General features: G+C 46.6%; 2 protein-coding genes across 2 annotated transcripts; one reads left to right on the top strand and one right to left on the bottom strand.

Moving 5' to 3' along the window:
- Positions 1 to 10,999: 10,999 nt before the first annotated feature.
- On the bottom strand, positions 11,000 to 14,257 carry LOC125538070 (sulfoquinovosyl transferase SQD2-like). Its single transcript, XM_048701373.1, has 8 exons — positions 13,395 to 14,257; positions 13,219 to 13,292; positions 12,782 to 12,837; positions 12,616 to 12,699; positions 12,445 to 12,532; positions 12,197 to 12,274; positions 11,954 to 12,010; positions 11,000 to 11,725 (listed from the first exon to the last, which is right to left on the bottom strand). The coding sequence occupies exons 1-8, from the start codon at positions 13,941 to 13,943 to the stop codon at positions 11,206 to 11,208; spliced, it is 1,506 nt and encodes a 501-aa protein (XP_048557330.1). The 5' UTR covers positions 13,944 to 14,257; the 3' UTR covers positions 11,000 to 11,205.
- Positions 14,258 to 22,954: 8,697 nt separating this feature from the next.
- Positions 22,955 to 24,419, top strand: LOC125538071 (probable pyridoxal 5'-phosphate synthase subunit PDX1.1). Its single transcript, XM_048701374.1, has one exon. It carries the CDS (start codon positions 22,970 to 22,972, stop codon positions 24,131 to 24,133), a length of 1,164 nt encoding a protein of 387 aa, XP_048557331.1. The 5' UTR covers positions 22,955 to 22,969; the 3' UTR covers positions 24,134 to 24,419.
- The last annotated feature ends 47,670 nt before the right edge of the window (positions 24,420 to 72,089 follow it).

Here is a 72,089-nt window from a genome sequence, read left to right on the forward strand (position 1 = left end):
CCGTGCCGGGTTATAATAAAGCACCGTGTTACTCCGTAATAGGATGTTAACAAAAAATCAAACCGGGCAAATAGTCTCCGGATTAAAAATGAACAGTGTTCTGTCAATTGACAGTGTGAACCGGTTTTAAAATTTTGTCGGTTTAAAAAACGCAACAAAAAGAAAGAAATATCTATCAAAGAAAATTGTGAAGCAAAGGCAATGATAAAACCATTTGCAAAAGGAGGCTTATTTGAGCCGATTAGATGGCGTTACCATGGTCGAACATGACCAAGCTCCCGATAGGTGTAGCTATGGTTCAAGTCAGCCAGGTCCCCAAATGAAACCGTGGCATTTATGCCAATCAAGAGGCGTGGCAATGGTTCGGGTTCGACCAAGCCCCCAAGTGATTATGTGGCCTTAGGCCGATCAAGAGGCGTGACTGGTTTAGACGTGACCAAGTCCCCAAGTGATCTGGTGCCTATCAAGAGGTGTTGCATTGGTTCATACACGACCAAGCCCCCAAGTGATATAACATGATGCTTTTGAAAAGCTAACTCAAGGGGTAAACCGGAGGCCGCTTTAGAACAACTCCGTGTAACCACACATGATGTAAAAGGATAGATACCCCGCTTCAGCTGAGGTTCCGGTTTATTATATTTAATCATAATATATACATCATCGTAATATGTACATAAGTAGAGCCAATGGCTCAGGTATAGTAAGGCCAAAGATGAGCTATGTTCCACGGCCTGTTGGTCTCTTCCTCTGATGTATGTGAGTCTTTATGCTCTCAAATATCGATCAGATAGTATGACCCGTTGTGCAGATTCTTGCTGACCACGAAAGGCCCCTCCCAAGGTGGGGATAGCTTATGCATATCAGTCTGGTCTTGAATGAGCCGAAGCACCAAATCTCCTTCCTGAAAGGCTCTGGTTCTGACTCGGCGACTATGATAACGACGAAGATCCTGTTGGTAAATCGCCGAGCGGGCGGCTGCTATGTCACATTCTTCATCCAACAGGTCCAAAGCGTCTTGCCGTGTTGTCTCGTTGTCCACTTCAACATAAGCCGCCACACGAGGTGAGTCATGACGGATATCACTCGGGAGAACCGCCTCCGCTCCGTAGACCATGAAGAACGGCGTGTATCCTGTTGATCTGTTGGGTGTAGTATTGATGCTCCATAACACAGATGGTAACTCTTCTACCCAACAACCCGGCGTTCTCTGCAAAGGAACCATAAATCGGGGCTTGATGCCTCTCAAGATCTCTTGATTAGCCCTTTCTGCTTGACCATTGGACTGTGGGTGTGCCACTGATGAAACGTCAAGCCGGATGTGCTCCCGTTCGCAGAACTCCTTCATTGCACCCTTGGACAAATTGGTACCATTATCCGTGATGATACTGTGTGGAAAGCCAAACCGGAAAATCACTTTTTTGATGAACTGAACCGCCATGGCCGCATCACACTTGCTAACAGGTTCTGCCTCCACCCACTTTGTAAACTTGTCAACCGCCACCAGGAGGTGGGTCTTCTTATCTTTGGACATTTTGAAAGGCCCAATCATATCCAGCCCCCAATTCGCAAACGGCCAAGTAATTGGAATCATTCTCAATTCTTGAGTCGGCACATGAGCACATCTTGAAAACTTTTGGCAACCGTCACATCGTCTGACCAGATCCTCCGCATCAGCATGAGCAGTTAACCAATAGAAGCCATGGCGAAATGCTTTAGCTACCAAAGATTTTGAACCGGCGTGGTGACCACAATCTCCTTCGTGGATCTCACGCAAAATTTCACAGCCTTCTTCAGGAGACACACAACGTTGAAACGCCCCTGATACACTGCAATAATGCAACTCGCCATTGACAATAGTCATGGACTTGGACCGCCGGATTATCTGTCGGGCCAGAATCTCATCCTTTGGTAACTCGCCCCAGTTCATGTACGCCAGGTAAGGAAGCGTCCAATCCGGAATGACATGAAGAGCTGCCACCAATTGAGCCTCCGGATCAGGAATAGCCAAATCCGCTTCACCAGGGAGCTTGACCGACGGGTTGTGCAGCACATCCAGAAAAACATTGGGCGGGACCGGTTTGCGCTGAGAGCCTAGCCGGCTTAAAGTGTCCGCCGCTTCATTCTTCCGTCGGTCCACGTGGTCCACCTGATAGCCTTTAAAGTGACTTGCAACAATATCCACCTCACGACGATATGCTGCCATGAGTGGGTCCTTGGAGTCCCAAGTGCCAGATACTTGTTGAGCCACGAGGTCCGAGTCACCGAAGCACTTAACTCGACTTAGGTTCATCTCCTTAGCCATCCGGAGACCATGGAGCAAGGCTTCATACTCAGCTGCATTGTTAGTACAAGGGAACATTAAACGGAGAACGTAACAAAACTTATCACCTCGTGGGGAAGTTAATACGACTCCAACCCCTGAGCCTTCCAATTGCCTGGATCCGTCAAAATGGATGGTCCAATATGTGTGATCCGGCTTTTCTTCAGGTGCTTGCATTTCTGTCCAATCATTGATGAAATCAACAAGTGCTTGAGACTTAACCGTCGTCCGAGGCACATACTTCAATCCGTGCGGCCCAAGCTCTATAGCCCACTTGGCAATCCGGCCAGTCGCTTCCCGGTTCTGGATGATATCCCTCAAAGGAGCAGAACTGACCACCGTAATTGGGTGCCCTTGGAAGTATTGCTTAAGCTTCCGGCTTGCCATAAAAACTCCATACACCAGCTTCTGCCAATGCGGATACCTTTGCTTGGACTCAATGAGTACCTCGCTGATATAATAGACCGGACGTTGAACTGGATGCTCCTTACCTGCCTCCTTTCGCTCCACCACAATAGCCACGTTGACCGCACGAGCATTAGCAGCAACATATAGCAGTAACGGCTCCTTGTCAATGGGAGCGGCGAGCACAGGCGGATTGGCCAATTGCCGCTTTAAGTCCTCAAATGCTTCATCCGCAGCGGAACTCCAGACGAACTGATCCGTCTTCTTTAACATCTGATACAAAGGGATTGCCTTCTCACCAAGGCGGCAGATAAACCGGCTTAACGCGGCAATCCGGCCTGCCAGGTGTTGAACATCATTGATACACTTCGGTTTAGCCAGGGAGGTGATGGCTGTGATCTTCTCCGGATTAGCCTCAATTCCCCTGTTGGACACCAAAAAACCCAATAACTTGCCTGCCGGTACACCAAAGACACACTTGGCCGGATTAAGCATCATCTTGTACATCCTCAGGTTATCAAAGGTTTCCTTCAAATCGTCAACCAGAGTCTCCTTCTCCCTGGACTTAACCACGATATCATCCACGTAAGCATGTACATTACGGCCAATCTGCTTGTGAAGACAATTTTGTACACACCGTTGATAAGTTGCCTGGGCACTCTTGAGCCCAAAGGGCATAGACACATAGCAGAAGGCTCCAAAGGAAGTTATGAATGTCGTCTTCTCCTAGTCCTTAACTGCCATTTTGATCTGATGATAGCCAGAATATGCATCCAAAAAACTTAAATGCTCACAACCCGCCGTAGCATCAATAATTTGATCAATACGGGGGAGGGCAAAAGGATCTGCTGGACAAGCCTTATTAAGATCTGTGTAATCCACACACATGCGCCAGGTGCCATTTTTCTTAAGGACTAGCACCGGATTGGCAAGCCACTCAGGGTGAAAAACTTCAACAATAAAGCCAGCTGTTAAGAGCCTGGCTACCTCTTCTCCAATCGCCTTGCGTCTTTCTTCGTTAAACGGGCGGAGGAACTGTTTCACCGGTTTGTATTTAGGATCCACATTAAGGGTGTGCTCAGCGAGTTGCCTCGGTACACCTGGCATGTCAGAGGGCTTCCATGCAAAAATGTCCCGATTCTCATGGATGAACTCGATGAGCACGCTTTCCTATTTCGGATCCAAGTTGGTACTGATGCTGAACTGCTTGGACGAATCGCCAGGTATGAAGTCAACAAACTTAGTTTCTGCTGCCGATTTGAACTTCAGGCCGGATCATGCTCCATAGTTGGCTTCTTTAATGGAGTCATGTCCGCCGGATCAACATTGTCCTTATAATACTTCAGCTCCTTGGTGACACAAACCGACTCTGCGTAAGTCGCATCTCCTTCCTCGCACTCCAAAGCGATTTTACGGCTTCCGTGAACCGTTATTGTCCCCTTGTGATCCGGCATTTTGAGCTGCAAATACACATAACAGGGCCGTGCCATAAACTTGGCGTAGGCCGGTCGCCCAAACAGGGCGTGATATGGACTTTGGATTTTCACCACTTCAAACGTCAATGTTTCCGACCTGGAATCATGATCATCTCCAAAGGCCACTTCCAGAGCTATCTTACCAACAGGATATGCTGACTTGCCAGGTACCACACCGTGGAACAACGTATTAGACGGTTTGAGATTTTTATCTGTTAGTCCCATACGACGGAAGGTCTCATAGTACAAGATATTAATGCTGCTCCCTCCATCCATGAGCCTTTGGTGAACTTGTAACCTCCCACCTGAGGCACCACCACCAGAGCCAACTGACCCGGATTATCAACCTGGGGAGGGTGATCCTCTCTGCTCCATATGATCGGCTGTTCAGACCAGCGTAAATAACGGGGCACGGTCGGTTCAACAGAGTTGACTACCCGCCTCTGAACCTTCTGGTCTCGCTTGTCCAAGCTAGTGGTGAAGACATGGTACTGCCCACTATTCAACTGCTTTGGGTTGCTCTGGTAGCCTGACTGTTGCTGCTGCTGGTTGTAACCACCCTGGTTGTTCTGATTATTTTGATTATTATGTCCGCCCGGATTACCATTAAATCCTGAACCGGAATTTCCTCCACCATAACCCGGCCCGGATCCTGAGCCACCGCCGGAGCCGTGATCATACCGGAAGGCATTAGAATTCTTGAACTCCTGCATAATGAAGCAATCCTTCCAAAGGTGGTTTGCTGGCACCTCCTTCGTCCCATGTCTTGGACAAGGCTAGCTCAGTAGATAATTTAGGCGGTCCGGGTTAGGGTTGGGTGCCCCACTGTAATTTGGCGGTTTACCCCTGCGTCGCTGGCCCTTGTCCTGCGCGTTGGTATTAGCCACAAAGTCGATGTTACCATCTGCTTTACGCTTGCCTCCGCCACCATTGCCTGCCAAGTGATGCTGCTGACCTTTGGAGTTGTTGTTTCTCCTTCCCTTCCCTGCCTTGTCATCATCAGATTCGGGATCCTTGGTACTATCAGAATCAGCATACTTTACCAAAGCCGCCATGAGGGTCCCCATGTCAGTGCAATGGCGCTTCATCCGTCCCAACTTCAGTTTTAGGGGCCCAAACCGGCAGTTGCCTTCTAGGGTTAAGACTGCAGTGTCAGCGTTGCTGCGGTCTGATGAATGCAACACTTTTGAGACCCGGTGCACCCAATGAGTCGTCGATTCTCCTTCCTCCTAGACACAGGCAGCTAAGTCCACTATCGACATAGGCTGCTTACATGTATCCTTGAAATTACTGATAAACCGGGCTCGTAATTGGGCCCATGAACTGATAGAGTTGGTCGGTAAGCTTTTTAACCAAGTGCGGGCCGTTCCTTCAAACATCATGGTGAAGTACTTCGCACATGCCGCATCATCCACATCAAGCATCTCCATGGCCATCTCATAGCTCTCCACCCATGTCTCTAGGGGTTGATCCGCCGTGTAATTTGGGACCTTGCGCGGGCCCTTGAAATCCTTGGGCAGGTGCACATTGCGTAAAGCGGGGACAAGGCAAGGCACCCCCAAAGAGCTAGAAGTAACACTGGGTTCGACCGAAATAGTTGGACGAACCGGCGTAAGCTGCCGAGCCTGATACTGTGCGGCTAACTCGGCCTCCCTGCGCGCTCGGGCCCGGTCCACCACTTCCTGAGCGTTATCAGCACCACCCGCCGGGTTGTTGCCGCGGGGTGCTCCACATCATTCATTACTTGATACTGCTGGTTCATCCATACGCCTGCTATAGCTCCGGCTTGGACAAGGGGTCGAGTGGATCCGGTCGCGACTGTACGAGTATGCTTCCTGTTGGACCAAAGCTGTCCTAAGAAGCTCTTTGACCCGTCGTGTCTCTACCGCTTGCGGCGAGTCACCTTCTAAAAGCACAAGTGCTCCCTAGGTGGTTTTGATAATTGATGACAACATATCTCTTGTTGGACTAACATTTCTATCTAGCATGTTTCAGATAAGTTCAACAATGGAGTGGCATGGACTAAAGGTTGTGGGAACTCCTTCAAGATGCTAAGGACAAAGGATTGGCTAAAGCTTAAAGCTCAAGACTCTTCATTTTATATTTTAGTGATCCAAGATCACATTGAGTCTTTAGGAAAAGCCAATACTATCAAGGAGGGATGAGGTGTTGCTTAATGAGCCTCTTGCTTCATGTGCTTAGTGATATGCTCCAAAACCCTCAACTACTTTCCCATATCCACATATGACCTAAACCCTAAGCCAAACTCAGTCCTACCGATTCTTTCTATCCGGCGCCACCGAGTTTCACTTGTCATAAGCCACTGCCAAACCCTAGCAATTCGGTTCTACCGATAGGGATCTCGGTCTCACCGAGATGGGATTGCAAACTCTCTGTTTCCCTTTCGTAACTTTTCGGTCTCACCGAAAGAGCGAATCGGTCCCACCGAGATTGCAGTGTAAACTCTCCATTTCCTTTTTGTAACTTTTCGGTCTCACCGAAAGAGCAAATCGGTCCCACCGAGTTTACCTGACCAACTCTCTGGTTAGCTTATTACCAAACTTGGTCTCACCGAGTTTGTATAATCGGTCTCACCGAGATTACGTTATGCCCAAACCCTAACCATATCGATCCTACCGAGTTGCATGTCAGTCCCACCGAAAATCTCTAACGGTCACTAGGTTTACCTTTTCGGTCCGACCGAGTTTGTTGATTCGGTCCCATCGAGATTGGAAAACTGTGTGTAACGGTTGGATTTTGTGTGGAGGCTATATATACCCCTCCACCTCCTCTTCATTCGTGGAGAGAGCCATCAGAACACATACACAATTCCAACTCATATGTTCTGAGAGAGAACCACCTACTCATGTGTTGAGACCAAGATATTCCATTCCTACCATATGAATCTTGATCTCTAGCTTTCCCCAAGTTGCTTTCCACTCAAACCTTCTTTCCACCAGATCCAAATCCTATGAGAGAGAGTTGAGTGTTGGGGAGACTATCATTTGAAGCACAAGAGCAAGGAGTTCATTACCTACACACCATTTGTTACTTCTTGAAGAGTGGTGTCTCCTAGATTGGCTAGGTGTTACTTGGGAGCCTCCGACAAGATTGTAGAGTTGAACCAAGGAGTTTGTAAGGGAAAGGAGATCGCCTACTTCGTGAAGATCTACTGCTAGTGAGGCAAGTCCTTCGTGGGCGATGGCCATGGTGGGATAGACAAGGTTGCTTCTTCGTGGACCCTTCGTGGGTGGTTGCTTCTTCGTGGACCCTTTGTGGGTGGTTGCTTCTTCGTGGACTCGCGCAACCATTACCCTTCGTGGGTGGAGCCCTCCGTGGACTCGCGCAACCGTTACCCTTCGTGGGTTGAAGTCTCCATCAACGTGGATGTAGGATAGCACCACCTATCCGAACCACGGGAAAAACATCCGTGTCTCCAATTGCGTTTGAATTCTCCAAACCCTTCCCCTTACATTCTTGCAAGTTGCATGCTTTACATTCCGCTGCTCATATACTCTTTGCATGCTTGCTTGATATGTATTGTGTATGTTGAAATTGTGCCTAAAACTCCACTCAAACCAAAAAGGCCTAAAAATTGCAACTTTAGCACTAAGTGTCTAATCACCCCCCCCTCTAGACACATCTACTTCTAGATCCTACACCTTCAATTGGAATGGCCTCCAGCCGTGCAGCAGCGGCAACGAGATTGTCCATTGGGTTGGAGTAGTGACCCGGAGGTGTTGAAATAGCCTGAGGTATAACAGTGTTTTGACGAGGCGGATTCATCAGACGGGGCTGAACCGGCGCACCGGCCCCCGGAGCTTCCGGCTAGTTTCCCTCCAGCGGATTACTGGTTCCTGCTCCTGGGGTGTTGAAAAGGTCTCTGGCCTCGAAAACCGAAGGCAAGCGGGATCGGTACTTCCTCTTCATGACTTCATGCGACGTGTTCTGGTCCAACATGAGCCTGTAGGCCTGTGCGTCTAAAGCGGCCCGCTCTGTGGTCATCCTGGCATTCTCAGCTGCCAGGTTCGCCTTGGCCTGGGTGATCTGTTCCTTCACCTTTGCAATCTCCGCGTTGTGGACTTCCTGATCCGCCGGATTAGCTTCTGCCATAAGCACAGCCAATGCATCAAATAGATCTGATAGAACTTGAGCCGGCGGGCGTGCGGAGCTTCCTGCCCCGGCAGCTGCCGCCGCTGTTGAACCGGAGGTTATTGGCGCAGCGGTTGAAGAATGAAGCGCTGCTTGTGTGTCGGCCATGAATATTCTAACTCGGTTGGGTAGATCAGAGGGGTCCGGAATACTGTCGCTGTCGGAACAGTCCCCAATCCGGCCATCTTGTAGCTGATATAGAGATTCGGTTTCTCCGGTTGATGACTCATCACCGGAATAAACGACAGTCTCGCCGCGAGATTCCGATCCATCCTTGTAACTTCCTCCATGGATGACTCCCACGAAGGCATGCTTCACGGCCGGTTTAACCCGAGCGGACCGCGCACGCTGAGCCGTTTCGACGAGGTCGGTGCAGATGTCCGGCTCAGGGCCCGGTTCACCGATCTTGCCGATGAAAACGTGTATGCCACCAAAGGGGACCCGGTACCCGTACTCAACTGAGCCGGCCTCGGGGCCGCAACCTGCATCATCGATGTAGAGCTTGTCGCGACGACTCTTAGTCATCCGGCCCACAGCATAGCCCTCGAGTCCTTCAAAGCGGCCCTCCAAGAACTTGAAACCATCGTGCGATAGCCCCACGGTGGGCGCCAACTGTCGTGGTTTTGTCACGGCAGATGTCCTAGAGAAAGGACTTAGTCGTGGAGCCATCGCAACGGGTTAGTTTGAAGGGGTTAAAGCATACACAGGGACGCAAGAGAGTTTATACTAGTTCGGCCCCTCCGATGAAGGTAAAAGCCTACGTCTAGTTGTGATGGGATTGATGGGGTTTCGATGACTAGGGAGCAAACAAGCTTCGCCTATGTCTCGAGTTCTTGTCTCCCTTCTGAACCGCCGCCGGTCGTCCCCTTATATACACGGGTGACGCCCGTCGGTTCACAGATTCCCAATACCGGCTCATAGATGTGTCCGGTTTGGTCTCTACTTATTCCTAACTTGCAATACAAGTTACATACCAACGCCGGTTTACGGCTACAGGCCTTGAACCGACTATGGGCCTTGAGCCCTCATCTGCCTTCTTGGGTTTCAACATAGTTAACTACTGAAGAAGTTAACCCGGCCCAGATAGGCCGGTTTACGCCCAGTAGTGATATCCTCAACAATGTTCTTCATATAGAGAGTCTCCATGATTTGTCACTTTCATATACTAGTGTGAATTTTTACATTATAGAACTTGGCTTGTATATTCCGATAACGAGCTCCCTCAAATGCCCAAGGCCTACATGAGCAAGCAAGTTGGATGCACACCCACTTAGTTTCTGTAGTGAGCTTTCATACACTTATAACTCTAGTGTATTTGTTGCATGGCAATCCCTACTCCTCACATTGACATCGATTGTAAGGCCTCTCCATTCCCTAACGATCAACCGCGTCGGTGTGAGACTTTCGCTATTTTTATCTTCCTTTATGAACCCCCATCATCATTCTCTTTGTCATCCAAAGTGCCAAGACCTTAACACACATTGTATTGTGTGAAAGTTGAAAAAGCCGAGGCGAGAAAAAGTATGATTTGATTACTCGGCTTGTCAACGGGTAGTTCATGATTAATATTTTGTGCTAGGAAGACTAAGCTATATGATTTTGTAGGGAAACGTTCTTTAGCATTCTTTATTTGATTGTTTGCTGGTATGTCTGAGTATTGATGTCTTTATTTCAAATGATAGACTATTGCCCTAAATCATTCGTGTCCTACTATTCATACCGTGAGAAGATTACATGATAAACATGCTAGGTAGCATTCAACATCAAAAATTCTGTTTTTATCATTCACTTACTAGAGGATGAGCATGAATTAAGCTATTATATTATCAATCCTTTATGCTTTATATCATGTGTCGTGTGAACTTGTGCTCCTCTCGAAAGCACCTTTAATTTTTTTATTATTTCATGCTATTATATTATCAATCATTTTTGCTTTATATCCAATTTTCTATCTTTTTGGGAACTAACCTATTAACCCAGTGCCCAGTGCCAGTTTCTATTTTTGCCTATTTTACTATTTCGCAGAAAAACTAATATCAAACGAAATCCAAATGCGATGAAACTTTATAGTGATTTTTGCTGGACCAGAAGAGACCCCAGAAGCTTCGAGGGGAGACCAGACGATGCACAAGAGGAGCACAAGCTCACACGGCGCACCCTGAGGGCGTGTTGTCTGAGCTTGTAGGCCCCTCGCAACTCCGTTTGACCTAATTCCAAGCCTACAAAGTCCCTAAAATCTAGAAACCACGAGAGCGAGACTCGAAACAATTATTCCGCCGCCACAAACCTCTGTTCTTCCACGATCCCATCTGGAGGCCTCTGTCGGTACTCTGTTGTAGGGGGAATCGATCACGAAGGGCTTCTACATCAACCTTGTTGCACCTCCGATGATGTGTGAGTAGTTCCCACGGGACCCACGGGTCCATAGTGATTAGCTAGATAGCTCTCTCTCTCTCTCTTTAATCTTTAATACAATATTCTCCTCAGAGTTCTATTCAATGTAATCTTGTTTTGCGGTGTGTTTGTTCAGTTCCAATGAATTGTGGGTTTATTATTAGATTATTCATTGAAAGTAATTGAGTTATATTCTGAAATTTATTATGTGTGATTGTTATAGCTATGTAATGCTTTTCGATCTAGAGTTTTCTTTGGCCAAGTTGATGAATAGCAAGCAGTATACATTTACAACCTGCCACCGGAGCAAACTGGAGTTACTTCTGTTGGCTGCAATTTAATTGAGCATTACATATTCACATTAGGTGTCCCATGATTCTTTCTATCTTTCGGGTTGGCCAAACTGATGGACTCAACAGAATGGTTGATTGATTCTAGGACTTGAATACAACGAATCTCCTATGACTGATTTGTTATGGCGGGGGCAGGAGCAGGAGCAGGAGCGGGCCTGAAGAGCCTCCGGAACACCCACTGGAGAGGTCTCAGCAGCTGCGATCTCTTCTTGCGCCAGAACCAAATTGCGGCACTGTACTGCTCGTTCCGAATCTTCCTCGTCGCCGCCTTCCAGCCGAATTTCTCCATCTCCTTCCTGGCGGCCTTCCCCATTGTCTCTCTCAACTCTTCACAGGAGAGCAGGAGTTCAACCTTCCCAACACAGTCATCCACATCACCTGGTGTGTACAGAAAGCTGGTCTTTCCTTCCTGATCCTCAGGTATAATGTCAGGTATGCCTCCAGCTCGAGCAGCGACCACCGGGACTCCGGATGACATTGCCTCCAACACAACAAAACCCAGCGTCTCGGACTCAGAAGGCATCACAAACACATCCCCACTGGCATAGGCCTGTGACAGTTCTTCCCCTTGCAATGTCCCTGTGAACACTGCAGGCATTCCTGAAAACATCTCTTCAAGTTCAGGCCTGCAGTGGAAGGCACATGTTAAGAATGGCAACAGTGTGTACTCTTCTTACAAGAGGATTTCAGTCTCTCATTACATAAAAGAAGAAGCAAATTTCATGACAATATGCGAGAGTCTCTTTGGAGAATAAATCAGCAATGAGCAAATTTCAACAGTTAAATCAACTCCATTGTTGCCTTTTCTACTGAAGGAAGAAGTTAACTAGTTTCTATGATATAACGATGCACACCTGAATGGGCCATCTCCAATGAATGCAATTCTTGATCCTGGAAGTCGGTCCATGACTCTGGAAAAAGTAGAACCCAATGTCAACACAAGATATGCCTTAGCTAGATAAAAAGATCAAAACTAAATTATGTCAACAAAACTTTATGGTAATAATAAGGGGACACGAGCAGTAGGTAAGGTTTCTATCACACACGCCATTCAGTTTGCACTGCAGCATTAAAAATCAGAAACGTCATGAGCTCACCGCTTATGAAAATCCAAGCTTTTCTCAACTCCTAAGCGTCCAACATAGATTATCAGTGGCTTGTCTGGTTCACCATTCCTGTCACAATAGAAGAAGCATACAAGCAACACAGTTAGTCACATGAAAGATATATCTGATCAAATCGATTCATTATGCAGTTTTCTCGACACACTGGGTCAGGCAAGAACCCATTAGCATCATTGAAACTGCATCACAAATGGACCAGCTGAGCAAAGTAGATTACTTACGTTAACCTTGACCTCATTTCCTGATTACGGAAACGAGGATGGAAGCTTTCTGAATCCACACCCTTGTTCCAAAGGCGTATCTTATTGGCTGGAAACATGCACCATGAGAGGAAGATGTTGGAACCTGGAAAGAAGTAATAACATGGAAGCAGTATGTATGTTTGTGCAAACCTGCTGTAACACGGGCAGCTTGAAGGTCCCTGCCAATAGCGACTGATGGTACCAGTGTGAGATCCGCAGCTCGGTGCAAGAATTCTATAGCATGCGAAGATTGTATCAGCTGGCTACTCTGGCAAGAGAGGTTATACATTTGTGCAGTACATAAGTGAAAACTTACTTATAACTAGCCACATGGGCTTGACAAGCCAGCTGAATGTATACCTTGGAATATAACTGCCATAGATAAACAAGGATCAGCTCGCCTCTAAAGCTGGGTAAATAAACCCACAAATCCTAGGATTATACTCCCTCCGTAAAGAAATATAAGAGCGTTTAGATCACTAAAGTAGTGATCTAAACACTCCTATATTTCTTTACAGAGGGAGTAGATATCATTCAGAATGCAGATAACACCGTGGATGGTGTTTTCCTGCTAGGAGCTGACGATTAATTAAATGGTCTAGTTGTGTTGGCCAAGGTAAGACAAGATATTTTTTCAGTTTCGTTCAAGTTGTAGTTCTGTTGCTCGCATAAAACTTTTTTTTTCTCCTTCTGTTTTCGAAACGGGCGTGCATGAGTTGTAAATTTGTGAAAGAGGAAGGCAAGTCAACTCACATTGGAACATGGGTGTGGTAGGACATCACTAGAGGGACGCATAGCAACTTTGCGATGATTAGGGCGCCGAATACCTGTGAATTTAATTCACTTGGTCAAGGTAAAATATGAAATCTCCAATGCTGAATAATACTCTTATTGTCGAAATACAGAAAGGAGATTGGTTAGTAGCATACCATGATTCCAGGGGAAGAGGCGTGGATAATGTCGGGCTTGAACCTAGCGACCTCTCCAATGATTCTGGGGCTGAGGGCGAGCGAGAGCGGGACCTTCTGATACCAGGGGCAAGGGAAGCTCCAGGACCCGATGAGCTTGGCGCCGTGGAACTCGTCGGGCACGCCCTCGTGGGTGGTGATGACGATGACCTCGTCGCCCATCTCGCGGAGGTACTTGATGAAGTTCTGGAAGCGGTTCTTGTAGCCGGAGACGTAGGCGAAGGGGGAGGGCTCGACGAAGAGCGCGATGCGGCGGGGCCGCGAGTCGGCCTCCGAAGCGGGCGGGGGCTCCTCCTGGTGCTCCAGCTCGTCGTCCCGCAGCAAGACCGGCGACGAGGGGGGGGAGGAAGAGGCGCTGGCGCTGGTGCTGCATGACGACGACGACGAGAGTGGGAGGAGGCGGCGGCGATGCAGGTGAAGGGACCACCCAGCCCGGGGGCGTGACGACGGGGCGATTAGAGGGAGAGGAGACGGCTTGGACACGGCGAGGATGGGCGCCGCCCTCGCCATCCTTGCCTCGTCCTTGCGGCAATTTAATCCCCTTCCGGTATTCCTTTGCTTTGGTTGAATCGAATCGAATCGAATCGATTGAGGCTACTCGCTCACTCGCGCGAGGCGAACAAAGAAGAGCAGGAGCTGGAGAAGGGAGTGGACGGAAGTCAGTGGTTCCCACTTGGCGTTTGACGCACAGGCATATTCGAACGCACCACACGAGGCGAGCATATTCGAATGCAAAATGGAATTGATCAAGGCATCATCAAGCCATGACTGAGGTGAGCGACCGCATCTCTACACACGCGCGCGCTCCAGCTCTCTTTTGGTTTCGGTTTGAGAGATCGAAAAGGCCAAATCTCGGGGAACATTTCGGTCCCATGTTCCACGAGATATCTCATTATCCTATTCCAGCCAATCAGCTCCCAAGTTCTAGCCACTCACCAAACCAGCAACTAGTTCTCCCCTGCGTCTTCTTTTTTTTGTGCGAAAACGAGACATTTTTTTCTGAGGGATGACATTTATTTGTTTTTTTTACAATGTCGAGAAGATTTATTAATTCGTCACAATGTTTACAGGGACAGATGATAGATTTTCGGGATGTCCTAACCAAACATGACGGCCACCACCGAGAAAAAGAGCATGCTTCGCTAAGTTGTGAGCTTCATAATTAGAGCTCCTAAACTCATGACTAAAATTGCAAAAATCAAAACCCAAAGAGTGTTCTATTATTTCATGTATGTTGACGTATAATGTGCTGTTTAGTCTCTTCCATCAGATCGATCTTTTAATTGCATTGGCTAAAGCATGCACTTCTACATGGTATCAGAGCCAAGAGGTCATGAGTTCAAGACCCGGCTGACGCAATTAAATTGCAGCCCACTTTCGGTCCATGTTTAGGTGTGAGAAAGCCACACGTGATGATGCGGGCGAGGCACCATTGATCGATAATTCTACTAAAGCTGAGCCATTTGATGAGTCAAGGCATAAAAAAGTTGCGGAAAATAATGCCAAGCATGCGACCAGATTATGCCGAGGAAACGATGGTCGTGTGCAACAGTTTTGTGGACCAAAAATTGCTCCTGTATTTGAAAAGGAATGAATGCATGTTGATTCTCATCATATAGTGCTTGTATCAATACCTAGCAGAATGTACAACAAAAGGTCTAGATCGGATGCTAAACAGGAACCGAAGCCAGAAGATATAATTCCAACGTTTCATACGCCTCCGAAGATAATAAGGATCGGCAGTTTTTTGTTTAAACTACAGGCATGCAATTGATAGGATCTGCCAAGGGATAAGTCTCCGTCTTTTATTTAATCAAGTCATTTTATTTTTGTGTTAGGCCACGTGAGTTTCACCAAGACCTGTAATTTTGCTTGTACGGGGCAGACGTGAGAGTCAAGTTGTACTATTTACGTACATGTTTTGAGTCTAGGTTAATTAAGGTGATCAATGTGGCCGGATAATTAATTAGTTAAATCCTTAGTTTGTTAGGAGAGTCCGTTTCAATTTAGTTTGGCCTAGTCTTTTCCAAGTTCGCGTGGCCTATAAAAAGGGCCGGCCAGGGCCGATGTAGAGATCAGTTTTTGAGTTTTCTTTTGAGTATGAGATATACAGAAAAACGTCTGAGTTACAGGCGGCCATATCTTGTGTATTATCTGTGATTTTCCCATCGTGGAAATTTACCAGCGACGGAGGGTTGATCATCACATCGACGCCTACGTGCTGATCCAAGGGGGTCATTATTTTTATTCGTGTATTTTCGTACGCGGGTGAAAATTATCTTGAAGGTTGCGAGGAGGAACAGGGGGACGAACTGTTGATCAAGCATCGCCGTGAAAGATCGGGCATCTACACACACAAATTAGCATCTCGTTAGTCTGTGCTCCATCAAGTGGTATTCAGAGCAAAGGTTAGTGTCACGGCGATTCAATCTGCAGAGGCGAGCATCAACATGTTGAGCAAGAACATATTGATGGAGGAGGAAGGCATCGGCGAGGCCGTTCTTTTTCACACTCGTTGCGTCGTGAACGAACGACGTGTCAATCTGACAATCGATGAGAGTATCACAGTCAATATGGTGAGCATCGAGGTGGTGAAAAAATTGGGGCTGAAGATGGCGCCTCCGTACACGCTCAAGTGGTTCAAAGGTGAAATCAAAATTACGCATCAGATTTTGCTAATTTTTAATCTGGGAAAATATTGTTGTGCGGAATTTTTTCATGTTTGTCCTGTGTCCATGGTGTCGTGCCATCTGCTACTTGGGGACCCATGGTGCAAGCATGTTGGGGCTGTTCGGGATGTAAACAAAAATAGTTATTCTTTATCACGGAAGGGCAAACAAATTTGTTTTATTCCCATGCCAATGGATGTGTCCGATGCTGATTGGAAAGATCGTTTGCGAAAAAAAAGAGAAGAGGTAGAAGAAATAAAAAAAGAAGTTGATGCACCGATGAAGGGTCTAAATCTCTTAGTGAAGAAGGTGCAGGAGGATGATGATCCTAAAGGGCAGCGATGGAGTGTTTTTAAAACACAGTGTAAGATCAACAATCGTGCTTGCAAGTTGATAATTGATGGTGGTAGCTTTACAAATGTCATTGGCAAAGATCTTGTGCGGGCATTGGGTTTGTCCATGTGGCGACACCCACAGCCGCACCATGTAGAGTGGCTATACAACTTCGGAAAATTAAAGATCACACATAAGGTACGTGTAAAGTTTTCAGTTGGAGATTATATTGATAAGGTGGACTGTGATGTTGTGCCGATGGATACGTGTCAGCTGTTGTTGGAAAGACCATGGCAGTTTGATCATGATGCAGTCCATGCTGGAAGATCCAACATATACACGTTCATGCATGATGGAAAGAAGCACATGTTGAAACCAATGGCAGACAGTGCAATCATCATAGAGATGCAAGTTCCGGAGAGGAAGATTGTACAAAAAATAGACTTAAAACCGAGGACGGTTTCTCTTCAAGGAAGGGAGGATGATGCGGGCAAGGCACCATTGATCGATAATTCTACTAAAGCTGAGCCATTTGATGAGTCAAGGCATGAAAAAGTTGCGGAAAATAATGCCAAGCATGCGATCAGATTATGCCGAGGAAACGATGGTTGTGTGCGACAATTTTGTGGACTAAAAATTGATCCTGTATTTGAAAAGAAATTGATGCATGTTGATTCTCATCATACAGTGCTTGTATCAATACCTAGCAGAATGTACAACAAAAAATCTAGATCGGATACTAAACAGGAACCGAAGCCAGAAGATATAATTCCAACGTTTCGTACGCCTCTAAAGATAATAAGGATCGGCAGTTTTCTGTTTAAACTACAGACATGCAATTGATAGGATCTACCAAGGGATAAGTCTCTGTCTTTTATTTAATCAAGTTATTTTATTTTTGTGTTAGGCCACGTGAGTTTCACCAAGACCTGTAATTTTGCTTGTATGGAGCAGACGTGAGAGCCAAGTTGTACTATTTACGTACATGTTTTAAGTCTAGGTTAATTAAGGTGATCAATGTGGCCAGATAATTAATTAGTTAAATCCTTAGTTTGTTAGGAGAGTCTGTTTCAATTTAGTTTGGCCTAGTCTTTTCCAAGTTCGCGTGGCCTATAAAAAGGGCCGGCCAGGGCCGATGTAAAGATCAGTTTTTGAGTTTTCTTTTAAGTATGAGATATACAGAAAAACGTCCGAGTTACGGGTGGCTATATCTTATGTATTATCTGTGATTTTCTCATCGTGGAAATTTACTAGCGACGGAGGGTTGATCATCACATCGACGCCTACGTGCTAATCCAAGGGGGTCATTATTTTTATTCGTGTATTTTCGTGCGCGGGTGAAAATTATCTTGAAGGTTGCAAGGAGGAACAGGGGGACGAACTGTTGATCAAGCATCACCGTGAAAGATCGGGCATCTACATGCACAAATTAGCATCTCGCTAGTCTGTGCTCCATCACGTGAGAGGGGGTGTGACGTATAATGTGATGTTTAGTCTCTTCCATCAGATCAGTTTTTTGGTTGCATTGGCTAGAGCATGCACTTCTACAATGTACAATAGCACCGTAACTAGCCAGGTTCTTCTTGTGTATGTCTTCCACCACGAGCTTGCAGTCCGACGCAACTTAAATACATCTCAAATATAAATCCTCCGCCAACGCAAGAGCTTCTCTAATGGCTGAGTTTCGAGGGTCGAAGGGTCCACGATGTTCCTGAAACAAAAAGCTGAAACCCCCAAGAAAGCTCCATCTTAATCCCTACAAAACACCCCCACTGAGCCATACCCTTGCCTGGAAACAGTTGGTTTTTGTTTTCCGGTCCTATGACTCTGGGCTGCCAGCGCTTCGACCAACATATGGCCTTCCGACCCTTTGTGGGCTATTCCGCTTCAAGAAAAAATATATGGGCCTTGCTTATAGCAAGATGGTAGCTTCTCTTGCCAGGACATCTTATTACGTGACCAGTGGTTCGGATCTTTTTTATTCTCTTTTGTTTTTTTATTTCTTTGTTCGGTTTTCTTTGGTTTTTCAGTTCTTTTGCCTTTTTAATTTCATTGGTTTTCTTTGTTTCTTTCTCAGTTTTCACAGGTTTTTTTTTGTTTTTCGTTGTTTCTAGTTTTTTCGCTTTTCTTAGTTTCTTTGTTCCTTGCTCGGTATCATTCTTTTCCATTGATTTTTTTGGTTTTTCTTTTGTTATGTTTTCTTTGGTTTTTATTGAGTTTCTTCATTTTTCTTTCTTTTGTGTCGAATTTCATTGGCTTCTTGGTTATTACTGGTTTTTTCTTTCTTTATTCTTTTCTTCATTTTTCTTTTTGTTCCTTTCTCCGTTTTATTTCCCTTTTCTTTCTTTCCTATTTTCTTCATTTTTAGTTCCTTTCTTGGTTTTCATCAGTTTTCTTTTATTCTCTTTTTTTCTTGGTTTCCTCATGGGTTTTCATGGTTTTCTTCATGTTTTCCATCTTTCTTCACTTCTGAGATGTTTCTTCTATTCGTTTCTTCGGTTTCCACCGCTTTTCTTTGTTTTTCCCTTTTTTCAACACGTGTCTACATTTTTAATGCACATTTGTATATTTTATATATATATATGTATGTATGTATGTATGTATGTATGTATGTATGTATGTATATATATATATAACATTTTTAAATACATGTTTAACATTTTCTAAAAATATGATTACCATTTTTTATACATGATAACATTTTGTAAATTTATGTTTCTGTATTCACATTTTTAATACACATTCTACATTTTTCTTATACATCAGTAACGTGTTTTATAGATGTTTAATAATTTTTAAATATATGGTTAACAATTTTTCAAATATTTTTGTTCATTGACTACTTTTTTAATACTCATTGTACATTTTCAGTATGCATCAGGAATTTTTTTTATAGTTTTATACATGTTTAATATTTTTTGAATATGCAATTAACATATTGTGTACACAATCAACATTTTAATAAGAATTTTATTTTTATTTTTATTTTCAATTTCATTAATACATTTTCCACATTTTTGGTATATATATCAGGAACATTTTTTTACACATTTAAAAAAATTATATAGACATGTATTTTTGGATGTCTAGTTTTTTGCATACATATTATACATTTTGTATATACATCAGAAATAGTTTTTATATACATGTTTAACATTTTCCAAATAAAAGATTAACATTTTAAAAACTTATTTTTATTTATGTCGACATTTTTTCATAAACATTGTACATTTTTAATACATAAAAAACCTATTCTCTGTACACATTTAATATTTTTCAAATGCATGACTAACATTTTTATAAAAAAATTGTAAAGTACGTTTTTGTAATAAATATTTTTATAATATTGGGAAGTATAAACGAAAGTAGGAAAAAAAAGAAATCAAAAACCAAAAAAAGTAGGCTTATTGAGCCGAAACTTAATGTGCATGGTAATGTTGGGGGTGATTCCTTTGAGTTTAACTTGGACTAATCCTGGAGACATAGATGAAGATTCTTTTTACTGTTGTGCAACCTAAAAGAAAGATTAAGACTTATAGGACAAAGAATGTGATTATCTGGCCATTTTGACTTCTAGTAACTTCACTAAACTCCCTAATTTAATAGCCCTCTCATTCAATTGAGGTTTACTTGAGTTGTTCAATTTTGATAGGGTCAAATCCCTTAATCCTTAGAGCCACTATGCTCCGCATGATTGAAGGCCCAAGGCACATATTTCATTGTGGGCCACGTTGGGCAATGGGTGACCGTGTCAATTCGTACATCATATTTTTTGGGTGGTTCACGCACGTGAGAGTAGGAATTGACATCATTAAGTTAGGATAACAATTATATATGTATCACCTTTCAAAAAGCATGCAAATAATATTTACAACGAAGCCAACATAACTTTTTTATGACCACTAATATAGGCTGGTTCAGTCAGAGTTTTCAAGCTATTTGCCAAATCTTTCGTTTTTTGAATAGAAGGGGTTTCCGCCCACTCCACTTTTTATGGAATGAAGCAAAGCAAGTCTACAACATTCAACATGTATCAGGCCAAAGCAACCACGGGGTAGGCAACCAAATGGATGTCCATCAGTAAACATTTTCATTTCCTTATATTGCAGACCGATGAAGAAAATGAACAACACGGGTACAAAAAATGACCCCTAACGAAGAGCTAGTTATGGGCACAAACTCCAGATGCACATCTATCTCCGACGTTGCTCATCACCAGGCAATTCTAAGTAGCTCTCCATGTCGCATGTCCAGCAGTAGCAGACAACGCCAATGGAGCATAAACTAAGTGTTGTTGCAGAGAATGCCTCATTGATGTAGATACGCACTGAGCTTTGCAAGCACTAAGTGAATGTTCTTCCATGTTTTTTCCTGAAAACAAAATTCATTTCTCAGTGTCCACAAACTCCACAAGGAGGTAGCATAAACCATATTTAACAAGGGTGTGTTCTTGTACATACACCAAATAGCAATAACATCACTAAACGACTTGAGAATATCTATCTGAAAAGCCTTAAAAACAACCCCCACACATTGGATGCCACAAATACATTGAAAGAAAAGGTGATTCGCTAACTCAGGCTCGTTACAAAATAAGCAAGTAATGTCCTCTACCTGTCTCCTTTAGCCAAGTTGTCTCCAATCAGTACTTTGTTGTTCATAATCAGCCAACGGAAACACATGGATAGAGCGCATAAGATCTTCCAGAAACAACCCCAATTTTTGAAACTGCACCACCAAAGTTAATAGGTTTGTAAAAGGATTTAACCGAATAACGACCACCAAGTTCTAACATCAAAATTGGTGTGTTCCGCGAGTCAAAATGTGAAATTGTGCCAACTTGACACAAGAGCTGATGCCACAATTCTAGCCCAGTTCTGTCAACACACCGCCTAAAGGTTAGATTCAAATTTGCACCATCCGAAGCTTGGGCTGGTGAGCAGAGAGGTTGGTTACAAATCTCAAAACAGAGGCCAATATCTAACTTTAAGGAACAATCTCCCAACCAAATGCCATGCCAGAAACTAACACTTTCTTCATTCCCAACATTCCACTTATAAAAAGTGTGAGAGGCACTTAAAGCCCATGTAATGCCTTTCTAGAATGGAGATCCAACCCCATTTCTAGACCACAATACATTATAATTTTCTGTTTTGTATTTATGATCAATCAAAATTCTCCAATCTCTCCCCTCACTATCATAATATCTTTTTCCCCAAGAGGCCAGAAGAGCCATATTAAAACCTCTAATATTTGGAAGACCTAGCCCACCAAAGTCTTTTCTTCTGGACACCAATCCCCAGCTGCCAAGGTGAAAACTTATGATTGTTGTAGTGATTCATTCGTGCAGCAACTCACACTAACGTTTCTAAACAACTGATGTTGAATCATTAAAATATTTATTGCGCCGGTTGTAACGCAACAGGCACTTATCTAGGCTCATAGTAAGTCACATCTTTTTTTTTGAGCATCAGTACAGACACAAGCGCTTATATACACGTGCATACACTCACTCCTATGAACGCACACACACACACCCTACCCCTATGAGCATCTCCGAGAGACTGAGCCGGCATATCATCTTGAGATTTACGAAGTCACCGTAGGCGCCTCGTCGTCGACGGGAACGTCTCCTCCCACTGAAAGCGCATCGCCGGAAATCCTGAAATAAATCCAGGAATAATGCGAGCACCAGGATTTGAACTCTGGTGGGTTGGGATACCACTGTCCACCTAAGTCACATCTTAGTCAAAGCCTTTAAAAGAAATGTAGAAATCTGACAAAGGGTGACATACTACTTGGCAGTAGAATGATGAAATTACAAAACGACTTCCTCTTCTCGAAAGGTTCCCACACTCCATTTTTTATATGCTGAAGAATGTCATCTCCTTTTCATGTCAGTGCAGAGTATTGTATTGCCACATACCCTAGTAATAGCTATGTTGATGTTACTTTATATATACTCCAGTTTTCAACAAAAGAATCAGTAAGATATTATTGATAAGGTACGGCTACTTGGGTGCATGGGGATGAATGATATATGATCATGGTTACATAGAAATGAGCAATTTCTTTTGTTAGTATAGGAAGAGCAGAGGCTTGTCTCGTAGTCGTAGGTAGTATGGACCATGCAGCCTTTTTTCCTTTTGTTTTGTTTTGTTTTGTGGGTTGCTGCACTGCATGGTCCGTGAAGTGAACTTGTTGGAGGCACCTGAGCCAAGCACGGTGCATCCATGGGGAGCCAGAAATTGGAAGGGAAATATCCATAGATGGAGACGTTGTTGCCGTCGAGAACCATGAGGCTACCGGGGGGACGTAGCCGTCGTCCGAGTCACACATAATACTTTGAGCAGCAGATTAACACGGCTAGACGAGAAATTCCCAGAGAAATCAACAAGGGGGGGAGGCTCTCTATCTCTAGGCAGAGAAAGCATGCGAGTGACGAGAGATTTTCGAAAAGGCGAAGAAAAAGAATGTACCACCATGCGTGCGGGTAGAGAAGGAGAGATTGGATTTGTTTGGTCGTGGTTGGTGATGGCGGCGCGGCAGCGAGTGGTGGTGCTGGACTGGCCCACCCTAGAGAAAAGGAGGAGCGATCTGGATCGTCCGTCCGCCCATCACGCACCTTCATCCATCGGTATAAGAATTGCTGCCACCCACGGCCCATCCGCGCATCCCACACACCCCACCCCCATTCCGCCGCCTCGCCTCTCCTCTCTCTTCTCACTCCCTCTCGCCGCAGAGAAGATGGCGTCCGACGGCAGCGGCGTTGTCACGGTGTACGGCAGCGGCAACAACGGCGCCGGTACGCAGCTCGAGCCCAAGTCGTCCCCGTTCTCTGTCAAGGTGGGCCTGGCCCAGATGCTCCGCGGCGGCGTCATCATGGACGTCGTCAACGCCGAGCAGGCGCGCATCGCCGAGGAGGCCGGCGCCTGCGCCGTCATGGCGCTCGAGCGCGTCCCCGCCGACATCCGCGCCCAGGGCGGCGTCGCACGCATGTCCGACCCGGGCCTCATCCGCGAAATCAAGCGCGCCGTCACCATCCCGGTCATGGCCAAGGCCCGCATCGGGCACTTCGTCGAGGCCCAGATCCTCGAGTCCATCGGCGTCGACTACGTGGACGAGAGCGAGGTCCTCACGCTCGCCGACGACGCCCACCACATCAACAAGCACAACTTCCGCGTCCCCTTCGTCTGCGGCTGCCGCAACCTGGGCGAGGCCCTCCGCCGCATCCGCGAGGGCGCCGCCATGATCCGTACCAAGGGCGAGGCCGGCACCGGCAATGTCATCGAGGCCGTCCGCCACGTCCGCTCCGTCATGGGCGACGTGCGTGCCCTCCGCAGCATGGACGACGACGAGGTATTCACCTATGCCAAGAGCATCGCCGCACCGTACGACCTCGTCATGCAGACCAAGCAGCTCGGCCGCCTGCCCGTCGTCCAGTTCGCCGCCGGCGGGGTCGCCACGCCGGCCGATGCGGCCCTCATGATGCAGCTCGGCTGCGACGGTGTCTTCGTCGGCTCCGGTGTCTTCAAGAGCGGCGACCCCGCGCGCCGCGCGCGCGCAATCGTGCAGGCCGTCACCCACTACAGCGACCCTAATGTGCTCGCCGAGGTGAGCTGCGACCTGGGTGAGGCCATGGTGGGCATCAACCTCTCCGATCCCAAGGTCGAGCGCTTTGCGGCGCGCTCCGAGTGATCTTTGTTGGCCACCATCAATACCAGCTCCCAAAATAATACTCCATGGATCAATGATAAGGACAAAAAACAAGTACTTAGAAACGATTCCTAGTTATTATCATGTGATTTCTTCATGATGATCATTCTAGCTCCGATAACAATTCAAGCGGTAGCAAGCATGCACCTCGAGTCAGTCTGTCGGTCGGTCAGTCGCTCGCTTTATATATGTACACACATGTTGTCGTCTTCCATTTCATTTATGTTGTTGTTAACACAAGTTTAAGTATCCATCCATCCTTTCCCTCCGTGTTATAGGCATGTACTCTTGCTACTATGCATTTTGCTGTTTCAGATTCGTTGTTGTTTCTCTGATCGATTTTGCTACTGTTGTTGCCAATTACAACCGGCAACAACTCAAATGATGCAGTCTGGTACTTTACTTGATTAGCACTCACTATTTGGCTAAAGTAGAAATTAGGCAGCCCATCGTTGCAGGTGCCCCCACACAGGCTAAAAGCCAAAAGGCAGCGACGCCTTGTACAATACAAGGTGCTTAGAGAGATGCTTACAGTAAAATAAGCATCGATGCTTAGAGAAAGACGGATTTATTTCTATCAACATATCCCGTAAGCACGGATGTGACGCTCGCTCGTACATTCAGTAAAATAAGTGGACGTCAAGCGGGCGTCTGGGCAGAACGGCAGAACGTTGGAGGAATAGACGTACAAAACAGATCTTAATTGCGCGCGTGCACATGCACTTTAGGTGTTAGGACATTTATCGATAAGACCACATGTAATGCATGATGCTTGGGGAGGTACTCGTATAAAAGAAAAATCATTTTTTAAGCACACGTATTTGCTTGTGAACTAGAGATGAGTAAGAGCATCTTCAGCCATTGAGCCTCTCAGGAGGCATTTTTTTGGTCGCCTGGGGGCTACCGGCGATAACTTTAGCCTGGGTGTCAAAATTCCACTCGTTGTCCCCCCACCCCCACCTCCTCGTCTGTCTCTCCTCTGCTCGGCCATGGAGGTGGAGTGTGGCATGGCCCTGCTCGGCCATGGAGGCGCGTGCGGGCTAGCTCCGCCACGCACAGGCGGACGCGGGGCGCCTCGGCCACAACGCAGGCGGACGGGCGCGGGCAAGCTCCGTCACGCACAGGCGGGCGCGGGCGAGCTCCGCGTCCGCTCGCGCGCCGCTCCGTCCCGCCTCGGTCTGCGCACGGCTCCGCCCGCTGCCGCGGCGCTCCCGGCCCTCCCCGGCCTGGCCGCGCCTGGCCCTCCGCCCGCCTGCGTCGCGGCGCCTCCTTCGCGCGGCTCCCTCGCAGCTCGCCGACGCGCCCAACTTCCTCCTCGGCGCCCTCGCAGCTCTCCGGCGCGCCCAGCTTCCCCGACGAGCTTCGGCGCGAGCGCGAGCATCCGCGGGGGCGGAGCACGGCGGCTCGGCTGAAGCAGGTGTGGCGGGCGAGCGGGTGCATGGCGGTCTTGCGGTGGGGCAACAGCGGCGGCAACACGACGGGGAGCGGCGGAGCAGCCGCTCCAAGCGCCGACTGTTCACCGCGCCTGAGGCCCGTCGCGTCGCCGGTAGCCAAGGCCAAGGCGGCGGGAAGGGAGGGAGAGAGGAGAGAGCTGCGAGGCGGAGGCGACCGGGCGGCCGGAGCACGGCGGCTCGCCTGAGGCGGCCGTTCCAGGCGGCGGGGAGGAAGAGAGAGAGGAGAGAGCTGGCCAGAAAACGTGGGGCCTTTGTGTGCGTGGAGGGAAAAAGAGAGAGAGGGGAAGGAGCACGTGGGTGAGGGAAAATGAGGGGACAGGGGAGACGCGGGCCCACAAAACGGCAAAATTAGGCCCCCAGGAGCCCCCCGGTGCGCTGGGTGTGGCATGGGGCAGCCGACGCTAATTTTTGCTAGTACCAGCGAAAAATGAGGACTTCGGGGATGAGTGGGGCGTTTTTTGCCCACCGGCGCCTAAAAAAATGTCCTAGGGGCCTAGTGAAGATGCTCTAAGTAGCGTTGGTGCTACACAAATAAGTATCTGTGCTTAAGAGAAAATCGGTTTATATTTATAAGCATCTTACATTGTATAAAGCCTAAGATGGTCTTTTCTCATTCATTTCATGTCACTAGGAGTAGCCAAATATATATATATATATATATATATATACACAAATAGTGTATCAAACATATATAGATTAAAGAAAATAGAACAACAACAATACAACAATACAACCCATGCATTACCAATCCTTAGTGCTAATACCACATCCATATCAGGCAAAAAAGACCATATCCAACAACCAAATAGCCATATAATCATGGACTTCCTGCAGGAGATATGCCCTAGAGGCAATAATAATTATTGTTATTTGCGAACTAACCTATGGTTGGATGGTTAGAGGGACAGTGGTATCTCGAACCTACCAGGGTTTAAGTCCTGGTGCTCGCATTATTCCTGGATTTATTTCAGGATTTTCGGCGATGCGCTTTCAATGGGATGAGACGTTCCCGTCGACGACGAGGCGTCTATGGTGACTTCGTAAATCTCAAGATGATATGCCGACTCAGTCCCTTGAAGGTGCTCATATGAGTAGGGTGTGCGTGTGCGTGTTCTTAGGGGTGAGTGTATGCGTGTATGTATGAGCGCTTGTGTCTGTACTGTGTTCAAAACAAAAAAATAGTTGTCTTCAAGTTCGTAATTGATCTTTATGTTCTATGCTAAAAGTGCGATGGTCCTTGAGCTCGTATATCCATAAAGGATTGGAGGAAAACCCATGTGCATGTGTGAAATAATAAACAGCAAAATATATTCCTAGTCGTGCCTCTAAGACTAGCTCAAGCTGCATGATGATCATGTTTTTCTAATCATGAGCATGACTATGCCTACAATTTTGAAGACCCCACGTTATAAGAACACTTGTATTGAATTAACCCATGTTGATGTTATGTTATGAGATACATTTGTCACAAGTTAATGGTTTTATAACACAGAGAAAATTAGTGTTTGCATAGTTTCTTAGACCATGAGAGTATCGAGTTCCTTCATACTTGCTTCATGAACTTTGGGGTTTGTTAAACGTCATCCATAATAGGATGGCTATTATGGCGGTTTTCGGGTTCATGAAAAAGTATGACAAGGGACTAGATAGCTCAAGATTGGAATTTGCTCCTCCGACGATGGAGAGATATTCTTTAGGACCTCTTGGTGTTACGGTATCCATTATCGTCTGGCCAGACATAGCGTGATTTGATCACGGGGATGCCAGAACACGAGTACAAGAAAAGAGAACAAAACCGGTAACGAGGAAACTGGCATAATGAAGAAGTTATTGATTCATAGGGATGCTATTAAATCTCACCTCGAGTATTTGTAACATATTGCGAAGCAACAAGAACAACATTCGGTAATTACATGTTCGCTCGAATATTCATTCGTGTGGGTATAGGGATCAATTTGGATGTCCACGGTTCTACTATTGATCATTGATCAGAAAAGTTCCGCTCATGTCTATACTTCACAGAACCTATAGGGTCACACACTTAAGGGTCATCTATTTGCTAAGTAATAGACAGTGAGTCCGGGAGATTGTTTCCGGAAAAGTTTCGAAGATGACTAAAAAGTTTCATAGAGAAAAAACGGAAACGTTATGTAGACAAACTACATATCGGAAATGTTTCGAAACGCATCAAGAATTATTTTAGTGGGTATAGGAAATGCTCTGGACCTTCCGGAATTTTTCCAGATTTTTCATACACTGAAAATATTTCATGAAAAAGTTTTCATGAATAGTGGTAACACTATTAGGGTACAACCACTATTTGGTGGCTTTTTGGAAAGCCACCTTTTAGGGCTTTGTCCCAAAAGTCAAGGGGATGACATGGGGCGGTAGGACCCCCTTTGGGGGATCCCACTAAAGGTGACCGACCAAGGGAGGAGCTCTTCCATGGAGCTCCATTTCCCTTCCCCTTTTGCCCTTATGAAGGACAAATCTCATGGGTTTTTTGGTATTTCCAAGTGCCACTCTACCCCTTGCCTCACACTATAAATAGAGGTGGAGGCAGCTCTTCAAACTCACTCAAGTACTCTCATACACTCCTCTAAAAAAGTTCTCTCATACACATGCCATGCAATGACCTGGCTTTCTATCTCCCTCTCCACAAAATAGTTTCGTAGCTGAAAGATTGTCTAGTCTTTGGTAGGTCCTAGTTCTGGATGGAAAAGCCCTGCTAGATAGTTGACACCGGATGTGTGCAACTGGGTAGAAAGGTCGTAGTTTCGATCTTAGTTCGGGAGATACACCGAGGTTCTGTCCAAGGGCCACCCGAAGGGCTATCTGAGGGCCTCCCGAAGAGCTGTCTGAGTGACTGGTCAAGTTTCTGTTTGAGGGCCTCCCGAAGGGCTGTCCGAGAGACTATCTGATAGAGAACATTCTCGCAGTTGGGAGGTTGTAAAATCCTAGCTGCGGGGATCTGCACCAATGATCTCCATCGACTCTCCTTCTGCTGTGCTACGAGTCGGTAATGATCAGATCAAACCTTGTATGCATCTTCATAGTGGTCCTGGGCGTGTACGCAGTACAGAAATATTTTGTTTTCTGCTGCCTTATGATATGTCTCCAACGTATCTATAATTTTTGATTGTTCCATGTTATTATATTATCTGTTTTGGATGTTTTATATGCATTAATATGCTATTTTATATGATTTTTGGGACTAACCTATTAACCTAGAGCCCAGTGCCAGTTCCTGTTTTTTCTTGTTTTAGAGTTTCGCAGAAAAGGAATATAAAATAGAGTCTAAACGGAATGAAACTTTCGTGATGTTTTTTCTTAGACCAGAATACATCTAGAGGACTTGGAGTGCACGCCGGGAAAGCCACGAGGCGGCCACAAGGACGGAGGGCGCGCCCAGGGGGTAGGGCGCGCCCCCACCCTTGAGGGCCCCTCATGACTCCACCGACCTATTTCTTCCGTATATATATTCTCAAGTACCCCAAAACCAATCAGGAGAGCCATGAAAACTCTTTTCCACCGCCGAAACCTTGTGTACTCGTGAGATCCCATCTAGGGGCCTTTTCCGGCATCCTGCCAGAGGGGGATCGATCACGGAGGGCTTCCACATCAATAGCATTGCCTCTCCGATGAAGCGTGAGTAGTTTACCACAGACCTACGGGTCCATAGCTAGTAGCTAGATGGCTTCTTTTCTCTCTTTGATTCTCAATACCATGTTCTCCTTGATGTTCTTGGAGATCTATTCAATGTAATACCTTTTTGTGGTGTGTTTGCCGAGATCCGATGAATTGTGGATTTATGATCAGCTTATCTATAAATATTATTTGAATCTCCTCTGAATTCTTATATGCATGATTTGATATCTTTGCATGTCTCTTCGAACTATCGATTTGGTTTGGCCAACTAGATTGGTTTCTCTTGCAATGGGAGAAGTGCTTAGCTTTAGGTTCAATCTTGTGGTGCTCGATCCCAGTGACAGAAGGGGAACCGACACGTATTGTATTGTTGCCATCGAGGATAACAAGATGGGGTTTTCATCATATTTCTTGAGTTTATCCCGCTACATGTCATCTTACTTAATGCGTTACTCTGTTCTTATGAACTTAATACTCTAGATGCAGGCAAGAGTCGGTCAATGTGTGGAGTAATAGTAGTAGATGCAGGTAGGAGTCGGTCTACTTGATACGGACGTGATGCCTATATTCATGACCATTGTCTTAGATATCTTCATAACTTTGCACTTTTCTATCAATTGCTCGGCAGTAATTTGTTTACCCACTGTAATAATTTCTATCTTGAGAGAAGCCTCTAGTGAAACCTATGGCCCCCGGGTCTACTTTCCATCATATAAGTTTCTGACCTACGATTTTAGTTTCCTATTTACTTCTTTTGCAATCTTTTACTTTCTATTCCATAAACAAAAAATACCAAAAATATTACTCTACCGTTTATCCATCTCTATCAGATCTCACTTTGCAAATAACCGTGAAGGAATTGACAACCCCTTTATCACGTTGGGTGCAAGTTGGTGTTTGTTTGTGCAGGTATTTGGTGAATTATGCGTTGTCTCCTACTGGATTGATACCTTGGTTCTCAAAACTAAGGGAAATACTTACTCTACTTTGCTGCATCACCCTTTCCTCTTCAAGGGAAAAACCAACACAAGCTCAAGAGGTAGCAGGAAGAATTTCTAGCGCCGTTGCAGGGGAGATCTACGCCAAGTCAAGACATACCAAGTACCCATCATAAACTCTCATCTCTCGCATTATATTATTCTCCATTCACCTCTTGTTTTCCTCTCCCCCACTTCTAAAACGATTTTCAAAAAGATTTGCCCTTTTCTTCGCCCTTCTTCCGTTCGTCTTTTCGTTTGCTTGTGTTGCCATGTGCCTCCTTTTTGCTTGCATCTTTGCTTGCTAAAAAACTATTGTTATGGATCCTCATCCACTTGCTAATATTTTTAAGAGATCCAATTATGATGAATCTAATGCTAGTGAGTTGAGTGCACTAGATTATCTTTATGAGGTTTTGCTTGAAATTCGTGAATCTGAAAATTGTGATGAAGTGTTGAAAGATGAAATTTATGAAGTGATTCATGATAGCTCCTTTAATGAAAAACATGATTGCAATGATATTATTATAAATTCTATTAATGTCAATTGTGTTAATGATATGCAAAACCCTAAGCTTGGGATGCTAGTTTTGCTATGTCCACTACTTGTTGCAATGATCATGATTGGGGTGATTCTTCTTATAATCTTGAAAATTTATTTAAGCCCCATGATGAATATGAGATTGATAATAATGTTTGCAGTAATACTAAAAGTGGGTTTGGAAGAGTGTCAACTTTAGATTCCACATATTTGGATAATGTTCAATCTTATGAAGTTTTTGATAAAAGTGGGTTTGGAGAGGTCTTGACTTTAGTTAATGATATTCCCACTATTTTGGAAGAGTGTCAACTTTGAATGCATGTGGATCATGTAGAGAAAATTTGATGTGATAGAGATATTGTTGAATTTGAATATGATCCCACGTGTAATTATTATGAGAGAGGAAAATATGGTTGTAGAAATTTTCATATTACTAAATTACCTCTCATTATGTTGGGATTGCTATTGTTTCTTTCTTCTTCCTTGCATATGGTGGTTTTTGCTTGCGTTGATAATTTGTTTGCTTATAAAATGCCTGTGCATAGGAAGTATGTTAGACTTAGATGTGTTTGCCACATGTTTTATGATGCTCTCTTTGTGCTTCAATTCTTGTCTTTCATGTGAGCATCATTAAAATTATCAATGCCTAGCTAAAAGGCTTTAAAGAAAAGCGCTTGTTGGAAGACAACCCAATATTTTTCCTTGATGTTTTTCAATAAATATTTCATCTAGCCTCTGGTTAGATGTGGTTTGTGTTTTAATTAGTGTTGGTTCAACAAACCCTGGGTCTGTTGCACAGACTATGCATAGGCACTGGAACAGGACTGAGGCACCAACCCAAGTCAGACTACAAGAGACCAAGAGCTTCAAAGGACCAACATGCAAACTAGGAGGACCAAAGTCAAGCCAGGGAAGCAAGATACCACCAGGAGAAAATCCTCCCTTGCCGGGCAGGCGATCTCGGCAAGGACGGGGCCACCACCAGAAGAAGACGTCAAAGACGTCCGACAGGGCTTGTCGGGACACACGATGGAAAAAACACCTCACCCAACCACTCCACCATGACCCGCATCATCAATCAGTGCGGTGTCAAGCCGCAAAGTGACTAAGTGGCAGCCATTCGCCACTTGGCAACCTTTCTCTATGGAAGATGCCCAAGAACGACACCCGTCCTGCGACGTGTCAAGCGAGCAGGTGTGATGCTGGCAAAACAGCCCGGCAAGGCTTGCCGGGCAACCAATGATGTGAAGTTAAGTGGTGCATTTAATGCACCCTATCGGCATGCAGAGTTAGGTATGATAGCACTGCTTGCTATCTTATTATTGCATAATGACTACTTTGTGTAACACCCCGGATGTAACTTGCCATATTTGTACTCTGACTCTTGCCATTTTCAGCTTTAAGTTATGAGATTCCCTCGTGGTTGGGTTTTGTCTTTGTTTTGCATTTTGTTCATGTCATGCATCTCATATCATGTCATCATGTGCATCGCTTTTGCATACATGTTCGTCTCATGCATCTGAGCATTTTCCTCGTTGTCTGTTTTGCAATCCGACACTCCTACGTCCACCGGCGCCCCCTTTTTGCCTCTTTTTATGTGCGGGTGTTAAACTTTCTCGAAATGGACCGAGATTTGCCAAGCGGCCTTGGTACACCACTGGTAGACCGCGTGTCAAGTTTCGTTCCATTTGGAGTCCGTTTGATACTCCAACGGTTAACCGGGGACTGTAAAGGCCTCGTGTGTGTTGCAGCCCAACACCCCTCCAAAGTGTCCCAATAACCCATCCAAACCTCTCCCATGTCCTCCGCCGTGGGATCACGATTGCGTGGTCGAAAACTACACCTCATTTGGACACTCCCACCTCCTTCTAGGTATAAATATGTGATCCCCGTCCAAATCTCGCAGTCCAACCCTAGCCTTCTTCCACCCCGCGCCGCCGGGCACGTTCGGTCCGGCCGGACAAAGCCGCGCTGCCGCTGTAACACCCCGGATATGACTTTCCCAATTTGTACTCCAACTCTTGCCGTTTCCGGTGTTAAGTTATTCTATTTTCTCGGGTTCGGGTTTTTGTCTCCGTGTGTTATAGTTGTTGTCATGCATCTCATATCATGTCATCATATGCATTGCATTTGCATACGTGTTCATCTCATGCATTTGAGCATTTTCCCCGTTGTCCGTTTTGCATTCCGGCGCTTCGTTCTCGTCCGGTGGTCATTTCTACCTTTCTTTCGTGTGTGGGGATTAAACATTTCTGGATTGAACGGCCTTGGTTTACTACCGGTAGACCGCCTGCCAAGTTTCGTGCCATTTGGACTTCGTTTGATGCTCCAACGGTTAACCGAGGGACCGAAAAGGCCTCGTGTGTGTTGCAGCCCAACACCCCTCCAATTTGGCCCAAAACCCACCTAAACCCTCTCCATCATCTAGAGCGTTCGATCACGATCGCGTGGCCGAAAACCGCACCTCATTTGGACTCCCCTAGCTCCTCCTACCTATAAAACTAGCCTCCCCCAAAAATTTCGGATCATTCTACCCTAACCCTAGCCCCCCTCGTCTCTCCGCGCGCCGGACATTCCCGCCACCGCCAACCAGAGTCCGCCACCTGTTGCCACCGCGTCGTCCGCCGCCGCGGCCCGCGGAAGCCCGCGGCCGGCCCTCCCGCGCCGCCACCGGGCCGCGCCCCGCCGCGCCTCTCCTCCGCCCTAGCGCCGCCCGTCCGCCTCCGCCGCTCCACCGCGCAGCCGCCGACGCCCCTCGCCGGCGACCGCCGCCCTTCGCCGCCCGACGACGTCCGCCGCCTCGCCGCTTCCTCCGACCACCGGCGCCGCCCCGCTGCCGGCCAGATCCGGCGTCCCCACGCCCCTCTCCGGCGCCCGCACCCCTCTCCGGTGAAGATCCGGCCCGACTCCGGCGACCCCCCATTTCCGGCGAACTTCGATCTCCGTGCTGCTACAGTACCCGATCTGGATCCAGATCCGGAACCCTAATCCTCGGTTGACTTTTTGCCCCATTTCAGTAATATTTTGCATTATTCATCGCATAGTAACTTTGCATCCGTAGCTCCGTTTTGGGCATATAGCATATCAAAATGTTCGTCTCAGAGAGCACATCATTTCATTCCATTGCGTCATTTTCATTTGAGTTCATATTAATGCCCGAAATGCTGTTAGAAGAGTGCTACTTGGGATAATTGTCAGATCTGCTGCTCCATTTAGATATTTGTCATTTTTGCCATGATTATTGTGTGCATGGTATGCCCATGAGTTCTACATATGTTTTGTTAAGGGTTTTGCCATCTTTCTATAGGTGCAACCCATGTATTTTTGTGATGTGTGTGGTGACTAGCACAAGCTTGCAAAGTGAGGCACTTGGTAACGCTGATTTCAGGGACTTAGCATTTCCACTAAGTCCTTGAGCTGTTTATTTCATATGGCCATATGTTCATGTTGTTTCCTAGTGATCCGTGCCTCGTTTGAGGATGATCAGTAAGGATGTTTTGTTAATCTTAGAGTGCTCTATCCATCCATGTCTTTGTTTGAAATTATGGAGCACCCTAGCTTGAGTCAATCGAGCTCTACTTTTACTACTTCGTGAATCTGGGCAGATTGTCTACTTGTTAGCGATTTTGCCGATGATGTTGTAGTTGATCCATGCATGCTATGTTATTGGTCTTGCCATGTCTAGCTTGCATAATGTGTATTCTTGATGGATGTATGCTTAGATTTTCATGACTTGCTCTGTGGTGAGTGCATCGAGCTCGTAAACATGCCTACGTGATATCTGTTTTCAGCATGCTCCAGTTTTCACTAAGTCTGAGAACTGATTATGTTTTTTCCATGTTCACATGCTTGCAATTGTATTTTCTGATCCCTTTTGGCTCAAGGTCACTAAGGGACTTTTGTTAAGCTCTTTGAGTAGCCCCATGCCATGCTTTACTTTGCCATGTTCAGGTCCTGTAGCATGTAGTTTTTCTTGCTCCGAAGAGTGCTATCTGATCTGAAATTCCAGACAAGTGTTAATTTCACTAAGTCTGAAATCTGTTCGTCAAATGCATTTTTGCCATGCTTGTTTGAACCTGTTAATGGATGAATTGGCCGTAGCTCAGTGCTAGACTTTTGTTAAGAATCTTGAATACATCCCTGACATGTATTTTGATGCCATGTTTGGGTGCTGTAGCTTGTTCATCTCTTTGCATTTAGATGGCTACTTGCTGTAAATCACAGACCGGTGTCATATTTGAATTGCTTGCCATTTCCAAACCGTAACTCCGATTCCGGCGTTCTTTATATCGTTTTCAAGCGATTTCATCTCATCTTTCCAGTGGCACACTTGGATTTCCAAGTTGAGGCCAGGTTCATTCATTCCTTGTCAAATCTTGCATATGCATCCCGCATCGCATCCCGCATAGCATACCATCCTTGCATCATATTGTTTGATCCTTGCACGTGGTTGATTGTGTCCTTGTTGCTTGTTTGTCTTGTTTGGGTAGAGCCGGGAGACAAGTTCGCTAACGAGGAGCCCGTTGAGTTTGCTTTCGAGGATCCAGTCAACTCTGACAACTTTGCAGGCAAGACGATCATACCCTCGAAATCACTACTATCTTTGCTATTCTAGATTGCTCGCTCTTTTGCTATGCCAATGCTGCGATGCCTACCACTTGCTGTCAAGCCTCCCAAATTGCCATGTCAAACCTCTAACCCACCATGTCCTAGCAAACCATTGATTGGCTATGTTACCGCTTTGCTCAGCCCCTCTTATAGCGTTGCTAGTTGCAGGTGAAGATTGGAGGCCGTTCCTTGTTGGAACATTTATTTACTTGTTGGGATATCATTATATTGCCATGTTATCTTAATGCATCTATATACTTGGTAAAGGGTGGAAGGCTCGGCCTCTCGCCTAGTGTTTTGTTCCACTCTTGCCGCCCTAGTTTCCGTCATATCGGTGTTATGTTCCTGGATTTTGCGTTCCTTACGCGGCTGGGTTATAATGGGAACCCCTTGATAGTTCGTCTTGATTAAAGCTTTTCCAGCAATGCCCAACCTTGGTTTTACCATTTGCCACCTAGCCTCTTTTTCCCTTGGGTTTCCGGAGCCCGAGGGTCATCTTATTTAAACCCCCCCGGGCCAGTGCTCCTCTGAGTGTTGGTCCGATCGAGTAGACTGCGGGGCCACCTCGGGGCAACTTGAGGGTTGGTTTTACTCGTAGGATGTCTCATCTAAGTGTGCCCTGAGAACGAGATATGTGCAGCTCCTATCGGGATTTGTCGGCACATTCGGGCGGTGTTGCTGGTCTTGTTTTAACCTGTCGAAGTGTCTTGAAGAACCGAGATACCGAGTCTGATCGGAACGTCTTGGGAGGAGGTCTATTCCTTCGTTGACCGTGAGAGCTTGTCATGGGCTAAGTTGGGACTCCCCTGCAGGGATTTGAACTTTCGAAAGCCGTGCCCGCGGTTATGGGCAGATGGGAATTTGTTAATGTTTGGTTGTAGATAACTTGAACCTTAACTTAATTAAAATGAATCAACTGAGTGTGTTACCGTGATGGCCTCTTCTCGGCGGAGTCCGGGAAGTGGACACGGTGTTGGAGTAATGCTTGCGCAGCTTCCTCTCTAGTTTCTCGCTTGCGCTTTGCCTCCTCTTCTCGCTCTCTTTTGCGAACAGGATAGCCACCATATTTTCTAGTCGCTTGCTGCAGCTCCACATATTTACCTTGCCTTAACTATAAGCTTAAATAGTCTTGATCGCGAGGGTGCGAGATTGCTGAGTCCCTGTGGCTCACAGATTACTATTACACCAGATGCAGGGCCTGATGATTCCGCTCCAGGTGACGCGCTCGAGCTCAAGTGGGAGTTCCACGAAGACTCTCAACGATACTATGTTTCTTTTCCTGATGATCAGTAGTGGTGCCCAGTTGGGGGTGATCGGGACCGTGTCGCTTGTTGGGTTATCTTCTATTTTGGCGCCATAGTCGGGCCATGAGTGTTTGACTGATGTAATGTTATTTATGTACTTGATTGACGTGGCGAGTGTAAGCCAACTATGTTATCTCCCCTTTTATTATCTATATTACATGGGATGTTGTGAAGATTGCCTAACTTGCGACATATGCCTTCAATGCGATTATGCCTCTAAGTCGTGCCTCGACACGTGGGAGATATAGTCGCATCGAGGGTGTTACAGCCGCCCTCAGCCACTCCCGCGTCGCCACGTGTCCACCGCACCGTCCCCGCCGCCGCGGCCCGATGGACCCGAATTGGGCCCGCGGGGCCCGTCCGTCGCCTGCGCCTTCCCGCGGCTCCCCGCGCTGCGCCGCCCGCGCCACCTCGCCGCCGCCGTGGAGCGCCGCCTCCGCCGCCGCAAACTCCGATGAGCCCGGCCGTCCGGTCCCTCTCCTCCTTCTCCTTCCTCTCCTCCCTCACCCGAGCTCCCTCTCTGCCACAGGTGCTCCGGCCACCGCGGGACGAACTCCGGCCGCCATCCCCTCCATCTCCGGCGAGATCCAGGCGATCCTCGGGAACCGCACTGCCCCAGATCCAAATCTGGAAACCCTAAGGTTGACCCCGAAATATCCTAAGTCCCTGAGATTTTACATTCCGGAGCCTTGTTCGATGTGCCATAACTTTGTGCTCGCTGCACCGTTTTGTGCATGCAATATGTCAAAATGTTCATCATGATGTGCTCTTCATTTTGTTCCATTGTGACATACTTGTTTGAGTCCATCTTGATGCCGAAATCGTTGATGCAAGAGTGCTATAAAATGTTAGATGCTGATTCTTAGCAGAGTATGATGATTTGTCATTTTTGCTACATTTGTTGTGTGCTGCATATGGGCATGAGCTCTACATGTGTTTTGATCTATGCCATGCCATCTTTACAGGGGTGTATGCCATGTATTTTTGTGATCTTTGTGGTGACTAGCACAAGCATGCAAAGTAGCCTTCGTGATATAGTTGATTTCAGGATCTCAGGATTTTGACTAAGTCTTTGTCTGCTGTTAATTTTGATGCCATGTAACCATGTTGCTATAGTGAGATCCATGCTTTATTTGGTTTCTTTAGTAAGGATGATTTGGACATATGGTTATGCTCTACCCATCCATGCCCCTGTTTGCAATTATTGAGTGCTCTAGCATGTCTTAATCTTGCTATACTTTTGCTATAAAATGTTCCAGGAAGATTGTTTACATGTTAATCAATTTTGCCATGGTTGTTGTAGTTGATCCATGCGTGCTATGAACTTTCTATTGCCTTGGTTAGCTTCTTGAACATGTCTTCTTGCTGATGCTATGCTTATCTTGTCATGAAATGCCTTGTGTTGAGTGAATCAAGCTCGCAAACATGCCTTCATAATTTTGTTTATGCCATGCTCAGTTTTCTGCTAAGTCTGCATCTGTTAATGAAACTTGCTATGTTTACATGGGTGCCATCATATCTCCTAATCCTTTTTGGCTTATGGTCAGTAAGGGACTGTTGTTCTATGCTTTGAGTAGATTCATGCCGTGCTTTGTTTTGCTATGATACATTCCTGTAGCATGTTGTTAGCTTACTCTTAACATGGCTTCCTGATGTTAATTCCTGCCATGTTAGTATTTTCACCAAGTCTGTGATGCTGATATCTTTTGCTCTTTTGCCATGCTTGTTTGAACCCGCTCTTGTGTGATTTAGACGTAGCTCAGTGTTCATTTTTTGTCAAGCATCTTGAGTAGATCACTGCCATATGCTTTGTTGCTATGTTGGAGTGCAGTAGATTAGTTTTTTGTTGCATTATAGATGGCATCGTGCTGTTAATCGCAGAATTGTGCCATTGTTGTTTTGCTTGCCATTTGCAAATCGTGCATCCGATTCCGGTGATCTTTCTATCGATTTCGACTGAAATGGTCTCATCTTTCCAGCGGCACACTTGGTTTGCCAAGTTGATGCCTTGATAAATCTTTTCCTTCCGGAGCACGCATATGCATTGCATATCACATCCCGCATATCATGCCATGTTTTGCATCATGTTGCTTGCGCATTGCACCATTGTTGATTATTGTTTCTTTGCTTGTGCTCTTGCTTTTGGTAGAGCCGGGAGACGAGTACGTGATCGAGGAACCCGTTGAGTACGCTTACGAGGATCAAGCTTTCGTCAACTCGGAGAACTTTGCAGGCAAGATGACCATACCCTCGAAATCACTTATATCTTTGCTTGCTTAGTTGTTCGCTCTATTTCTATGCTGCGATGCCTACCACTTGCTATATCATGCCTACCATATTGCCATGTCAAGCCTCTAACCCACCTTTCCTAGCAAACCGTTGTTTGGCTATGTTACCGCTTTGCTCAGCCCCTCTTATAGCATTGCTAGTTGCAGGTGAAGTTGAAGTTTGTTCCATGTTGGAACATGGATATTGTTGGGATATCATTATTATATCTTGTTTACTTTAATGCATCTATATACTTGGTAAAGGGTGGAAGGCTCGACCTTATGCCTGGTGTTTTGTTCCACTTTTGCCGCCCTAGTTTCCTTCATACCGGTGTTATGTTCCTTGATTTTGCGTTTCTTACGCGGTTGGGTGTTATGGGAACCCCTTGACAGTTCACCTTGAATATAACTCCTCCAGCAAGGCCCAACCTTGGTTTTACCATTTGCCACCTAAGCCTTTTTCCCTTGGGTTCCACGGACTCAAGGGTCATCTTTATTTTAAACCCCCGGGCCAGTGCTCCTCTGAGTGTTGGTCCAAACTAGAGCCCCTTGTAGCGCCACCTCGGGGAAACTTGAGGGTTGGTTTTAGTTGTACGGATTTCTTATCCAGTGTGCCCTGAGAACGAGATATGTGTAGCTCCTATCGGGATTTGTCGGCACATTCGGGTGGCTTTGCTGGTCTTGTTTTACCATTGTCGAAATGTCTTGTAACCGGGATTCCGAGGCTGATCGGGTCTTCCCGCTAGAAGGAATATCCTTCATTGACCGCGAGAGCTTGTGATGGGCTAAGTTGGGACACCCTTACAGGGTTTTGAACTTTCGAAAGTCGTGCCCGCGGTTATGGGCAGATGGGAATTTGTTAATGCCCGGTTGTAGAGAACTTGACACTTAACTTAATTAAAATGAATCAACCGCGTGTGTAGCCGTGATGGTCTCTTTTCGGTGGAGTCCGGGAAGAGAACACGGTCTCGTGTTATGCTTGAGCGTAAGTAGCCTCAGGATCACTTCTTGATCACTTTTAGCTTCTCGACCGTGCTTTGCTTCTCTTCTCGCTCTCATTTGCGTAAGTTAGCCACCATATATGCTTGTGCTTGCTGCAGCTCCACCTCACTACCCCTTTCCTACCTTTAAGATTAAATAGTCTTGATCGCGAGTGTGTGAGATTGCTGAGTCGCCGTGACTCACAGATACTTCCAAACAGATGCAGGTGCCGATGATGCTAGTGCAGGGGACGCTACTGAACTCAAGTGGGAGTTCGACGAGGATTGGGGCCATTATTATGTTTCCTTTCTGGATGATCAGTAGAGGAGCCCAGTTGGGGCGACCGGGGATCTAACATTTGGGGTTGTCTTTATTTATGTTGGTTCCATAGTCGGACCTTGATTGTATTCTGGATGATGTATGCTATATTTATGTATTGTGTGAAGTGGTGATTGGAAGCAAACTCTTTATCCCTTTCTTATTCAGTACATGGGATGTGTAAAGATTACCCCTCTTGCGACATGCCTACCATGCGGTTATGCCTCTAAGTCGTGCTCCGACACGTGAGAGATATAACTGCATCGTGGGTGTTACAAGTTGGTAATCAGAGCCTTCCCCGACTTAGGAGCCCCCTGCTTGATCAAATCGTTGACGTTGTTGAGTCTAGACAAAATGTTTTGAGTCTTATAGGATTATATATATCGGAGAGTAGGATTCTTTTTACTCCTCAGTCCCTTCGTCGCTTTGCTGAGGCCTTCTGACGTAGAGTTTTGACTCTTCTCTCCTCAAATTTCATGAAATTTATTTAGGATCATGCGGGTATCTTGGAATCGTTCCGATGGTTTTGTGACGAGAACATTGTTCTTGGTGCCGCCTGACATTTAGGGGTTGTGGCAGTGTCCCGGGGAGTTGAGCTCTGAGGTGTTGTCGTCCCAATTTTATCATTGCAGTTCTGGAATACCTGAGTTCGCCGACATCGAAAACTCTTTTATGAAGTTGTTGGTGAGATAACCTCGACGCCACCCAGTACTGGGGCGGGAGTACGGGAGTATTGCCATAACTCGTATAACGGATGCTTTTCGAAGGTTGAGGTAAATGATTTCTGAAGGTTTCTTGGTTATGTGTTGAAGGATGGATATAGCTGGATGTAGGATTTGCTAGTTTTGGGTGAGATATTATGCTTCCCCTATATCCCCAACACCTGATTGCATAACCAGAAAGTTTCGGGAGTTTTATAGGTGGGAATTCAAGTAGCTCTAGTATTTTTTCCCGCAGAAATTTGGTTTGTGATTGGGTAATCCTTACCACTTATTTCTTCATATCGGTACCTTGTTGCTTTATTCATCTACCTTTATCTAAGTGGCTTCTCAACCTTAATGGAAGTGTGATGATTTACTTTGAAATTCATTCGTTCATTCTTGTTCGAATGTTAAGGCTACATGTTGCAATTTCGATCCATTGATTCAGCTTGAATATATGTCTTTCACGATGCTAATGGATGTCAACCTCTTCAGGATGGCTCCTCCAACGCATCAGAATCCGGAACCTCTGCCACCACCTCCACCTCCCTAGGCATGGCAAGCTATCATGGCCGCCACCAACGCCAACACTCAGATGCTTTTGCAATTCTTGCAAGAGCGCAACCAAGGAAATCATGGACAAGGCAACAATCAAACTCAGTTTGCTACCCTCAATCAGTTCCTCGCAGACCAGCCAATGTCCTTCAGTAACTGTGTCGAGGCCACAGACGCCAACGACTGGCTCGTGGATATCTGCAAACATTTTGAGTGTAGCAATGTCAGGCCTGAGGACTTTGTCAACTTTGCTTCGTTCCAACTCAAAGACCAAGCTGCTGAGTGGTATCAACAATATAAAGATTCCAGAGGAGGTCGTGTGATTACCTGGGATGATTTCCGCCGAGACTTCAAACCTCACCACATTCCATAAAGTGTTGCTGAGAGTAAGCGCGAGGAGTTCCGCAATCTCAAGCAAGGCAGCATGTCTATTTACCAATACAACATCCTGTTTCAGAGGCTCGCTCGCTCGCTTTGCTAAACAAGACGTCCCTGATGAAAAGAGCATGATTTATCAATCCAGAGGTGGCCTCAGAGAAGATCTGCAATTAGCTCTCGTGCTTTTTGAGCCGACCAAGTATGATGAATTCTACAACATGGCACTAAAGCAAGAGGCTGCTCAGCTCAAGTGCGATGCTTCTAAGAAGAGAGTCAAGGATGCAACTCCATCTTCTTCTTCAACTCAAGTGGCAGCTAAGCAACAGAAGTTTTGGTTGCCTCCTCCTCCCCCGTTCCGTCAGCCTTACCAGCAGAAGAGTAAAGGTGGCAATGGATCTTCCCCCCCCCCCAACCCAGGCTATCAGAACAAAGTGCAGTCTCATGCTCCCAGGTCAAGTGCTCCTTATCACCATCCGCTCTTAGAGGTTACTTGCAACAAGTGTCAGCAGAAAGGGCACTATGCGAACAAATGCTTCAACCAAAGGCGCCTTCCGCCTCCTCCTCCTATGAGATCTGCCAGCAATGTAGTGGTCAAGCATAATCCGAAGTCTGCAAAGGTCAACATGATGAACGCAGCTCATGCAGAGGACTCTTCAGAAGTGATCATGGGTAATCTTCCTGTTAACAATATTCCTGTAAAAGTCCTTTTTGATACTGGTGCATCGCATTCTTTCATTTCAAGACCTTTTATGGCTATGCATGATTTGGTTACTCAAGTATTGTCGAGACCTTTGTCTATTGTTTCTCCAGCCCGACAAATGACTTCTCGAGTATTCATTCTGGATTCCGTTATCAAGATGGGCGACTATAAGTTTCTGTCTTCTCCTATTGTTCTTGGTGACTCGGATATTGATCTAATTCTCGGCATGGACTGGCTTTCTAAGCACAAGGCTCAGCTTGATTGTGCTGCCAGGCAGATTCAATTGACACACTCTTCTGAGGATGTGATCATGTATGCCGCTCGTGATGATACCATTCGACTGTTTTCTCTCAATGACAAGGGTGAGTTGGATGCCATCTCTCAGATTCCAGTCGTTTGTGAATACCAAGACGTCTTTCCATAAGAGCTTCCAGGAATGCCTCCTCACCGGTGAGTTGAATTCGTCATCGATCTTGAGCCTGGCACGGAACCTGTTTGCAAACGTCCTTACAAGCTTGGACTAGAAGAATTGAAGGAGCTGAAGAAACAACTCGATGAACAAGAGCGTATGGGTCTGATCCGACCGAGTTCATCTCCACGGGGTTGTGGTGTTATTTTTTGTCTAGAAGAAGGATGCACTACAAAAAAATACACTTCCGTGATGATACGTGTTTGTCACAGTAGGTTACTTTTTTGTCATGCATGTACATCCATGACAAATTTATGACAGAATCAAGATAGTCATACCTGTGTTGTCGTAGAAGTGTTCCATGACATTACCAAAATTATCATCATGGAAGTGTCCACTTCCATGACGATAAATCGCGCGTCACAGAAGTGCTTTCGTCAAGGGTGATCGACACGTGGCATCCACCGTAACGGAACGTCGTTAAGCTACCGGGTCGGGTTTTGGATCCGATAACCCGTTAACAGCCCCGACCAATGGGGATTTTCCATGTGTAAAATCATCATTGGCTGGAGGAAACATGTGTCGGCTCATCGTTGGGATAGATATCAACCACTCGTTGTACGGGAGGCGCCTATGATACATCGACACGTGGCACGACCCAGCAGAGGCCCATTCCTGTGAAAAGGCCGGCCTGTTTGACTTGGTCAAAAGGTGGCGGGCCGGCCCATGGAAAGCCCATATGAGGCCCTATGTAACTCTTGGCCTATTAACGACCCGTGGTGAAACTGGCCCGTAATGAACCGCGTATCACTTTACACCCATTAACGGCCCGTGGTGAAACTGGCCCGTAATGAACAGTGTATCACTTTATACCCATTAACGGCGCGTTATTCCGTTGGGCCGTTTCCAGCCCATGTTATCTTTCGGCCTTCTCAGAGCCCATTTATTCTTGGGCTCATTTCCAGCATTCGTTTACTTGCGGCCCGTTACTGTCATTTTCTGCTTGTGGGCCAAATTCGGCCCGTGGTTACAGTCGGCCCGTTTGTGGCCCGTTAATACGTTGGGCCATTTTCATAGCGTCATCAAATACGGCCTATTAACAATGGCCCATTACGGTCGGCCCATGAACAGACGATTCCAACTCTAGCCCGTTTACGGCCATAATGCGGCCTGTTATTGGCCCATGTTTGGCCAATCGATCATACGGCCCGTATAAGGCCCATTGATGATATGGCCCATAGAAGGCCCATTGTTTCTACGACCCGTAGAAGGCCCACTGTTTCTACGGCCCGTAGAAGGCCCACTGTTTCTACGGCCCGTAGGAGGCCCAGTGTCACTACAGTAAATATTAGCCCATGGTTATTGTGGCCTAGTTTAAAAAAATAGGTTATTGCAGCCACTAGTTAACCGCGGAAAAAGAACTGCAATGACTACAAGCAAACAAATAAACAAGAAAACAAGGAAATAAATAAGCAAGCAACTAACGGTAGGCTATCACGACTATTACACATATTACTTCCACTGGGCATCAAAGTTCGCCACCAGTGCAAATATAGGGAACAAAGCAGCATATCATATACACTGGCCATCAAAATTGGCCACCAGTGCAAATAAACGCGGCAGCAAAACAAGAGCATATCTGAAACAACTTCAGAAGAGCTCGCGAAACGTTATCCTGGGTATCCACCATGCTGGCAATAAGCTTAGCAAGCTGATTAGCTTTGTCCTGTTTGGCGCTAAAATCCTCCAACGCTTGCTGTTGCACCAGAAAGTATGCATCTGAATGCTCCAGGGACTTCCGCAGTCCTTCCGCTTCTTGTCACAGCACAACTGATTGATATCTTTCAGCTTATAGTTGAGACTCAAGAAACCGAACTGATTCAGACAGTGAGTTTGAATAGCTTGTGCAAGCGGTAGTGGCCAGTAACTCCAACACTAAACCAAGACAGGATGTGTCACTATCCTGAACCTTATCTGCATTACTTCCTTTACCGTTGCTTAATAAGGCACTCTTCCCCAATATTCTGTCAGCATTCTAAAAGAAGAAACAAGCAGACACATAACAAGTTTAGCATGTACTAGTATATGAAACTCATTTCGGTGAACCAGTTCATTAGTAAGGTGGACAGGATTAAACTACCAAGTCTTCTATTGCCAAGTACTAGTACATAATAAAAACATCAAACAAACATATATCTATGTCCTATGGTAGCAATGGAATCTTAAATTAGAACAATTGTTCTTCAGGTTTAGGCACTTGTTCTACATGAACAAAGCACAGTAAGATGCAAGAATATAATACTTAAAAATAGAAAATGAGCTCATAGACCTTACCACATTCTTGGTTCGGGACCAGTACAGAACAAGGCGTTCCCAGTCATCGTCCAGTAAATGTGTCTCAGGAGAACGTAAGGGAATTTGATGAGTTTCTTTGCCGGTGAAGTACGTTTTCTTCAGGTAATTCCGATACTGCCACCAAGCATTCTTGAAGATAGCAGAGGTATTAGCACAGGTTACCTCATCCTGAGTTTCCAAATCGGTCCTTCTCTATAGAGAAAAATGGGAAAATTTGCTGTATTATAACCATCATGGAGGTAGGATTGGGATGAAGCAAAGTAATTGCCATGAATAACATTACTTACACATAACTCCTGGACAAACACCTGCAACTGGCATTTTCCTTCATCTTCAGTATAATATTTCCAAGATGGGAAGATACGCACATATGATTTAACAACATCAATGCGATAGATGCTAAACTACGACTAGCTGGTTGTGCTTCCTCCACAGGAATAGGCGTACTAACTGGTGGAGTTGGGGTTCGCCGTGATAGTACTGGCCCTATGGGCACTGGAGCTGCCTTACTAACTGCTCTTGTTTGGGAGCTCTATGGTGGAGATGGTGCTATGTCAACAGGAACTGGGTTACTATCGGCTGGGGTTGGGGTTAGATTGGGTGAAGCTGGTTCTCTGTCCATCGTAGTAGGGGTACAATCTGCGAGAGTTTGGGTTATGTGTGGTAGGGCTGGTTCTTGTGCATGTACAACCGGGATGCTATCTCCACCAAGAGGTAGCACTGTTTTATTTGAAGACCGTGTTTTTAGTCTGCTAGATACTGGCATCACCCGCTCCAATTCAAATGGCTGATAAACAGGAACCATAGTTGAATGTACATACATTGTATGAGAGACAGATGCAATAGATAGTGTGGAAAAAAGAGGGCATGAAATAGTTGACATGTATATTGTTTAACTAAAACGGATAGCATGACATAATTTCACATATATGATGTCTATCTAAACTGGATAGCATAGCATAACATAATTCAAAGATATGATGAATAACTAAACAGGATCGCATGACATAATTCACCTACATGTTATCTAAGTAATCAGGATCGCATCATTTAATTCACATATGTGATTTATATGCTAAACAGAGGGCATTCGATATGATGTCTGAACTAAGAACATGGTGTTGAATATTGTGTATATGATGTCTAAACTATGCAATGCAAGACACCGTATGCATGATATGAGCAGTATAACCGTGCCAAGTTAGAGCATACACCTCAGTGGGGAAATAGGACCGGTCATCTATCTCTGAATCCATCTCTGAGGAGCTATCGGGACCCAACAAGAGATTTGCTTCGACAGGTAGCACTGTCTGCTCTGAAGGCCTTGTTTTCACTCCAGATTTTTCCATCTCCTACCCAAATGGCTGATTCACAGGAAGAGTAGTTTAATGTACAAACATTGTCGATAAATGGAAATGTAATGAAGAAAAGGATGGGCAAGATATCATTCAAATATATGATGCCTGGTTAAACAGGATGGCATTGCACATTTCACATATATTATGGCTGGCTAAAAGACATGAGACTGCATAGTTCCCATATATGATATAGAAACTAAACATGTGGCATTATAGGACATGTCTAAACTAAGCAGATGACATATATGATGTTAAAAGTAGGCACTGCATGGCAACATATGCATGATATGACTAACATCATCATGCCAAGGTAGAGAAAACACATTGGGGGGTAAATAGGAGTGGTCAGCGGCGTCCGAATCCGCCTCAGAACAGATATCTTCCTCTGGATTACAATAGAGAGGGGCGGGGAGGGTTTGCCATTGAACCCACCATGGAGCGATGTCTGCATGACATTGTATTGCCGCGCAAAACTCTTCTCTTTTTCTCTACATGTTCAGCATGACTGTGTACAATATCTGACATGCATACGAAAAAAATATGGTGAGATTATGTAAGGAGAGCATGCAGAAATTTAGAGTGATGGTAACAACCAGTGGATCGATGTTTTTCCGTTGAACCAAAATAGCCCTAATGGATCGATGTGAATGTATAGTAATAAGTGATGCAACAAGTGTACAACCTCTTTGCCGTAGCCGTGTCGACCTCAGCATCATTGGGTTTTTCGCTGAAGTAGTTGAGGCAGAGGTGGCTGTCGGAGGTGTGGAGGAAGATCTGAGGAATCTGTAGATGGCGTCCAGGGCACTTCTCTGTTGTGACGAATCGTTCTGTCGTTGGAGCAGCTCTGGTGAGCCGTAAGACGTCAAGGCTGAAGCAGCACAAGATAGACATCGTCAATCTCAAGTGGAATTCTAATAGCATCTCCAATAGATGATGTAAAATGGATGTAAAATTAACATCACCAAAAACCACCTGACTACAACAGATGAGGTAAAAACTGTTGACTCTGAACGTAACTGTCGAAACTGAAATTTACTGTGGAATCTGAATGCTACTGTTGAAACTGAACGCAATGGTAGCAGAGAGGCACTTGACATGTAGTTTAGGGAGGGCCTGCAGTTCATCTTCAACCTGCACCCCCCTGAGCCGCCAGCCACCACAAGCTGAACCGCCGGCCCCAGCGCCGCCTTGCCGCCCCAAAACAACTCGCCACCGCCGCCCCGGCCAGTCCTCTAGGCCCCCCGCCCCCACCCTGAACCCTAAGATAGATAGTGGGGTACCTCTCCGGCGAGCCCCCGTCCCCGCTGCGGGTGGTTCTTCCTTAACTCCGACGAGCCCCCCAACCCCTTAAAATTGACTGACCCAAAAGTTGATTTAGTTGACTGAAGTGTGGCTTAATCGGAGCAGAGCAGCAGCACGAGCGAGGGGGAGAGCAGCAGGGGCAGCTGGGCGAGCGAGCGATCGAGCAAGAGCTGAAGCAGCAGCAGATCCGGCTGGTATGGATGCCGCCGCCGAAGGGGCCTCGCACTAGGGGAGAGCCGCCATGGAGATGTCACCCACGGCGCCGGCTTCAAGGTAGCCGCTCCATGGGGGGGGGGGGGATGGAGCACCGTCAGCGCCGGGAGGTCGAGTTAAGGAGAAGGTGCAATGCGATGAGTGTACAACCTCTTTGGTGGCACCAAGTAGGCCTCGGGTTCGTCCGAGGAGTCGGTGAGGATGCTGCGGTTCCGGTGGAGCAGGTTAAGGCGGTGCTATGGGGATGGAGCAGCCACGATAGACGAGGCGATCATCGGAGTAGCTCCTTGGAGGTGGAGGACGGGGCGGCTGAACCGGCGGGACGACGAGATGGACGATGGATCCTCATCCGGGGAGGTGCACGAGGTACGCCGAGCTGTTGCGCTGGACGACGTCGTCGGGGAAGAGGCTCCGACTGGGCAACGGTGACGTGGCGGACGGAGGAGGGTGGGGTTTCGCGGCTGGAGCGGAGAGGTTATGGCGGCCTGGGATTTCGAATGGCGAAAAGGGGGCGATGGGAGGGGGTGAAGCATGACTTAGGAACGCGCTTGTCCAAAATGTAGGGTGTGTTACAAAAGTACCCCCCACCGATTTGAACTAGCGGCCCTTTCGGCTCAGGGTTAGAAGGGGGATTTCACGTGTCGGGATTTGGCAGCTGGAGGGAGTTTTCGCGCGCGTTGTAATTTCGGGATAGCAAGGCGCGGGTTGTGAAGGCGCCAGTTTTGGGAGCACGATATCTGAATTTTTGGGATATAACAAGACGCGAGTTGAATTTTAGGGACAAGCCTAACGTGTAGTAATATTGTACTTGTACGTACCAAATCAATTCGCACTTCCCTCAACCAAAAAGAAAACGAATAAAATAAAACTATTCACACCACACAAAGAGAGAGTCTTGCCCCGTTTTACTATACAAATGCTATTCAAAGCTACTCCCTCCTTCCATCTATATAGGGCCTAATGCATTTTTTGATGCTAACTTTGACCAAATATTAGAGCAATGATATATGACATGCAACTTACACAAAGCACACCGTTAAATTCGTCTGTGAAAGGTTCTTTCAATGATATAATTTTCACATTGTGCATGTCATGTACTATTAATCTTGTCAATAGTCAAAGGCGGTCTTAAAAATCTCATTACGCCCTATATAGATGGAAGGAGGGAGTATGAATCCATGTTATGTCCGATTAAATTTTTTCGCTTGCTGTATAATGCATGTAACCTACTCATACCAACATTTTAGTGCATTCCAAATGTCTATACTACCGCTGCAATTCGAACTAAATTTGAATTCGTTTCTCTATTTCAATAAGAATCTATAATCATGATTGTTGCCAACTTCAACCATCATAGTTTCCTTGCTATCCGCCAGATATAAATCAGACGGCCTATAATGCAGGATGGCAGGCACACCATCATCAACAACTCTGTTTTTATAAGAGTAGAGATAAAACATATTAAATGTAGTATACCATGTTCATAACCACACCATGTGTATCACCGTTATATATATTCACACATCCGTTGGTTTGAAACAATATGATAAATTCTTCAAATATCTGAATTCGCTTTTTATAATGAAGTATAAATGATCTCTATTCGTCTTTTACACCCACACAACCCTCTTATCTTTGTATCTAGCGCTAAATTTCTCTTGTGCATGCACACGCCCGCATCCCTCTCACCCTCCCTCAGCATTCTCTAGCTCCATCGTGCAAATTCGTCTTTTCACTTTAGGTCGTTCACCCACGGTATGTGTAGGCCCCCCAACTCCTTCTTTACGGCACACATCGATCGATATGCCTCTCTAGCCAGGTGTGCCTAGCACAAACACAAGCTTCCCCTCTTCTCTTGTCACCGTACATGCCTCACTCCCACCACTCTTTTCATCGTTCTCGTACTCGCACACTCCTCCCCCTTGATATAGTATGCCTCTCGTACCACCTCCTACATGCATCCCTCTCTCTCTCTATCCTTCTCCTCGTGCCTCATTTTCTTCTAACACACACATGCATGTATACTGATCGATCTCCCAACATATACCTAGATCGACTTTAACTACCCCCCCATCGATCGACGTACCTCACAAGGTATGTCTCTCCTTTCTCTTACAAAGGGCGATTGATCTTCCTATGTAGTTACGTCTGCTTACCACAGCCACATCGTCCCCCCTCATCATTCGTGCATGCCTCCTGACCCGTCTCTCACACGCACGTGCACAAACAACAAGCTGCCATCTCCTCTCTTATTGATATTGCGGGCGTGCCCTCCGTTTGTCTAGCAAGCCTATCCCACCATTTGTTAGAAGCAACTCCACTACCACCCCCTCCAACACTCTAGCTCTGTCTCTCACCCAACCTTATTCATCTCCTGCACATATGCATGGATGTCGATCGATCTCCCTTAATACATGAGGCAGATCGATCTCCTTAATACATGAGGTAGGCCTCTCTCCTCCTCCACACATATACCATCCATTGTACCTCTATAGTTAATTGGGCCTCCCTCTTCCCCCACCACACACCGATAGTCGAGCGCTGCAGGTAGGTATCCATGCCACAGAGACAAACTGCACATGTCCCATCTCACATTCTAGTAGGCCAACCACTCTATATCTTTGACGTGGGCACACACAAATTTGATGGCACTCTTTATTGATCGCGCGCGCGCGCACACACACACATCATCCCTCTCTTCGATTCTATGGACACCTCAAGCCTATGATACCTCCACTCTCTTCTCGTGGATTGCCCCCTCTATATATATATGTTATATCCAGTACTCTATTTCACACACATCGCATATGTTAAATTTTTTGATTGACCCCCCAAAAAACTCTCAAGAACCCACACACTATATCTCTCTAGGTTTGTATCTCTCTCACACAACCCCACGCAGGTGGTGTACATATACAAGAAGAGAATAGGTGCACCGTGCACGTACTCACGTTTCGTGCCCAGCCACACCCGTGCGGGTACACGGTGGAGCTCATTTCTTTACGAAATGGCAGCCCACGTGCTAATTTGAACTCCTGTAGCAGTTGTTTACCTAGGGAGGTCGTGTATCACGCATGCACGAAACAAAGTTCGACTTGACGCGTTGCCGCATTATTTTTAAATAAAGTTATAGCGCTCAATGGCACGTACACAGAATATAAAACAATTTTTATGGAGGAAAAGGTAGTCCGCTCTCCAGAGTATCTCACACAAGGCTCCGGTGGCCTCTCTCTCTCACCGTTGGTCACTGATCCGGCCGCATCCCGTCCGCCGGGGGAAAGGGAGTGTGGTGGCCTCTCTCTCTCTCACCGTTGGTCACTGATCCGGCCGCATCCCGTCCGCCGGGGGAAAGGGAGTGCGGTGGCCTCTCTATCTCACCGTTGGTCACTGATCCGGCCGCATCCCGTCCGCCGGGGAAAAGGTAGGAAGTGCATCGTTTCTCCGTTTGACGGCGCCGAGGCAGCATGTCCCGATCTGCGGTACATGTCGTTCTCTCTGACCAAGCTCCGGCGCGGCAGGGCCTATGCCACCTGCTCGCAGTTTCCGCCCGCCGCCGCTCACCTAGTTACATCCCGACGACCTCCAGGTATCCCCTCCGGCCTTGCTCCACTGCCCGTTTTCCCACGTCGCTGCATGTGGATCTTCCATAGTTCTTTGCCCAAAACGTCGCTCGTTCGGTGTACTTTCCATATTGCATTCTCGTCCTCACACTGTTTTAGACAAACACAACCGTGTTGTTATCTTCCCTTAGGATAAGGAATATGCTTCTTTTTTGTCGTCGCATGTGTCATCAACTGTTATTGGCCAGTAATTGTTTCCTTTCTACCTCTTTTTTGCAAACAGGGCTATCCATTTCACGTCGTTGCTATTGCGACCTTTTGGTGAACTGCACAAATCACTTTTTTCTTAAGAGTGTTTTGTGCAGTTGTACTAAAATGTCACACGGGCAACGTCTCTACATTTCAGTGCGACTGCACAAAGGGAGATTGGTTTTGCTCTATCCTCCTCATCCAACTCCGAGCCTAATCTTCTCCAACTAGTTAGTCTTAAGAGGGACTGCAAAGGTGACCGGCTTCTATTTGTGTGTTTATTGTTTCATCAGCAGTCCTCTATTATCGTAATCACACTTGATATCTTTGGGACAGGGACGCTCAGCTCTATTTTAGTGGAACTGCACAATATGATCGGAATGTTGCATACTCCAGACAACTACTTTTTTCCCAACATGCCTTGTTGATTTAGACAGAGCTGGGGGACGTTGCTGCCAATGAAAGCATGGATCAATTTTAATTTAACACCTTCTCACAAGTTTGTCTTCAGTTGTGATGTAATTATTAGCTCTGATCTGCTAATAATTGACATGCATTAGCAAGGAAGTTAGTTTTTTATTGTTTCCGAAAGAGCATCGATGGCAAGACACGCGAAACAAAACCTGAAAGCTCACACCATTGTACAATTTCATGTCACTGGAAAACTATTTGTATAGTACGTCAATTATGTAAACAAATGATGGAAGCTTGATAGCATTGCCAGAAGCCTCTTCATCATCCGGGTCCATGTGCCATGCACAAAATTATACTCCTTCGTTCCTAAATATTTGTCTTTTTACAAATTTCAAACGGGCATATTTTAGAGTGTAGATTCACTCATTTTGCTTCGTATGTGTACTCCCTCTGTTCCTAAATATTCTATTCGTCTTAACAGAGATTTCAACAAGTGACTACATACGGAGCAAAATGAGTGAATCTACACTCTAAATATGTCTATATACATCCATATGTGCCAGTCCATTTGAAATCTCTAAAAAGACAAATATTTGAGAGAGAGAGAGTAGTCACTCGTTGAAATCTCTAGAAAGACAAATACTCCGGAGTATATTTAAGAACCGAGGGGTAGTGCACAACCGCATGGGAGACTCAGCCCGGTCGTTGCGCCGCATTAATAGTGAGTAATGAGCAGTCAAATCATAAGCCCCACCTTTCCCACTATAAGTTGCTCTGAAGAAGCAACCATCAATACGCTCTTCTTTGAATCCGCTCATACTACTCCATCCGTCACTGTTTATACAGCGCGCTTTAGAAAAAAGAAAAAAAATCTTTGGGACCAAGGCGACTAGTGATCAGCCTGAAAAATAGCTTTGGTAGTTATAGCACGACGTCTATTACTAGAGGGAATAATGCATACACACATGCATTCAGTGCTTCCACCCCGGGTACACACATGCATGCACTCCGTAGTAGTACAGTACATGGAAAGAAAATTGTGGACTTGATTGCGGTTACCACGCCCTAATTAATTGAGCATTATACCAAACGCGTCTAAAGTCTCTCTGGTGGTGGAAATGCATTGAGAGAAACGCATCATAATGAAGCGCGCCCTGTAAACTGTGACGGAGGGTGGAGTAGTATGAAGGTGCAAAACCAAGTACGCGTACTACTACGCTTGGCCCTTCGCCCCTTCGTGAAGTCGAACAATGATGGTACTCCGCATGTTGGGTACTACAGTGTATGCCTCTGACAATCTGACACCGAATGGACTGATGCATGTCCACCGAGGTAGGTTGCATTAGTCAAAAGGCGTAAGCGAGCTTCACCTTGTCCTGCAAGCTTCTCCTCGTTCCGCGAGTTGACAGGACACACCAAAAAGTAGTGCTAGTCCATACTCCCTCCTTTCCGGTTAATATGGCTTAATCTTTTTTGCGGGTAAATGAGAGAGCTTTATTCATATATAAGCATTCTTAGGACGATCAGCCAAGACACTGGTCACTAGGAAGCGAGGTACCCCGCAAAAAAAGTAGGAAGTGAGGTGTTTCATCAAGCCAGCTCTCGGCCACATTCAAAGTGCAGCAAGCACGGTTCGCACGAAGATGCGCCGCAAGGTTTGCTGACCTGTTTACATGCTGAATAACAAAAAAAGAGGAAATACTACTGAGCGCTACTATTTGTAACAGGATATGAGCCAGAATTGAGCGAGAATTGTGCCGGGTGTTCCATGCAATCAACTTCCATTATCACATGCGAGAACCCTCGAAGAGAACCAAATGTGTTGAAGATTGCTTTATCACATTTTAAAATTATAATAAGAGTGCAGATGCTCCTCCATCCGGTTCCTAGCACTAGTATATTATGTACCTTTATGGACTATAGTAGTAGTACTAGTAAACTTTGCGCTTGGCTGTTCGGGAAGTCGAACAATAATAGCACTAGTAGTATAGTGTGTGCTTCTGGCAATCTGACACCGAATTAACTGTTGCACGTCCACCGCCTGAGCGAGGGAGAGCTTGCATTAGTCAAAAGTTTCTCCTTGTCCTGCGAGCCACCGCGCGCAAGCTTCTCCCGCCCTGCAACCTTCTCCTTGTTCAGCAAGTTGACGGGACACAGCAAAGTAATGCTAGTCCATGCTGCCTCCTCTCTGGTTAATATGGCTTAATTTCAAACGAGATAAACACACTGTCTGTCACTGTAAATTTGTAAAAATACGGTCAGTGGACTTCATAATACGCTCATTGCGCTCGATATATATATTTTACGGTGTTCATACGGTCACTAGCTCACCCTGACTGAGTATGTGTGTGCATGCACGTGTAGGTTGAGCACTTGAGCGTGACCGTGTGTGTTCCGTCGTGTGCTCGGACATGCATGCATTAGGGCGTCGCGCGCGTTTTTGCGTCCATGTGTACGTGTGACTGTTGCATACACGTAGGGGGAGTACGTATAGGGGCCACTAAGGAGCAGTCAAATCACACAGTAAGTTAGTCGGAAGAAGCAACCATCATTTCACTCTTGAATGACACGTACGCAATATAAAATGGTTGATATGGAGAGAAAAAGAAAACCACTATATATACACTAGCAGGAGCCTAAGCTACAAGCCTGCTTGCTTAGGTTGCTCTCTTCACAAGCATAGAACGACGGGCATGTTCCCGCAGCTGGGGGAAGGGAACAATGTTCTGCGTAGACGCGGTCGACATCGGCGAGGGAGAAAACCCACAGTCGGTGCGTCCCAATCGGGGGTCACCGCGGTATGGGCCGATGCCGTGTCCCAACCGCCCTTCTAGCTACAGCCCGACGTCCCAGGTAGTCCATCTTCCTTTTGGAGCCGGCTTGCTCCACTGCCGTAGCTCCATCTCCATGTCGATCTTTCTCTACTTCTATCGGCTTCTACTTGTGATGAGTTTATGTCTCATGAACTAGTGCCAGTACTATTATTCTAATCACACTTCTTCAATATCTTTGCCATCAGGGATGCTCAGGTCGATTTTAGTGGAACTGCACAAAAGCATCGTATGATCCGAGGGTGCCAGCCGTCTTTCCTTCGACAGGTTCTACCTGGCCAGGAAATTAAATCATGTTTAGGGTTTAGGGTTTAAGTCGTAGTGACCCCATCAGTAGTTTTTCTATCGTACACGCTCTCACAACTTTTTTCTTTAGTTGTGAAGTAAATATTGGCTATGATCTGTGAATCATTGAGATGCATCAGCATGCGTGTTAGTTTTCCTTTGTATTTGATGGAATGTTGTAACGGGGCAACCTTGGAATAGGAATGAAAATGGAGTGGAAAATTTTCCGTTTTTCCGGAGAAAAAATGGAAACGGAGAGAAACCAACATTTCGTTTCGTTGGATCGCACCATCGAGCAAAACCAACGTTTAAATCACATCTATCGTGTTCGTGTCTCACCCTCCTCCACGACTCGACCCCACACGGTCGCTCGGCATGCCACTCACCGCAAACCGAGTAGTATACCATAACTTTCCTGCCTGCTTGTCGATGGATCGCGCCATGGTGTACTAGCACTACTGGAAGAGATTGATGAGTTGGCGGAGGACAGCTAGCTGTAGCACGGACTCCCAAGAACTTACTACTGGAAGAGATCACGCATGTTGTAGCCGGCTATTGCGACCTTTGAACGCGGAGCAGCCGCGTGCACCCAGAAGCGGCGCGGGCGACGCTCTCTCGGCTAGCGCGCCACAATCTATGCCGGCGCCAGTGAGAGGTCGCGTCCGCTCTGGCCGGGCATGAATGCGGCACTGACCGTTTCGGGCGGGAAGCACGCGCGGGTGATGAAGAGGGTTCGGGTTGGTCAGGACCGGCCGTGGCAGCGGTCCGGACGTGCGCAAACAAGAGATGATGTACGTTAATATTGCTGCGTATATAATTAACAACGTAAATAATGTGCCAGTTGGACAAATATGATTGGAGATGGAGATGGAAATGGAATTTTACATAAACACGGATATGCATGTCTATGTCTATGTGTGTGCACGCGACGACTCTCGCGACCTGGAAGCGGGGGCGTGTTTTTGATCGAGTTTTCTTTCTTGGTACATTAGAAAATCAGTTTGTCTAATTCACATCTAGATGCTATTTAAGGATATCACATCTAAGCTCCCACAAGTATATAATGTAGCAACAAGAAACAAAAAAAAACTAGGAATAGACCACAAACAGAGTGGACATCAACTTATATGTGACATAACTATGTCACATCTAGATGTGTCCTAGACAGACCCATAAAAAATTGTCCACCAGTTTTTGTTTCTTTTTTCTGGGAACGCGCGTATTCTATTTAAAACCACTGCTATGGAGAGATTTTTTACTCCATTATAGCCTCGCGCGTATTCTATTTAAAACCACTGCTATGGAGAGATTTTTTTACTCCATTATAGCCACTTGTTTGATAGAGTTTCTCGCGTCCCGCTCTCTCACCCTCTCCATATCAAAACAAGATGACAGTGTCCACTCTATCTCTCTCCTCACCGGTGGTCACAGATCCGGCCGAATGCCATCCGCTGCGGGAGGTGAGGAGGTGCAGCGTTGACGTTGTCGCCGTCGGCGACGGAGGAAGCCGATGCGCACCGTCCTCTCAGAGCCGGTGCTGGCGCGGACGAAGATCCTCCGCGCCCTTGTTCGCTGCCGTCGTGTGGGCAGATCCCGCCCGCCCGCCTAAACGACATCTCGCCCACCTGAGGTATAACTTCTTGTACAGGTCCAGCTCCCCAGGTCGCTGCGTGCGGGTTTTCTTCTATGCGACTACTCCCCAGCTCCCCATGCATTGTAGCTAGGGTTCGTCGGCTGGTCCAACATCACCTACTAGTACTATTATAGAGGAAATGCCACTCAAAAAGTTGTCCTGATTTATGCCTCGGTGGAGGTATACATGTTGTTTCACAAAAAGTACATGGTGGTTGTGCGATCATTGTCCATATGGTGGTATTACTATCACTGGTTAAATGAAGAAATGCTTTTTTTTTCTCGGGTATCCTGGTTTAGTTCCCATCAAGATAATTATGATGCTTATGTTTGTTGGTGTACTTTTCATTAATTCTTATTGACAATTGAGATGTCGTTGCTAACCCTTTTTTATATTTTTGGAAACAGCGATGCGTGTCTCCATACCCGGGCATGTCTTCCTCAATTTTAGTGGAACTGCACAAAATTGGATGGCCATTGTTGTTCCGCCTCATTGTACTCTGCCACGTGGTTCTTCCTTCCTCGAGCTTGATTACTAAGAAGAAACAGACCATAGTGAGGATTTGTCGAACTTCTTAGGTGCCTCAACCAAACTTGATGCCAAATGGATGATGCATCACCATGATGACCTATCGATGCTCATGGTTGCGCCTCATGGTTGTGTCGGCTGGTGAAGCTGATCGATTTTCGATGAAAAACAAGCCGTCTTCCATGAGTGCTCTTTGCTTGTTACACACAAAGATGATATCCTTCGTCAGTTCACCTTGGTTGCGTTGGAGACGCAGTCGTCTTTCACGTTGGTGCAATTTTTGCTAGGGTTTTATGACCGGTGGGCCCAAAATGTGGCTGGCTCACCTGTCATACAGCCAAAAGCAGGTGCAGTGAAGGCACCAGTGCTCAGTCCGTACTACAGTAGTATATATATAAGCGGGAGCCTCAGCGCTTGTTCGCTAGGGTTTGCACTCTCCACACGCTCGCCACACTACATATATGTTACTCCCTCCGTTCCGAATTACTTGTCTTAGATTTGTCTAGATACAGAGGCATCTAGCACTAAAATGAGTCTAGATACATTTGCTAGGGTTTGCTATATTCACAGTCTCTCACCCTCTCTTCACCAGATCTAAACAAGACTGCATTGGCATCTTGTCTCTCTCTCCCCCCTCACCGTTGGTGAAGGAGGCGTCCGTATCCCGTCGCACCGGGAAGGGGAGGAGGTGCAGCGTTCACTCTATCGCCTTCGGCGAGGGAGGCAATCCACTGTCGGCTACGTTGTTCTCTTTCACCCAGCACCTGTGCGGGAGGGCCACCGACCCCTTCTTCCTCACTGCCGTACTTAGTGTGGGCAGATCTGGCCTCCCACCGCACGCCTTGCCACATCCCGATGACCCTAAGGTATAAGTTTCTTTGAAACCGTCGTTGCTCTAGCTGCATGTGGATCTTTTTCGATCTGTAGTCGAATCTAGGTCTTGGTTCAAAGAGGAATGAAGGGTGCGGTGGGCTGGAGTAAGAATCTAGGACATGGTTCAATGAGGAAAGGAGGGGCGGAAAGTAGTATAGACTGGCTATCCAGCCGCTTTGTAGGTCGAAAAGGGAAAAAGGGGGTAACCCAGTACACACATCTGTAAGGAACCGATCTCTTTGTTGTAAAGGGAAAGAAACTGGGGGGTCGGGTAGTTTGTGCACGACTAGATTTGCTGCCCTCACATAGGAAGAAGGTTCAAAGAGAACAAATATGGGACCAGCGCATATATGCTGCTTGGCTACATACTCTGCATCACCCATTTATACGTGTGGACGCACATGGTGCTGGCATGTCCCATGCAGCTATTTTGCTGTTGTTAATCTCAGAATTAACTACTGATTTGTTTTAAAAGAATTTTTCTGTTAATATGAATCAATGCAACCGTTTTAGAAATGCCACTATCCTATACTTTGTTTTCCATCAAGATAAGGTAGATGCTTCTTTTTGTGGCCGCATGTTTCATCCTCCTTTATTGGCCAGTAATTGTTTTCTTTTTTGCCTCTTAAAATAGGGATATCTATTCAACTTGTTGCTATAGAAAACTTAAATGTCACACCGGCAACTTTGCTTGATTTCAGTGCAACTGCACAAAACTTGATTGGATTTCCTATTCATGTTGGTAGTTTCGTATTTTATGTTGGTCGTCTCATGAAAGGTCAGTACAGGCCTTCATCCACATGATTGTGCAGTGTGCTTTGAGATGCTGTGCTACTTGTATTGGTACGGTTTTAAATAAATGATGAATTGAAGCTATTGTATTGCTGTCTTTTCCCATTAAGTAGTGAACAAAAATGGGACCAACCCAGACATGATGCTTGTTGCTTTGTTACAACAAATTCAGCATCACCCCCTTTATAAGCCAGTAATTGATGCCACTCTCAGAATTAACTATTGAATCTTATTTCAAAACTGCAACACTTGTTAGGGATTGGCGGGATTACCATTTTTATGGCCGCATGTTTCATCCTCCTTTATTAGCCAGTAATTGATTCTTTTTTTGCCTCTGTTTATACAGGGATATCTATTCAACTTGTTGCTATTGTGCCATTTTGCTTCGCTATGCGAAATACTTTGCTTGATTTCACTGCAACTGCACAAAACGAGATTGGATTTCCTATTCGTGTTGGCAGATTCGTACGTGATCTTGTGTGCGTCATGACAGGTTGGTGCTTGCCTTCATCCACATGATCGTGCAGTGTGTTTTGAGATGCTGTGCTACTTGTATTGGTACTATTTTAAATAAATGATGAATTGAAGCTATTGTATTGCTGTCTTTTCCCATTAAGTAGTGAACAAAAATGGGACCAACCCAGACATGATGCTTGTTGCTTTGTTACAACAAATTCACCATCACCCCCTTTATAAGCTTTGTCGTTCTTTATACATGTTGAAACAAGGCATTGTTAAGATAATGTCTTAGTCAATATGAATGAATCACACTGATGGAGAATTGCTACTCTCCTGCTTTGTTTTCCATTAAGATAAAGTAGATCGGTAGATGCTTTTATTCTGGGAGTACAAGTCATCAATCGTTATTTCTTAGTAATTGTTTCCCTTATACCTATTGTTGCTTACAGGGATATCAAAATTAAAGCTCGGTTTTATTCTGACTTCAATTTTAGTTGAACTGCACAAAAGGAGCCAATGTGTAAGGCAAACTGCTGCATTACTGGGTCTAGTTGGTCGTTCCACTTTGCAGAAAGAAGCAGTCACTGTTTGCACTACATTACAGAAGGAATGACCGAGAAGTTTTACAGAGTATTATTAGACACCAGTGACATGACTAGTCTGCAGAGACCATTGGCAATTTAACAATACATGGAGTGCCCTGGGCAAAAAGTGCCCAAACAAGTATAAAAGCTACGACAGGACTCCACGATCATAGGCATTACATATTTTGAATGGGAAAAGCTTGTCAAAGTTTAATCATTGATGTTAGCAAGAAGACGTTAGTTTAATATATTGGAATTGGAAAACCTTGTCAAAGTTTGCTCATTGATGTTAACCAGAAGACATGCATTTGATATTTTTGAGTGGGACGCCCTTGCTGTGAGCAGCGTCGAGTGTTTTTTCCTATTCCTGTGTTCAGTTTAGAAGTAAATAGTTACTCTGCTGAGATATTCCCGTGTTAAGAGTTTGTTCTGAATATTGTCTATGTAATGCCAGGCCTTGTGTTTGATTGCAAAGTTGATCTTGGAATGTTGTGGCATGCGGCATCACGAGATGTTCACCGTGCCTCCTGAGAATAATGCTTCGTATTGTTTTGCATGTCGATCTAATGCCAGTGATTTGCTTGTTAAGAAGATCATCCTCTTCTGTTGTTTCCGTGCTTAAGAAGTTCATCGTCTGATGTTTCATTCATAGCCTATACGACAAGTCGGGTAGGTTAGACATGAAACCATATGATCTTCCGACCAACTCATGATATTAGGCCGTGATTGGATCGTCATTTTCCAACCAAAACCGCATGTAAAACTGACGCTTGTAATTAAAGCAGATGGTCTCGGGCGAAGGCGCTTGGTTGGTCGATTTCGAGTAGTAAAATATCAGAAGTACTTGACACACGATAAAAACGCTGAACGACACTCGGACGATTGCTAATCCAGCCGTTAGCTGCTGTTTCAGCCTTGCCCATGGATGGCATGATACGCACGTCGTGCATGTATCGTCTGGTAATGTCGTCCATATAGTAGTGCTTGTAAAATATACACTGGTCTCTCAAATTACACGCGTAACCCGCCGGTTTTACTTACAGACCTCGGGCCCTCGGTTTCATTATGCCTGTATTTTACGCGTTGTTTTCGATGACGAGTAAATTACACTTTTATGTTAATACAGGTTTGAAATAAACCAGAGCTCCCAAGCGCGACCTTACCGTTTCATGCTGTCTCAGTTTCTCGAAGGTGCTCATAGGTGTCCGATGATCCTGGCTTCCTGAATGAGTAGCGGGCGCTGTATCAGACCTTCCGTAGGGCCCGCGAGGCCCTCTCCGTTGTCCTTCGAGTTGTTGCACCCGCCGTGGCGCCGAGCATTGTTAACATCGTCAACAAACATGAAGATTTAGAAGATGACTTTATTTTGACTGGATGACACTAGGGACCCACTAGGGCCATAGCCGTACGTACGCAAGTGCCTCCTTATTATGTACAACTATTTTTTTTGCTTTCTCTGGTTTCGTGACATCACGGTCCCACACCATTGTCAACCTATGTAGTCAATATAAACGAGAGAATTGCACAAGGTGCGGCCGACAGCTGGGACCAAGCAGCTCTAGCAGTATTTGTGTTTTTGAGGCATGAGCACTACAGAGTTTTTCTTGGTGATGATTTCGTTGTTGTTCAGAGGAGAGCAGGGTATTAACTGGGCGGGCTGTGGCCCGTCTAGCCCAGGCCAGATATCCAACCCAGATACTAATTTTTTCAAGATGAAAATGGCTAGCCCAGCTATACGTCTTTTTGAGGAATACCCAGGCAAGGTCAACTTGTTATTCTCCGCCCCGCTGGGCCACAAATCTTTCCTAGGAGGGATGCATTAGGCTTAACAGGAAAATGAGCTTTAAAAAATAATAAATGGGTTGTAATTATAAAAACTGGGCAGTAACTATAAAAAATGCACCAAACACGAAATTAGTTTATAAAATATTATTTATGGATTTTGAAAATCTTAAATTTTCATTGATGCGCGCGCAATGTTTCGTTGGATTTTTACGTTATACAAATTTATATTTAATCTGACTAGAAATTTCGGGATAAAAATATTTCGGAGCCCATCAAAATGTGGGAAATTTTATTGTATTCTGTCTTCAACGGTTGGTTGAAATTATTAATCATTGTCCTAGCTAGAAAATGGGCTGTACTTTTAACAAACTGTAAATGGGTTGTTGTAAATTCCATTTGAATTCCAAAATGGGCTGTACATTCTTACAAAATGCAAATGGGCTATAAGTTCTCTGCCACACACTTGTGGGCCTACTAAGTGACGCGTCCCCTAAAAAAAAGTTGACGCGTATGCAAGGCTTTGCCAACTTATTATAGTCAACACATGGTTCTAGCAGTAGTGGCCGTTGGATGTCTATCCAACGGATGTCGTGCTTCTTCAATCTCGGATATTCTTAGCTTCGGCCGCCCAAAAAATGATTCCTCCCCCTGGCATCTGGGGCGCACCATTTCGGAGGCTGACCTGTGGGCCTACTTAGTTGGAGTGTACCAAGGGCTTTGTCAACTTAGTCAATAATAAACGTTTCTAGCTTTAGTGACCGTACAATGTCCATTTAACGGCCGTAGTGCTTCTTCAACCTCTGGTCTTCTTGGTCCAGCCGCCCAAAGCAGCGCCGGTCGTGCCGCCTGCTCCTGCCTCCCGTGGCCGGCTGTGCTGCCGCGGAGGCCTCACCGCCCCCATACTACTCCCACTGCTGGCCATGCCATCCCTCCACTCACCCACATCCCCTGTTATTCTGCGGCGACGGCAGCCTCACACCGCAGCTGAACCAGTGAACCCTCGTACTCCTCTCCGCGCGGGCTTCCACTGCTGCGTCTTCCCCGGCTCCGCGTCGTCCCCTTCCTAGGCCTCGCTGTCTTCCAGACCACCGCCCTGGTGCTCTCGGCGCGGCGTGGTCAACGACCGACTTCCATCGGAAGAGTACTGTACGTGGAGAGGCTGACAGCTGGGTCCAGGCGGCCGCAAGGAAGTGCCTCCTTATTACGCGCAAAATAATTATTCCTCCACCTTACAGCAGGGACCCACCGGACGGGCCACCTTATTTCACGAAAAAAACTTTTCCCCCCTGACTGCTCGGACCCACCGGACGGGCCAGCGTATTTCGTGAAAAAAACGTTCCCCTCGCTGTCAGCTCAGACCCACCGGAAGTGCCTCCTTATTACGCATAAAAAAAATGAATACTCCCCCTGCTAGCTGGGACCCACCATGGTGGGAGGCTGACTTGTGGGCCTACTAAGTTGACTGGGATGGGGGCCTTTGTCAACTTTAGTCAATATGAATGATTGTAGCTCCAGTGACCGTACGATGTCCATTTAACAGCCGTAGTGCTTCTTCAACCTCTGGTCTTCTTGCTCCAGCCGCCCAAAGCAGCGTCGGTCATGCCGCATGCTCCTGCCTCCCGTGGCCGGCTATGCTGCCGCGGAGGCCTCACCGCCCCCTACTATTCCCACCGCTGGCCAGGCCCTGTGGCAACGGCAGCCTTACACCGTAGCCGAACCAGTGAACCCTCGTACTCCTCTCCGCGCGAGCTTCCACTGCCGCGTCTTCCCCGGCTCCCTGTCGTCCCCTTCCTAGGCCTCGCCGTCGTCCACCACCGTGGTGCTCTCGGCGCGGCATGGTCAACGTGGTCAAGGAACGACTTCCATCAGACGTGGACTGTACGTGGAGAGGCTGACAGCTGGGTCCACGGCCGCAGCAAGGAAGTGCCTCCTTATTATGTGCAAAATAATTATTCCTCCACCTGACAGCGGGGACCCACCGGACGGGCCACCGTATTTTGTGAAAAAAACGTTTCCCCCCTGACTGCTGGGACCCACCAGCTACACCTTCGCACGCAAGGAAGTGCGTCCGGGCAAAAAAAAAACAAAACAATTCGCCCCCTAACTGCTGGGACCCACCAGCTACATCTTCGCACGCAAGGAAGTGCTTGACAGTCGGGACCCACCTGGTCGAAGCGTACGTAGCGTTGTCATTCTGGTCGCGAACGTGTACGTACATATATACTGGTCGATGTAGAGGCACGCATGTGTCGTAGTAGAGGCGCGCACGTAGCATGTACACGTACGTACAACGGCCAGGGTGCAAGAAAGAAAATACGGCCACGTATGTGTACATACGGGCGGGGTCTCGAACGCCTACTCGCGCATACGTATGACCAGGGCTCGTGTACATGGCTGGGTCGGAACGGAGAAACAACGTCGTCGTCGTGCTCATGGGGAGGCAACGGAATGCGCCATGTCCATGGGGAGGCAACGAAATGCGTCGTGTTCATCGGGAGGGCTTGGACGGAACAGGCGATGGAAACGAGGCCTGGCGTACCGCAGAACGGAGGAAACAACCTCGTGTTCGACTGACCACGTTCGAAACGGGATCCTGTTCATCGGGAGGGGTCTAGCGTACCGCAAAATGGAGGAAACGGACCTCCTACCGTCGAAACGGGGGTCTTGTTGATCGGGAGGGGTGTGGCATACCGCAAAACGGATGAAACAGACTTGTGTTGGAGCACTACGGTCGAAACGGGGGTCCTGTTCATCGGGAGGGGTGTGCGTACCGCAAAACGGGACTCCACGGGATACTGTTCATCTCCACCGTCGACCCCCTCCAGCCTCCACGAGCTACTGTTCATCCACTGTCGACCTCCTCCAGCCTCCACCTGCGACTGTTCATCCACGGGCTCCTGTTCATCCAGCCTCCACCGGGCGCTACTCCACCGGCTACTGTTCAACCACCCCTCTCCACGGGCTCCTGTTCAACCACCCCTCCACGGGCTACTGTTCATCCTGCCCTCCACGGGGTGGTCCTGTTCATCCAGCCCTGCACGGGGTCCTGTTCATCCAGCCCCAACTGGCTTGATCGATCGGGGTCCTGTTCATCCAGAGGCAACACCACGGGGTCCTGTTCATCCACCCCCACCGGGAACTGTGCACCCAAACCCCCCGCAATGCTCACTGTTCATCCAGAGGCAGCATCGATCGGCTTCAGTTAGCAGCAGTAGCGAAGGAATCGCTCGATCAGGTTCAGTTAACAGCCATCGATCGATCACTCGGGGTTCAGTAACGCGTAGCTAGCCTACAGTGCAATCACTCGGGTTCAGTTAGAGCCCAACGCCTCGCTCGGGTTCAGTTAGAGCCAATGCCTCGCACACATGCGCGTACGTGTACGAGAGAAATGCGCATTGCTCGGCCCCCGACCTCCCACCGTAACCGGGAACTCCCCGAAATTTTCCTCCCCCTCGCTTCTACCACGGTTTTTTCCGTCATGGACGGCCCAAAGAATGTCATGCAGCTGCGTCTCCAGCCCGCCCAAGATGAAAAGCCCATTTTCTGTCATGATTTTTTATCATAGAAGTAGGAGCCCACCACATCTATGATGATATCGGGTTTTGTCACAATTATCGTCATAGAAGTGTCATATGTATGATAGAAATTTTTTTCGTTCGGCCCAAAATGTCACGGATGTGTCTTTTTTGTAGTGATGGCATGGACCGACTTTGTGTCGACTACCGCCCATTGAATAAGAAGACCACAAAGAACAAGTACCCACTTCCCAACATCAATGAGCTTTCTGAGCAACTTAAAGGTCCTCAAGTTTTCTCCAAGCTTGACCTTCGTATGGGCTATCATCAGATTCGCATTCGTGAACAAGATATCCCCAAGACAACATTCAGAACAAGCTATGGTTCTTATGAATATACTGTCATGTCTTTCGGCCTTGTCAATGCTCCTCCAACGTTCTCTCGCATGATGAACTTCATCTTCAACCCTTACACAAATGATTTCATCTTGGTGTATCTCGATGATATTTTCGTCTTTTCCAAGAACAAGGAGGATCATGCCAAGCATTTGAGATTGGTACTCGTCAAACTCAGAGAACATCAGTTCCATGCGAAGTTTTCAAAGTGCGAGTTTTGGCTCGATGAGGTTCTCTACCTTGGGAATATCATCTCCGCCAAGGGCATAACTGTCAATCACGAGAAGGTGTCTACAATTGTGAATTGGGAACCGCCTTAGAATGTGAAGCAGCTCCGTAGCTTTCTTGGGCTTGCAAGCTATTGTCGAAGATTCGTTGAGAATTTCTCTAAGATCGCAAAGCCTCTTTCCAACCTCCTCCAAAAGCATGTGAAGTATGTCTGGACGCCTGAATGTGACGTGGCTTTCAACACCCTGAAAGAGAAGTTAGTCACAGCTCCAGTTTTGACTCCTCCTGATGAATCCAAACCATTCAAAGTTTTCTGTGATGCTTCCCTGCAAGGTCTCGGTGCTGTGTTAATGCAAGAGAAGAAAGTAGTGGCCTATACCTCTCGTCAATTGAAGCCCAACAAAAGAACTACCCCACTCATGACCTCGAGTTGGCGGCAGTTGTCCATGCTCTATTAATGTGGAGACATCTCTTGTTGGGAAGGAAAGTGGACATCTTCACTGATCATAAGAGCCTCAAGTACATCTTCACTCAGCCCAACCTCAACCTTAGGCAGACTCGTTGGGTTGAAATGATTCAAGAGTACAATCCGAGTATTGAATATACTCCAGGCAAGGCCAATGTCATTGCAGATGCTTTGAGCAGGAAGGCTTACTACAACAACCTAATTCTCAAGCCCTTCCAACCGGACCTTTCTGAAGCTTTCCGCAAATTGAATCTCCAAGTTGTTCCTCAAGGCTTTCTTGCCAACCTACAAGTCTCTCCTACTTTGGAAGATCAGATTCGTGAGGCACAACTTCTTGATGCCATGGTGAAGAAGGTGAAAAATGGGATTGCCAAGAACCAACCCAAGTACAAGTGCTATCGCCTTGATGACAAATATACTCTATTCTCCGAGGATCGAATTGTGGTTCCTAAAGGTGATCTTCAGAAAGTCATTATGAACGAGGCTCACAATTCCCTCCTATCCATTCATCCTAGAAGTACAAAGATGTACCATGACCTCAAGCAGTCGTATTGGTGGACTCGAATGACGCGAGAAATTGCTCAGTTCGTGAATGAATGTGATGTCTGCAGAAGAGTGAAAGCAGAACACCAACGACCAGCTGGTCTCCTCCAACCTCTTGCTATTCCAGAATGGAAGTTTCACCATATTGAGATGGACTTCGTGACTGGATTTCCCAAGTCCAAGCGTGGCAATGATGCTATCTTTGTTGTCATCGACAAGCTTACAAAAGTGGCTCATTTTCTTCCTATCAAAGAATCTATCACAACAGCTTAGTTGGCAGAGCTATACACCTCCAGGATTGTCTCCTTGCACGACATTCCGCAGTTGATATCTTCAGATCATGGAAGCATCTTTACTTCTAAGTTCTGGGATTCTTTCCATAAGGCCGTGGGCACCAACATTCGCTTCAGCACAGCCTTCCATCCTCAAACTAGTGGACAAGTCGAGCGAGTCAATCAAATCCTTGAAGATATGCTCAGGGCTTGTGTCATTTCTTTCGGTATGAAGTGGGAAGATTGTATTCCATATGCCGAGTTCTCCTACAACAACAGCTTCCAAGCGAGTTCGAACAAGGCCCCATTCGAGATTCTCTATGGCAGAAAGTGCCGTACCCCTCTTAATTGGTCAGAGACTGGTGAACGCCAACTTCTTGGCAATGACTTAATCACAGAGGTTGAAGAAATGTGCAAAGTCATCCGTGAAAATCTCAAAGCCGCGCAATCACGCTAGAAGAGTTACTATGATAGCAAGCATCGTGACTTGGCTTTCGAGATCGGAGACCATGTCTACCTCCGTGTCTCTCCAATGAAAGGCACTCGTCGCTTCGGTATCAAAGGGAAGCTTGCCCCTAGATATGTGGGTCCTTTCAAGATCATTGGCAAAAGAGGTGATCTCGCCTATCAACTTGAGCTTCCGTCCAACTTTGCAAATGTGCACGACGTGTTTCACGTGTCACAGCTTCGCAAGTGCTTCAAGATGCTTGAGCACACCATCAACTTCAAAGAGATTGATCTCCAAGAAGACCTGTCTTATCATGAGCACCCCGTTGCTATTCTTGAAGAAACTGACCGCAAGACTCACAACAAGTCTATCAAATTCCTGAAAGTGAACTTGTTGGGGATATAGCTATCAGTTATGACCCGCCCAGGAGGGGCCGGGTCAGTCCCAATGATGGATCACAAAGGAAGCCCAATAAACATTCAAGGTGATAGTTTATTAAGGCCTATAGAAGGCCTAAGCCCAGAGGCGGCTTAAGGCCCACTATTTTAAACCGTCGTATGTAAAGAAAGACTCGTAAGGAAAGGCATGTAAAAGAAGTCATCGAGCCGGACACACTTTATGAGCCGGCCGGGACTCTGTAGGCCGCCAGGTGTCGACACGTGTATATAAGGGGACGACCTGGTGGCAGCTTAGGGCAAGAAACAGGAGATCGAGAACCAAGCCGGCGGATTATCGAAACCCCAGCAATTCCAACACAACTAGACATAGGCTTTTACCTTCATCATAAGGGGCCAGACTAGTATAAAACCTCTCGTGTCCTTTGTCCCGATTAACCCCTTTAAGCTTCCTAGTTGCGATGGCCCTACGACTAAGTCCTTTTGCTAGGACATCTGCCGTGACTATTCCACGACAGTTGGCGCCCATCGTGGGGCCAGCGCATGGTGGATTTGAGTTCTTGAAGGGCAACTTCGAAGGGCTCAAGGGATACGTTGTGGGCCGGATGACCAAGAGTCATCGCGGCAAGGTCTACATCGACAACGAATGCTGGGGCCCCGAGGCCGGCTCAATTGAGTACGGGTAATGGGTCCCCTTCGACGGGATTCATGTCTTCATCGGCCAGATCGGCGAATCAGGCCCTGAGCCGGACATCTGCACCAACATCATTGAGATGGCTCAGCGTGCGAGACCCGTCGTAAACCATGCTTTTGTGGGTTGCATCCATGGAGGTGAATACTCAGAAGGATTAGTGGATGGCGGTGAGACGGCCATCTATTCGGACGCTACGTCATCAACAAGCGAGACGGACCCGTTGTATCAACTGCAGGAGGGCATGCTTGGGGGCTGTTCCGATGGTAGCAGTATTCCGGACCCCTTTGAGCCACCAAATCGAGCTGGAGTTTTCATGGCAGGCACCCAGCCCGGGCAGAACTCCATGGCTGCGGTAGCGACGACCACCGGGTCAGCAGCGGCCGGGTCAAGAGACCCCGCGCGCTCCCCGGCTCAGATACTAATGGACCTCACAGATAAGCTGACGACCCTGTTGACTGCCGTGGTGGAATCGGCGGATAAAGTTCAGCATGATGCGGAGGTGGCACGGGTGCGCGAAGAGATGGCACAGGTCAAGGAAAACTTAGCGGCTGAAGAGGTCAGGATGGCCATGGAGCGGGCGGTTTTGGACGCTCGTGCTTAGTAGCTTCAAGCAGAAACTTTCTGGGTCTCGGTGGATCTGAACGCGTCAAACGAGGTCATGAGGAGAAGGCACCAGAAAACTCAATCACGTATACCTCTGACACTCGATCCTAGGAACCTTTTCCATACACCTGGGGCCGATCCAAGTAACCAGCCGGAGGCAAATCGGATCACGACACCCGGAGCACCGGTTCAGCCGCGGGCCATGGAACCGCCTCGCATGCATACCTCTCCACCTCATTATGCGCCAACCCCGCCAGGTCACTTCTCCAATCCTTTGGAAAACCTCATTGCTGCGTCGGCTCGTTTGGCAGCTCTCCTGATGGAAGGTGACTCTCCGACAGCAGTCGAGACACGAAGGGTGAGGGAGCTTCTTCAGACAGCTCTGGCACAGCAGGATACGTACTCTTACAGTCGAGACAGAATCCATTCAACCCCTCGCCCGAGCCGGAGCCCAAGCTATAGCAGGCATATGGACTCAGCTGAGATGTCAAGCAACGCTCAATGCCGCAACCAGCCACGCAGGCATGAGCCGGTGCAGGCGGGAGCCCTTAACTTAGCAGATCAGGAGAGGATTAGACAAGAGGCTGAGCGGGCGATTCAACTGGCAGCTGAGCAGGCGGCTCATCAGACTTTCCCGGCTTATCCAGCAACCTCTGTTGAGGCAGGAGTAGCCACAAGGACCGGAGGCGTTCATTGCTTGGTGCCGGCTATACGTAATGAACGCTTACCTAAGGACTTCAAGGGAACTCATAAAGTGCCTAACTACACGGCCGATTTGCAGCCTGGGGCATGGATTGAGAGTTACGAGATGGCAATGGAGCTTTTGGAGGTCAGCGATGGCTATGTACTTCACCATGATGTTGGATGGAACGGCTCGCACTTGGTTGAAAGGGTTGCCACCCAATTCCATTGGCTCATGGGTGGAGTTGAAGGCCCGGTTCATTCAAAACTTCAAGGACACAAGTAAGCAACCTATGTCAATCGTGGACCTGACTAACTGTAAGCAAGAGGAAGGGGAGTCCACAACTCATTGGGTGCGCCGGGTCAAGGAGAGAATACATTCATCTGATAAGATGGATGCTGGATCGGCAGTCTTGATGTTGGAGAAAAATTGCCATTTTGAACCTCTGAAACAGAAGCTGGGGCGACTCAAGCGTGACTGCAATGATGTGGGCTAGTTGATGGCGGCTCTGGTTAAGTATGCTGATTCTGATAATACCAAGGATCCCTTGTCTGATGAGGAGAAAACAGGGAAGGGAAAGAAGAACGGCAACGGCAAGGGTCACCAGCATAACCCGGCAAATCAAGGAGGTAATAAACGTAAGGCTGACGAATTTGTGGCTAACACCAATACATAGGGTAACAATCAACAGCGCAAGGGTAGGCAACCCCCTTGGTCAGGCAGGTCAGGTCCCACCCTCGAGCAACTATTGAATGAACCTTGCCCAAGACACGGCACCCGGGAGAAGCCATCAACCCATCCGTGGAAGGACTGTACGATCATGAAGGCATTTAAAAATTCAAACACGTTTGACGGAGGTCACGGGCTTGGCGGCGGTTCAGGCGGAGCCGGCTTTCATGGCCCGGGTGCCGGTTCAGGTGGAAGCGGTTTTCACGGTCAAGGCCATACAGGTAACCAGGGAAGTTACAATCAACAACCCGGCCAAGGCAATCAGCAGCAACAGTCCGGATATCAGAGCAACCCAATACAGTTGAATAGTGGGCAATACCATGTATTTACCACTAGTTTGTGCAAGAGGGACCAAAAGCTTCATAAGAGGGCTGTCAATGCTGTTGAGCCGGCGATACCACGTTATTTGAGGTGGTCTGAACAACCTATTGTGTGGAGCAGAGAAGATCATCCTCCTCGGTTTGACTACCCGGGTCACTTAGCCTTGGTAGTGGCACCTCAGGTTGGTGGATATAAATTCACTAAAGTGCTTATGGATGGAGGTAGTAGCATCAACATCCTCTACTATGAGACGTTCCGTCGGATGGGGTTGACTGATAAGAGTCTTAAGCAATCCAACACTATTTTTCACGGTGTTGTACCTGCAAAATCGGCATACCCAGTTGGTAAGATTGAGCTGGAAGTAGCCTTTGGGGATGAATATGATTCCAGGGCGAAGAAGTTAACTTTTGAGGTGGTTAAGATCAAAATCCCATATCATGCTCTGTTTGGACGGCCGGCTTACGCCAAGTTCATGGATCGGCCGTGTTATGTATATCTACAGCTCAAGATGCCGGGTTATAAGGGCACCATTACAGTGCATGGAAGCCAGAAAATAGCCCTGGAGTGTGAAGAAGGAGATGCTGC

Source organism: Triticum urartu, chromosome 2, assembly GCF_003073215.2.
Source record: "Triticum urartu cultivar G1812 chromosome 2, Tu2.1, whole genome shotgun sequence".
Taxonomy (NCBI): Eukaryota; Viridiplantae; Streptophyta; class Magnoliopsida; order Poales; family Poaceae; genus Triticum; species Triticum urartu.

Bases quoted from the DNA above. Each gene is read 5' to 3' on its own strand.
- LOC125538070 (XM_048701373.1), bottom strand. From the start codon at position 13,943: ATGGCGAGGGCGGCGCCCATCCTCGCCGTGTCCAAGCCGTCTCCTCTC. The intron at 13,293-13,394 runs GTATGCTACTAA...TTAAATTCACAG, and splicing joins CCTCTTCCCCTGGAATCATG to GTATTCGGCGCCCTAATCAT. The intron at 12,533-12,615 runs GTTTGCACAAAC...GCATGTTTCCAG, and splicing joins AGCTGCCCGTGTTACAGCAG to CCAATAAGATACGCCTTTGG.
- LOC125538071 (XM_048701374.1), top strand. From the start codon at position 22,970: ATGGCGGCGCGGCAGCGAGTGGTGGTGCTGGACTGGCCCACCCTAGAG.